Source organism: Salmo salar, chromosome ssa09 (assembly GCF_905237065.1).
Source record: "Salmo salar chromosome ssa09, Ssal_v3.1, whole genome shotgun sequence".
Classification (NCBI taxonomy): Eukaryota; Metazoa; Chordata; class Actinopteri; order Salmoniformes; family Salmonidae; genus Salmo; species Salmo salar.
In genome coordinates, this window is record NC_059450.1 from 114,388,390 (window position 1) to 114,458,891 (window position 70,502).

Genomic DNA, 70,502 nt, shown 5'->3' on the forward strand with positions numbered 1-70,502 from the left:
ATGGACAAACAAAAGGGTGTGCCATGTATAAGGCTAGTCAGTGGATATTCTGAACCTTGTTTGAGGTCAGTAGATCACATGACCAAGGAGCTATTGAAATTCTAAAGTTTACAAAATTAATCTAAAAATGTGTGAGATAAAAATGGACAAAGTAAAGGGTGTGCAATGTGTAGGTCTACTGAGTGTACATTCTGAACCTTGTTTGAGGTCAGTAGGTCACATGACAAAGGAGCTATTGCCATGCTATTGCCAAACATCCTGTGGTGTTCTGCATTAGCATCGAACAGCCCCCGTGATATGCAACTTTTCAGGGAAGTTAGAAACCAATATATACACAGGCAGTTAGAAAAGCCAAGGATAGCTTTTTCAAGCAGAAATTTGCTTCCTGCAACACAAACTCAAAAAGGTTCTGGGACACTGTAAAGTCCATCGAGAATAAGAACACCTCCTCCCAGCTGCCCACTGCACTGAGGATAGGAAACTCTGTCACCTCTGATAAATCCACTATAATTGAGAATTTCAATAAGCATTTTTCTACGGCTGGCCATGCTTTCCACCTGGCTACCTATACCGCGTTCAACAGCACTTCACCCCCCACAGCCTTCCCCATTTCTCCTTCTCCCAAATCCAGTCAGCTGATGTTCTGAAAGAGCTGCAAAATCTGGACCCCTACAAATCAGCCGGGCTAGACAATCTGGACCATTTCTTTCTAAAATGATCTGCCAAAATTGTTGCAACCCCTATTACTAGGCTGTTCAAACTCTCTTTCAGTGTCGTCTGAGATTCCAAAAGACTGGAAAGCAGCTGCTGTCATCCCCCTCTTCAAAGGAGGGGACACTCTTGACCCAAACTGCTACAGACCTATATCTATCATACCCTGCCTTTCTAAGGCCTTCGAAAGCCAAGTCAACAAACAGATTACCGACCATTTCGAATCCCACCGCACCTTCTCCGCTATGCAATCTGGTTTCAGAGCTGGTCATGGGTGCACCTCAGCCACGCTCAAGGTCCTAAACGTATCGTAACCGCCATCGATAAGAAACAATACTGTGCTGCCGTATTCATTGACCTGGCCAAGGCTTTCGACTGTCAATCACCACATCCTCATCGGCAGACTCAATAGCCTTGGTTTCTCAAATGATTGCCTCGCCTGGTTCACCAACTACTTCTCTGATAGAGTTCAATGTGTCAAATTGGATGGCCTGTTGTCCGGGCCTCTGGTAGTCTCTATGGGGGTGCCACAGGGTTCAATTCTTGGGCCAACTCTTTTCTCTGTATACATCAATGATGTCGCTCTTGCTGCTGGTGAGTCTCTGATCCACCTCTACGCAGACGACACCATTCTGTATATTTCTGACCCTTCTTTGGACACGGTGTTAACAACCCTCCAGACGAGCTTCAATGCCATACAACTCTCCTTCCGTGGCCTCCAACTGCTCTGAAATACAAGTAAAACTAAATGCATGCTCTTCAACCGATCGCTGCCTGCACCTGCCTGCCCGTCCAGCATCACTACTCTGGACGGTTCTGACTTAGAATGTGTGGACAACTACAAATACCCAGGTGTCTGGTTAGACTGTAAGCGCTCCTTCCAGACTCACATCAAACATCTCCAATCCAAAGTTAAATCTAGAATTGGCTTCCTATTTCACAACAAAGCATCCTTCACCCATGCTGCCAAACATACCCTCGTAAAACTGACCTCCTACCGATCCTCGACATCGGCGATGTCATTTACAAAATAGCCTCCAATACACTACTCAATAAACTGGATGCAGTCTATCACAGTGCCATCCGTTTTGTCACCAAAGCCCCATGTACTACCTACCACTGCGACCTGTACGCTCTCGTTGGCTGGCCCTCGCTTCATACGCGTCGCCAAACCCACTGGCTCCAGGTCATATACAAGACCCTGCTAGGTAAAGTCCCCCCTTATCTCCACTCACTGGTCACCATAGCAGCACCCACCTGTAGCACACGCTCCAGCAGGTATATCTCTCTGGTCACCCCCAAAGCCAATTCCTCCTTTGGCCGTCTCTCCTTCCAGTTCTCTGCTACCAATGACTGGAACGAACTACAAAAATCTCTGAAACTGGAAACACTTATCTCCCTCACTAGCTTTAAGCACCAGCTGTCAGAGCAGCTCACAGATCACTGCACCTGTACATAGCCCATCTATAATTTAGCCCATACAACTACCCCTTCCCCTACTGTATGTATTTATTTTGCTCCTTTGCACCCCATTATTTCTATTTCGACTTTGCACTTTCTTCCACTGCAAATCTACCATTCCAGTGTTTTACTTGCTATATTGTATTTACTTTGCCACCATGGCCTTTTTTTGCCTTTACCTCCCTTCTCACCTCATTTGCTCACATTGTATATAGACTTATTTTTCTACTGTATTATTGACTGTATGTTTGTTTTACTCCATGTGTAACTCTGTTGTTGTATGTGTCGAACTGCTTTGCTTTATCTTGGCCATGTCGCAATTGTAAATGAGAACTTGTTCTCAACTTGCTTACCTGGTTAAATAAATAAAAAATGTTAAAGTTTACAAAATGCATGTAAAATCATGTGAGATGAAAATGGACAAACTAAAGGGTCTGCAATGTGTAGGCCACTGAGTATACATTCTGAACCTGGTTTGAGTCCAGTAGATCACTTGACCAAGGAGCTATTGAAATTAGAAAGTTTGAACAATGAATGTAAAAATGTGTGAGATGAAAATGGACAAACCAAAGGGTGTGGAATATAGAAGAGTAGTCAATGGACATTCTGAACCTTGTTTGAATCCAGTAGGTCACTTCACTAAGGAGCTATTGAAATTAGAAACATTGAAAAACATTGAAAATGTATGTAAAATCGTGTGAGATGAAAATGGACAAACAAAACGTTGTGTTACATAAGGCTACTCAGTGGATATTCTGAAAAGTATTTTGAGGGCTGAAGGTCATAAGACTAAGGAGCTATTGAAATTTGAAAAATCTGATGAGATGCAAATGGACAAACAAAAGGGTGTCCAATGTGTAGGCCCACTGAGTGTACATTATGAACCTTGTTTGAGGTGTGTGGGTCACATGACCAAGGCGCTTTTGAATTTCAAACATTTTAATAAATTATTTAAAATAGCGTGAGATGTAAACCAACCAAAAGAAAAGTGTGTGCAATGTGTGTCTATGCCATCGGGTTAACTAGAACCAGTTTTGAACGTTTTAGGAGTAATGGTTAAAGAGCTATTGAAATTTGAAAAATTTGATTTGTCACTATGTTGACGGTCCATAACTGCTGTCGGTGGACGTAAGGAAATCTACAGGCGAATATCTAACTTAAATCTGTTTTTACCTCGGTCCAATGTTTTGGATGCAATCATCAGCAAAACGAACAGCAACGCATACAATGTCCATACACCATCGCACAACAGGTCGAAGTCAAGAGTAGTTTCTTTTCCATCATGCCATCAATGGGTTCCCAAATACGAACGGAGCAATAGAATGCACCCACAAACCCATACAACCACCATCTTAAAACGATGTATATGTAAACAGAAAAGGCTTCCACTCTTTATGTGAATGTGATGCCCAAAAGACACTGATGAATAAGGTGGCTAGGTGGAACGCACAACAGCATTGTTGGCCTATACGCCTACAGGTGGGAGCGGTTGAGGATGGATGGCTTATTGATGAGTGTTGCCTACTCAAGTATATTTGCCATTGCTTAACAGTGGCGGTTCTAGACCATTTCAACTGGGGGGGGGGGGCAAGCTGGGGCCAGTTGTACTGTTAGAGGGGCCAGTTACATTAGACGTTATTGTTGTCATATCGTTTTCTTCACTGCATTGCAGGCAAACTTGCAGATGCATGTGGTACGACACTGTTGTGTTCCGCCTAAAGCAGTCCCTCTAGAAAATGTGTGGGTTAAATTAGTGTTCCGCGTTGCCACTGTCTAATAACGGATGTAAAAAAAAGAATAGCAAAAATGTGATATGTAAAAATGATTTCATACTCCACATTTAGGGGGGCCACAAGGGGGTCCAAAATGGTTGTCACAGGGGCACTGCCCCCCCCAGAAGCGCTAGTGTTGCTAAAGCAACTTGAGTTGTCCTAATGGTCCTCTCTTTGTAGATGTTTTTTTTTTTTTACTGGTCAAGCCACAACTGAGCGAGCCAAATAAAACCTTTTAGTTGTACTCAATCTCTGACGCTAGCCCACTCTATTTCAGTCTGAAATAAAATAAATGTATTAGCTTTTATAGATTGCGCCTTTGTGTTTCATGGTATGGCGTTGTATATTCCCCACAGGCTTTAAATGGATGGTTTTGACCATATATTAATTAGGGGCGTTTCTAAATGCAAACAGCCAAGGTCGTGCACTAGCACTGAGGCTGAGAACAATTGGTATTTATCAATGGTTACCTCCTACTGGTGTGCTTATGACGCTTGTAGAGTTGTTTGATAATTCACACATTTTCTATGGGTATGACCATTCTGAATTCCGTTTAAGTAGTATTTTAGAATAGTTTAAAGAAATAACTTTTCCAGAGGACAACTCTACTCGGTGTTAAATGTGTAGGCAGGCCTATATGAGACTCAGAATTGCAGAAGAGCAGTTTGTTTTGATAAAGACCAAGTAAACAGAACAGGCAGCTGAATCTGGACAGTCTGTTTCCTCTCACTCCATATCCTTCCTCTTGCATAACCCTGAGCTGGATCAGTTTGCATTCCTTAGGACTCCTCAATCCTCTCTGGCATTAGTTTTCAGATCTTACAGTGTGGAGTATGGACTGGATGCTGCTTATCCTTCTGGTTGTTCCGACCGTGGTCCATGGGAACCCGACAGTGACTGTCAGAACTGGGTCAGGACCACCAGTGGGGTCTGATCAACACCCAAACAGTGTTCCTCTGAGCGAGGACACACAGACAACTACAGAGGTGAGTGAGCTACAAACCCCTAGAATCCACTACTCAGAGGAGGCACATCAGCATAGACTCAGTATAGGCCTACATAACATGGAGAATAAGTCTCCACTTTGTTTTGCATGAAAATACTGCTTTGACTTAACCTTGTCCAGCTTCTTGTTGTGATACATATTAGATAGTATCTCACAACCAAGTTGTGCTTTCCTGTCATCCAGATTATATCAAATTCAGGGAACAAAATTCTAACGTTAACCACATAACCATCTGATAAGTAAATGAAGGAGCAATGACACCCTGGTGAAACGGTTGTAATAGATCGGGTATTCCCAAACTGGGGTACACGCAATGCCGCCGGGTGTTGCCAAATAAAAATGTGATTCACATATTAAAAATGAAATAAATATTTTGTATTTTTGTTTAAAAAAATAAAATAAAAATCTTCACATTTTCAAACAGTCCATTTATATTTTCCAACGGGGCTATACATTTGGGTGAGTTTTCCCCCCTTCGCCTGAGTAGCCTCGTTTCACTGCCAAAAATCAAATTAAACCATCTAGTGTTCAGCGAAATAACAACAATGCCAAATACATGTAGCCTAGTCAAATAATTAAGATCCAATCACATTAACCGTTACTCTCTCGCAGGAATTCCACTAATGGTCCGTATGTAGCCAAACGTAGCTGCTGCTCATTCCGTTTGCTCGAAAATTGATAAATGGTTCCAAAAAAAAAGTAAGGCCCGCGTCCATAGACACACATAGCAGCTACTACCAGCAGTACAACACAAATTGTTCTGCTTCCACGAGCACATCAATGCTAGCATCAGTAATTCTACATTTGTTGATAGCTCAGCTAGCATGGACACTGACAGTTGTGAATCTGATGCAGCCGAAGAGCTACTGCCCCCTTACCCGGGAAAGCACCGAACAACAGACAGGGATGTTGGGCCATCGAAGAGGCGCAAATATGATGAGAACTACATTGATTTGGGGGTTCACTTATATTGGGAGTAGTGCCTTTCCTCAGCCACAGTGTGTTATATGTGCAAAAGTACTATCTTACAACTCGATGAAACCTTCACTCTTGCGCAATTTAGAAACAAAACATGCCAATTTGAAAAATTAGCCACAGGAGTTTTTGAGCGAGAATTAAGATGACTTTCGAGTAGTAAGACATGTATAAAAGCAACAAAAAACATTAATAAGAAGAGGCTAGAAGCGTTTTATATGGTGAGCTATTGAGTGGCTAGGACAGGCAAGCCCCATACTATTGTGGAGGACTTAATTCTTACTGCTGCCGCGGATATGGCTGGGACAATGCTGGGGGAAAAGGCCCAAAAAACTATAAAGACAATGCCTTCCTCAAACAACACTGTTTCATGATGAATCAGTGACATGGCAGGAAATGTTTTGAAACAATTACTGCTTCGCATAAAAGCCAGTGAACTCTATGCGTTACAGCTGGATGAGTCAACAGATGTGGCGGGCCTGGCACAGCTCCTGGTATATGTCCGTTACATTTATGTGGGGGTCAATTAAGGAAGACATCCTCTTCTGGAAACCAGGAGAGGATATTTTTAAAGTACTGGACAGCTTTGTGACATCAAATAGACTTTGGTGGTCAAGATGTGTTGGTATCTGTACTGATGGCGCAAAAGCCACAACAGGGAGACATAGTGGAGTGGTAACGCGCGTGCAAGCAGTTGCTCGCTCTTGCTGCCAAAGGAATGCCTGACAGCTTGAAAAACATTCTGGACACTACAGTGAAAATGGTTAACTTTTAAAGCAAGGCCCCTGAACTCGTGTATTTTCTGCACTATGCAATAATATGGGCACGTTTTTTTGAATTGAGAGATATAGCTTATAGTTCTTTACTGACCATAATTTTCACTTGTCTGACCGCTTGCATGATGTCGAGTTTCTCACATGACTGGCCTTTCTGGGTGATGTTTTTTCTCGCCTTAATGATCTGAATCTAGGATTTCAGGGACTCTCCACAACTATATTCAATGTGCGGGACAAAATTGAGGCTATGATTAAAAAAATTGGAGCTCTTCTCTGTCTGCATTAACAAGGACAACACAGGTCTTTCCATTATTGTATGATTTTTTTGTGTACAAATGAAATCAAGCTTACGGACAATGTTAAATGTGATATAGCGAAGCACCTGAGTGAGTTGGGTGTGCAATTACGGAGGTGCTTTCCCCGAAACGGATGACACAAACAACTGGATTCGTTATGCTTTTCATGCCCTGCCTCCAGTCCACTTACCGATATCTGAACAAGAGAGCCTCATCAAAATTGCAACAAGCGGTTCTGGGAAAATGTAATTTAAATCAGAAGCCACTGCCAGATTTCTGGATTGGGCTGCGCTCAGAGTATCCTGCCTTGGCAAATCGCGCTGTTAAGAGACTGATGCCCTTTGCAACCACGTACCTATGTGAGAGTGGATTCTCGGTCCTCACTAGCATTTAAACTAAATACAGGCACAGACTGTGTGTGGAAAATGATTTAAGACTGAGACTCTCCAATACAACCCAACATTACAGAGTTATGTGCATCCTTTCAAGCACACCCTTCTCATTAACCTGTGAGTTATTCACAATTTTCAATGAACAAATAAAGTTTTATTTAAGATAGCAAAATTATTGATTATTATTATTTGTGCCCTGATCCTATAAGAGCTCTTTCTCACTTCCCACGTGCCGGGTTGTGACAACAACTCACACACATTCTTATGTGTGGCAGGCTTACAATGATGGCAAAAAACTAAATTTGAGAGTGCGCTGACCCTGGTGCTAGAGGGGCTATGCAGCTGGAGGTTGAATGTTTGAAGGTGTATGGGACTACAAAAACTGTAAGATAAATCTTATTTAATCATGATCATCATTATAACAAGAACATGCTGTACATAGTACAAAACCAGTTAATATACATGCCCAAGTTGAAGTCCAAACTTTGGGCTCGCCTCAAGTCTTCATAATAACCGCTAGGCTGTGGGACAAGGCTGTTTGCTGGAGAGCAGAGGCCGAATGGAAATAAACTCGGTAATAAAATGGATACTTTAGGACGAGAGTATGGCGGAAAACGAGGGTGGTACAAGGGAATTCACTTGGTCATCTGTCTGACCATTTGTAGCATTTTAAATGCACATACGATATAATACACCCACCTTGGTAAGGCAAGGCCCAGTATGTTTACAGTTGGTTGGGCGCGGTTTGTGTTTCTCAAGCATTCCATTGCAGTACAGCAATGCGTTTACAATTCAGTGATTGTGTGTGTGTGGTCCACGCTCAGTTCTTCCACTTCCCCTTCTTGGCAGGCAGCTGTCCTGTTGACTCCAGGTATTTGTTGATGAGCTCCTCCTGAGTGCCAGGCAGACATGGCTGGTATCTGCTGTACTCCATGGTGTACTCTCCTTTCCCCTGGACACAACACACAAATACCCACACATCACTTCTCCAGAAAGGATCATAGTTAATTTCTTTGGACCAAAGTAATTAGTCTGACAAACAAATTGGAAATACAAACTCAATATCATTGAAAATGTATGGCTTCATATCCTTTATTTTGATGACTAATTGACGTCTTGACATTCGACTAGAGCAGGCAGTGCCTTACCTCTGTACAGGACCGGAGCTCTGTGGCGTAACCAAACATGTCATTCAGTGGAATCTGGGGAGAGGAAATGGAGATTAACCATCAAATACACAGTGACTGGACAGACGTTTAACCTATCCTGTCTTTGCAGAAATAAAAAGGCATAGGAAGTATGAGTAGGACATAGCTGCACTCACATCAGCATACAACGTAAAGTAGCCCTCCGCCCCATCCTGCCCACTGATGACGCCATGGCGACGGTTGACCCCGGCGATGACTGTCCCTTGGAACTCATCAGGCGCCACAATTTCTACTGACATGATTGGCTCCAGCACGGCAACGTTGGCCTTCTCCATGGCTACCGAGAGAGAGGAGACATTCAGTAGGTTTGTCAAAAAGCTGAGAAGCATGGGAAACGTATAGAGAGAGAACAACAGGGGTGTATTCTGGTTGGTTGACACCCACCTTGTTTAAGAGCACCCTCCCCTGCACGGATGAAGGAGATCTCATTCGAGTCCACCATGTGATGCGCTCCGTCTTCCAATAGGAACTTGACACCTGAGATCTTGTGACCAGTCAGAGGCCCTTTCTCACAGGCCTCTCTGAATCCCTGCAGGACAGAGTGATGAGTGAGGAGATGGAGAATGACTGACAGCGGTTGGCAAACTATGGCCTGCAGGCCCGTTCAATCCGGCCCACGGGAGGTTTGAGTAAAACATTTTTTTTTAGTTTAGAAATGATAATGGACCTATATATTTTCAACTGTGTGCAATTTATTTTATTTATTTTTTACCCCTTTTTCTCCCCAATTTCGTGGTATCCAATTGGTAGTTACAGTCTAGACTCATCGCTGCAACTCCCGTACGGACTCGGGAGAGGCGAAGGTCGAGAGTCGTGCGTCCTCCGAAACACAACCCAACCAAGCCGCACTGCTTCTTGACACAATGCACATCCAACCCAGAAGCCAGCCTCCCCAATGTGTTGGAGGAAACACCGTGCACCTGGCGACCTGGTTAGCGTGCACTGCACCCGGCCTACCACAGGAGTCGCTAGTGCGCGATGAGACAAGGAAATCCCTGCCGGCCAAACCCTCCCTAACCCGGACGACGCTGGGCCAATTGTGCGCCGCCCCATGGGCCTCCCGGTCGCGGCCGGCTGCGACAGAGCCTGGGCACGAACCCAGCTGAGCCTTAGACCACTGCACCACCCGGGAGGCCCTCTATGTGCAATTTTTGTAGGCCACATTAATTTTGACAAACTAATCTAATATGTGCAGCCCTCAATTTCAAAATCCCGATGTGGCCCTCGAGCCAAAAAGTTTGCCCACCCTTGGGGTATGAGATAAGAGTTCTACTATAATTTCTTCCTGAATAAAGCAACAGGATTAAAATATATATATTAATATATATATATATATAAAATCACCTAGGCCCTTGAGTAAGTGTAATTCTGATTTAAAAAAATTATATATATATATATATAAATCATTTTTTTTTTTTTTTTTTTTAAATCAGAATTACACTTACTCAAGGGCCTAGGTGATTTTATATATTAATATATATATTTGAATCCTGTTGCTTTATTATATATATATATTTATTTATTTAAATCGGAATTACAGTTACTCAAGGGCCTAGGTGATTTTCAGAATACAGCCAGACATGCATACCTTCTCAACAGCCGGCACAAACTGTTTGGGGATGTTGGTTCCGACAGTCTGGTCTTCAAACTCCACTTTTGTGTAGTTCTCTTGGTCCAGAGGTTCCAGAACTCCTATCACTTTACCGTACTGCCCTGAACCACCAGACTGCTTCTTATGGGTGAAGTCAAACCTGCAGAGACAAGCACATAGTCAAAATCAGTAATTCATTCAGAGGATGTTCATTAAAGCATTGCTAGGTAAGTAACTGCTATAGTTGCCCAAACAATCAATACTTACAAAGTAGCTGTATGGTCATATGCCATGCTTTTATGTTACAGTAGAGAGGGGGGAAATGTGTGGCCTGTCTCTTTAAAAAGGGGTGTTCCTAACAGAATTCTTGGCTTGGGAGGAAGCAGGAAGTTTCTACCCCTGTGTGTGGCTGCTCTTCCAGCGGTCTGAGTGTCTGCCAGCAACAGCCTCTAAACAGGCAGGGAGTCTCGCACTTTCCAGGCACAGGCAAGAACGGTTTCCTCCCTCTTCCTCTGACACTTTCTACCCTGCCCTTACTCATTATGTTTATCTATATTCTCCCCCTCGGTCGTCTCCTTATCTACAACTAGGGCAGGACAAGACTTCCTGCACCCACGGAGGTCAAAGTCCCATCAGAGCAGACACTCCCAACCCTCCTTGCTCTCTCTCATTCCCCTCTCTTCGGTGTGGATTAGGTGAGGGAGGAAGTGATGACGACTGGCGTGCTGAACCCAAGTCACTACCCTGCCCGCCGGGCAGCCACGGTGGTCCAACACTACCTGAATACCTGCTACGGCTCACCCTACAGGTGGATATTTCTCAGCAAAGTACACAGCGGCAGCGCAGAGGTAAGAGTGGAGATGGAGGATCAACATACTTTGGGGTGTGTGTGTGTGTGTGGGGAGGGGGGGGGGGCAGTTAATATTACAAAGCAAGGAAGGATCTCCTTGAAGAAAGGGATGGATATGGGAGGTCAGTGCGGATAAGAAGTCAGTTATCAACAGCCGGCACATTAACTTGGTTATATCATATTTATGTGCCTTAAGGTTTCCTATTGATTATAGTGCTTATTTTGAGGACTGTTTTAATTAAGTGGTTCACTTCTGCTCGCTCTCTCTCTCCCTGGCTGTCAGGATGTGGCAGAGATGAGGAAGTATCAACTGGAGCTTACCATGCAGGAAACGATCAGTAACGTAAGATCCGACACATTCTCTGAGTTACTCACTATTGCACAGGTAACAGCAGTCTGAATAAATACATGGTGTGTTCTGTAACCGTGGCTACACTGCCACGGTGATAAATACGCCTGTGTTAGATAGACAACCTATTTTCCCCACTCCTGTATCTTCCCCTCTTCTCCTAAAATACTGCAAAACCATTCCTTTCCCAAACACTTCTTTCTTACTCTACATTTTCTCCTCCCCACCTCAACCCCTCACCCTTTCCTCACCCTATAAAAGGTTTCAGGGCAGTGCTCTGCAGAGCTCCTCTTTCCAAGGGGAGAGGGGCAGAGTGCTCCCCAGGTCCAGGCCTCGTGTGAGGGATTGCTTCAAAGCAACACCACGGCTCAGGAAGAGGCCTTCTACCAGCAACACAGAGCCAGCAATAACATGGTGTCAGGAAATGATATACCAGGTAGGTATAAAGCCACAAATACACACACACAACTCAGTCAGCCTTGGCAAAATGTCCAAACATGACAACCACTGAAAATGACAATTTTTGTTCAGACTGTGGTCCATTTGTGGTCTTTCTGACCGTTATGTGTTTGTGGTCTTTCTGACCGTTATGTGTTTGTGGTCTTTCTGACCGTTATGTGTTTGTGGTCTCTTTGACAGACAGCTACGGTCTCATGGAGCCCGGCATGAAGCCCTTCTGGCACCTTGGGGGTGTGGCCTCCAGTTTCATCATGCTGAGGGAGTCCAATGAGAGCACGCTTTACAACATGGCCCAGGTCGCCAACTTCACACAGCTGGTGAGCAGCCAAGAGAGAGGTCGAGTTCCCGCCCGACTAGATACGCAGGCGTTGCATTGCATCAACCAATGGTTGCGTGCCACGCCATCGACTGTGTAGTCGAGCATCAGATTGCTATATCATGTGGTTAGCTGATATGTTAAATACCTATCCAGGCGTGGTATGATCTGGTATGCGTCTGAAATGTAGTCGGACAGTAACTCAGTGTAACCATGGAGACATCTGCCCAATTCCAAATTGACCCCTAACTCCCCGTCCATCCTTCTCACACTTGGTTCTGTCTGTCCCTTAACAGGAGACTGAGAAGGACCAGCTGAGGTTCAACTACCATGTCCTGCTGCATGAAATGATTTCCCAGGTAACTAAAACATTCTGCCATCCGTCTTAACATAACATCGGACGTCATGTTTATTATTATATAGGAACATTCTTGCGTGTGTGCAGGAGATCATCCACTGGAAGCTGTTAGTCACCTGGTCCCCAGAACAGGGAGTTCAAGTCCTGCAGACTGAGCTGCAGCCAAAGTGCCACGACTGTGAGGCTCCTCCAAACACCACCAACTGAGATTCACGGCAAAATACTCCTCAGTCTTACTCAAGTGCTGCAAAGAAAAGTATAGCACATCTTTCTTAGGACTTGAATGAAGGGTAAAAGCCACTTTCTACCTGCTTTGAAAAGCTGAGCTTTACACATCACACTTGTCTTAGCTTTAGTAATAATGTTTACCTTCACCACTACTGTGTCAGAGGAGAGGATAGGGCACACGTCAATGGCCTTACTGCAGCTATGCGAATGCACTGCTTTTACGGTGTCAGCTTGTAAGACTCTTGGTAAGATATGACATGTTTGTAAAAGCTTTTAAGATACTCTATTGATGAAGTGAAGGGGTCCAATAAAGCCAGGGCCGGCCCTCCCATTAGGAAAGATTAGGCCGTCGTTGAATTTGAGGCAGCATTTTGACAATTGGCTGCCGCCCTCCGGTGCCCGATTGGCTACTTCACCGCCCGCAGCACCCCAGCCATCAGTTCATAGCGTTGCTGCAGTTCCCGCCCTCACCCCATTCCCGCTTCTCTCGAAGTTCTCTCCCACTATCCTTGGTAGCTATGGTGATGTGTGTGTTTATAAGGGATTATCCAATTGTGAAACATTAATAAAAACGTATCTGCCAAATAAATGACTATTATTTTTTTACGTTTGTGCGTGACGAAGACGATTATTGATTAAGGCAGTAGCCTAAACGAGCCTGTTAACGTTAGCTAGCTACTACTAGTGGATATAATTTTAGCTAAAAGTAATCTATAGAGATTTGAAACAATTTGCTACCACGTCTAAGACACAAAAACTAATCAGGAAGCAAATTTAAAATATATATATATAAAAAATGTATAAAAAGAGAAAAGTGGCACACTCTAAACCAAAGAAATTCGCTGTTGAAATGTATCAGTGTGGAGAATGACAAGCCTACAAGGACAGGCCATTCATTCGCCGAGAACGACGAGCCCCCGTTCGCCGATTCTAGCAGCGAAGAGGGCAAACCGGAGGAGTCCGAGCCATGCACTTCCACCGATGATGACAGCTCTCTGGCTGGACAAGAACAGGTGGTCGCACCAGGCGTAGCCACACCTCCAAACAATGCCGGCGAAGACCCTACTATCTTGGACCCAGATTCGTCGCTCCCTGTCCCCGATGACATTTGTGGTGCTGCTGCTAAATCCGACTCCTAGGCAAAAAACATAAAAGATCCCGGTGAGTGGCCAAAATATATGAATGGATCTTTACGGGATATGTTAGTACAGGCTGAGCCACATCAGGATAAGGAGGGGAATTTCCCAAGAGATGAGGGGCAATGAAAGTTATCGGTGGCCCACTACAATAGGAGGATGGCAAACAGGGAGAGACCAAGGCTTGTCTATTCTAAGCAAACGATGCAGCCGTCCGTTTTTGATGCAAAAAAAATGTCACACGAGTGCAAATCTGCTCTAGTCAGGGAAGGAACCAGAGACTGGAAGAATCAGTGCCACCTCCTCAGCTCGCATGAGAAGTCGCATTACCCACTAGATAGTCCAGAGGTGGAAGGAGCTGGAGATCAGGTTGGTGTTCAAGCAAACTCAGATGATTTGATTTCAGGACCATGGACAGCTACCGAGAGAGAACATCGCTGACTGCAATGCAGCGCCACAGCAAAGGAAAGAGGTCACTCTAGGTGTAGGCAAACTGAATGCGCACAACATTAAACAGATAATCTCATAGATAACCTCACCTGAATACCATATTCATAATGTATCAAATATTCATAAATGCTGATGTTGGACAATCAAATTCGATATGTAAATAAACTAAATTCGTTAAGGCTGGGTCATTGACATGTATTTTACACTGCTCCAGAGAAACGAGACCCGCCATGCATTTATGAAAGCACTTGTTTCCAAAGCTCAAATGATCTTACTCTGTTTTACAGGTCTACAGGAATATTAAAAAAACATGTTAAATATGTTCTATAAAAGTGTTCTTTTTATTGTAATTGTAACAATAATGGGATCGTACATTGTGTGATAACATTAATAAGAAACGTGTTTTCCTACTATAGGCACTAGGTTGCACAGTGACAGCAACGATGTAACTCTCCGATGCAGGGGTTAAAGTAAAATTCCCTTCTGCCTGGTAAGGGACCTCCTATATGTGCACGCGGCCACCAAATTGTTTTATGGGCATAAACATAGAATTACATAGATAATTTGAGCTTAGTTCTTCATCTTCCAAAAAAGAAGTGTTAAGCCTAACTGTTTGACAGAGACAATTAACATATCCATAGATGTTGGTCAAATACTCCAATACTGTCGCATGCACTGATTAAATACCTCGGTGTCTGGGAAGGGCTTGGTGTGTTTGACTAAAACCAGGGCTCCAATTGACTGAGGGTATCACATACCGTTTGTTAAAGAAAAGGGCCAAAAGGATATCTATTGTTTGCTTTTTATTTTGAAATAAATACATAAAACCTATCCTGATTATATCAAGCGTTCTATAACAATGCTTAACTCGATGATGCCTTATGGTAGAAACAAGCTTTAAAATGCCTGCGAAAGATGCATATTTAATTTTTTTACTTTATTTTTTAAAATGTAACCTTTATTTCTCTAGGTAAGTCAGTTAAGAACAAATTCTTATTTACAATGACGGCCTACCGGGGAACAGTTAACTGCCTTGTTCAGGGGCAGAACGACAGATTTTTTACCTTGTCAGCTCGGGGATTCGATCTCGCAACCTTTCAGTTACTGGCCCAACGCTCTAACCACTAGGCTACCTATGGGGATATATTGATTCTTCTCTATGACAATCTGAAGCTAAACTGTAGCCTATAATATTCGAGGAGATAAAAAAGAGAATTGACTTGGCTATTTTGTCCCTATTAATTGAGCCTTTCTCTTTCTGAAAAGAGAAGATGTTTGTTTAAACCCAGGCAGCTTTTAGGGAAGCACTTCTATTGTTGGGTTATACAACGGACGAGTAGCAAGCAGTTGACGCTTACAGTTTCCTGCATCAGTAGAGCCTCTGGGTAACTTTTGAAAGTGCCATGCTTAGATTCATAAGGATGTCAAAGATGTAATTATTTGTGTCTCACCTAGGGCGGCAGAACGTGCAGGTCATTGGTGATTTTATCAATGTAATCAGATTGAAAATATTAGGCTATGTTATTGACATTGAATTGATTATATAGCCTACTAACCAGATGTGTTAAATTGTTTAATTTGTAGCATAGGCCTATTAATTGGGCTGCCATTATGTTCTGTTCCTCTGACTTTTAGCTGAGAAAAGAATTTGCATCCAGGACCGGCCCTGAATAAAGCCGTCACTGTAAACAATTGAATGCTTCTGAGAGTGGTTCGTTTGGACATCGTTGGCGTGTCTGTTAGGAGTGGTACTTACGGTACCGCACTGGTCACGCTCTCCCTGAAGGCTACCTTTGGTTTTCCCATCACACAGGGGCAGTTGTATTCCCTCTCCATCCTCTACAAAAAGACAGCGAGAAAGTAAGGTCAGCTTGATTTACTGCAGTGAAATGCCATTAAAGATTCTAGATGTTTGGAAGTCTAATACATTCAAGACAACTTAAGCCACTGTAAAAACAGGATGAAACAAACACACTGCGGACAGAAGGATCTTCAGATCTCCGGAGAGCCGAGCACTAGACTTGTACCTGTGAGTAGATCTCCAGGTGCAGCTCTCCCATACCAGAGATGATAGTCTCCTTGCTTTCTGTGTCAAAGTGGACCCTGAACGTGGGGTCTTCTCTGGTGAAGCGGTTGATGCCTTTAGAGAACTTATCCGTGTCATTCTGATCCACAGGAAGAGAGTTTATTATAGAGAGACGCTAATTACTGATAATACATGCTCATATACTCTACTGAATTAGTATCAAGCCTTATATGCTCATTTAGACTCCTCACACTACATAGAATATGAGAGGGCCCACCTTGTTGGACGGCTTCATAGACATGGAGATGACAGCCTCTGGAATGTGGATGGACTCCTGTGGGGGGTAGCACATGTTGAATGATGCCCAAGGTCATGACATTATGCACACACAGGCAGTGCACAACAGATCGCATCTTTAAATACACGTTAGCGAGTGCTGAATGGTTATTTATGTAGTCTGGACAATGGCCATAGGGATGTACCATGGAGAGGTTGGCGCTGGTCCGGGAGGTGAAGGTGTCTCCGCTGGCACAATCGATCCCAAAAAGGGCACAGATGTCCCCTGCATACACCTCCTCCACATCCTGACCAAACCAAATGAAGATTGTTTCAGTTATAAACATGTATAGATAAAGTTGTTTGTAATCATGAGCTGTTATCACTAGGATAAGTCAGGTAGGGGAATCTGGGTCATGGGTTCTGTGTGGTAGAAACAAAGGAAAAAACAAATACGGAACACTACCGTTCTAAGCAATGACAGTGCTGTGCTTTTCATAGCACTGAAACCGTTGGTCTACTCGATTTACATTCACTTCCTGGTTCTCACCTCCATCTGGTCGGCATGGAGACGCACTAGCCTCTGCACACGGACCTTCTTGCCAGTGCGTGTATTGATGATGTACTCGGCCTTCTTCAGACAGCCCTGGTACACACGCACGTACGTCAGCTGACCAAACCGACCCGCCTAGAACAGAGTAAGGGGAAGAAAGTCCACAATCCCTATACGGTTTATCATACAAATAAAGTGTATACAGTAAATGTGCCAGATTACTTGTTGAACATGGTTTGCCACACAGTGTTTGTGCTCTGTGATGTGTTCACCTCCAGTTTGAAGGCCAGGCCAACGAAGGGCTGCGAGGCGTCTCTGGTGGGATCCATCAGGACCTTAGTACTGTCACTGGACTCACTGACACAGAGGAAACAACACAAGGACAGCGGTGAGATCTTCCATTGACATCAATAGATCAATGGCACAGAACGTCAAGTTACGCATGCATTGTTCAAGTTTGTCCCTGAGCCCATACTCTGACCTGATTTTGTCATATCAATTCATTCAAAGACGGCTGTGTCATATTGAATGGTGTCACTGTCTAGGCACACAGGTCATTACTCACTCATCGTTGAAGAGGGCGTAGTTGTTGACCTCTGTGGGGTTGGGCAGATAATCCAGCACTGCGTTCAATAGAGGCTGGACCCCCTTGTTCTTCAGGGCAGTTCCCACCAGCACGGGGCTGAAGAGCCGCTGCACTGTGGCCCTGCGTATGGCTGTCTGTGGTAGGAGAGACGGGAGAGGTCAGGGCCCAGGGGGCAGAGTTCACAGGTCATAGCAGAAAATATGACTGATGCGGAAGATCAAATGACATCATTTGTTGCGATGTCTCAAGACATAATGAACAGAGACACACAAACCTTGAGTTCTGGCACGGTGGGGATCCTCTCCTCCAGGAACATCTCTCCCAGGGTCTCGTCAGCGTCAGCCACACACTCCACCAGCTCCTGTCTCCTGTCTGCAGCCTCCACACGGAACTCCGCCGGGATCTCATCCAACCGGATATTCTGTCTGCAGGAACCACAGAGGACAGGAGGACTCGTCTTTCTTTCCAGATATATTTTTTGTTCTTCCAGTTAGAGGGTTTCCAGCTATGGAAATGTTTCAGGTCTGAGATGTAAGTAATCTCTAAATGCCTGCCGTTATCACACATTCTCCATTCTCTTACCCGAATGGGCCCTCGAAGTACATGCTGCGCTCCTCTATGAGATCTATGATGCCCTTCATGTTCCCCTCCAGACCGATGGGGATGTTCACAAAGGCTGCGTTGTGGTTCAGCTTGGTCCTGAAAGAGGGAACACAGTCGGAGTCAGAACACAGAGCTTATGGAAAACCAGATTAGTCTATCCGTCTACTTCACAGTATCTGTATATCTGCTGACCTCATGGCCTGCAGGGCGCGGTTGGGGTTGGCTCCCATGCGGTCCAGCTTGTTGATGAAGGTGAGGAAGGGAACGTTGTAGCGTTTCATCTGTCTGTTCACGGTCAGGGTCTGGCACTGGACACCTCCAACTGCGCATAGGACCAGGATAGCCCCGTCCAAAACACGCAGGGCTCGCTCCACCTCGATGGTGAAGTCCACATGGCCTAGACAGGACAGAGAGGAGGAAACTGGGGTTAAAGTTAAAAGCAAAAATACATCCCAAGTTCAACAGCTGTTGGCTACACTAGCATCGATCTGTGACCTATGGTATATCCGTCAACAACAAAAAAAGAGAACCTGGTCATAAGATCTGCGTTGCCACTAACGCAAATCTTTCTGCCAGGTACCGCCATACCTGGGGTGTCGATAATGTTGATGTTGTAATCCTTATAGACGGTGTATGTGGCAGCTGACTGGATGGTGATGCCTCTCTGCCTCTCCAGCTCCATAGAGTCCATGGTGGCCCCGACTCCATCCTTTCCCTTTACCTATAAAGTTAGAGGGAACCACAGTGTGTATACAGTATGTACAAATTAACACACATAATAGTATTAGTCTGTCTGTGTCTCCCTCTAAAACACGCAGGAGGGCGCAAACACACACACACACACACACACACACACACACACTGCAATAAATCAGAGCCAGATTATGATCATGATTAACTCACCTCATGGATCTCTGCTATCCTGCCCGTGTAGAAGAGGACGCGCTCCGTGAGTGTGGTCTTCCCCGAGTCTATGTGCGCCGAGATTCCGATGTTGCGGATTCTTTCATTGGGGACGATACCAGAGGAGCACGACCGACAACTGTTCATCAACACCTATAAAATGAAGAAAGAAAAAGAGACATCTTTCAGATAAGTTTCTATATTATTAGCTAGCGTTATACAACGCACGACAGGACAGCCAGTGGTTAGATAGCTAACCTAGCGTGTCCATTTCCATCCCTTCTCACCTGTCCTATTCTCAACATCTTGGGGTATTTTCTTACCTTTTTTAATGTTAGTGTTCCCGGTTTCCTTAAATGTGTCTGACCTAAGGTTAGTCCTGCTTTTAGAAGTCGCATTTTGGTGGTAGACAGGACGGGTTTAGTTCCGTTTACACAACCCCCACTGGATGTCAGTCAACCCGTGAAAGTCACCGTACGGCATGCCGGTTCGTTGTGAAACATTACTTCCTGGACTACGGCAAGTCTGAGGGGTCAAACTCGGGGTGCGATCAAGAAATCCACTTTGCCAAATATAATAGTGACGCACATTGGCAAGGCGGACAAACGTGTGCTATTTCACCCCCAAATATCCAAACGTAGCACCAGACAAAGCCATCTACACTGAAGAAAAATATTAACGCAACATGTAAAGTGTTGGTCCCATGTTTCATAATCTGAAATAAAAGATCCCAGACATTTTCCATACACACAAAAAGCGTATGTCTCTCGAATTCTGTGCACAAATTTGTTTACATACCTGTCAGTGAGCATTTCTCCTTTGCCAAGATAATCTGTCCACCTGACAGGTGTGGCATGTCAAGAAGCTGATTAAACAGCATGATCACTACACAGGTGTACCTTGTAATGGGGATAATAAAATGTCACTCTAAAATGTGCAGTTTTGTCACATAACACGATGCCACAGATGTCTCAAGAGAACGTGCAATTGTCATGCTGACTCCAGGAATGTCCACCAGAGCTGTTGCCAGATAATTTAATGTTAATTGCTCAACCATAAGTTGCCTCCAACATCATTTTAGAGAATTTGGCAGTATGTCTAACCGGCCTCACAACCGCCATGTGTAACCAGCCCAGGACCTCCACATCCGGCTTCTTCTCCTGCGGCATCGTCTGAGGGGGTACTGAGGAGTATTTCTGTCTGTAATAAAGCCCTTTGTGGGGAAAAACTCATTCTGATTAGCTGGGCCCTGGTTCCCCAGTGGATGGATTCCAAGTGGGTAGGCCTATGCCCTCCCAGGCCCACCCATGGCTGCACCTCTGCCCAGTCATGTGAAATCCATAGATTAGGGCCTAATGAATTTCTTTATATTGACTAAATTCCTAATATGAACTAACTCAGTAAAATCTTTGAAATTGTTGAATGTTGTGTTGATATTTTTGTTCAGTATAAATCATGTTATGTGCTCCTAACTTTTTAAAGTGGAGAGCACCAGTGCTACCAATTTAAAAAGTTTATTTTGAGCCCTGAATTAAATACAGTACTCTAGCCTACACAGGAAAACATGAATGCTTCTGCTTTTAGAAGCTTATTCAGTGAGTTGTTGCAGTGTTCAGTTTATAACATGTCATGAATATTACTCACTATAATATGTATTTGCTTGAACTGAATCACACACAGGGCCTATCGTTGGCTATAACTTGGGCAAAGTTTATTATGAGAGTGGCCTTGGCTTTATCTGTTGAGGGTGTGTCTTTCTTTCCATGTCATAAAATGTGTGGTGTGTTGTGAGCAACTTAAACGGAAGGCCTCGAGCCTTGGAGACCGGAAGGAAGATGGCTCCAGCATGGCCGGACAGAATGGCGATGCTAGCTAGATACAACTAGAGGACGAGAAGGATGACAGTTTCTGGAGTGGAAGAATATTGAATCTGATGGAAGACTGTGATAAAGGAAAATGGAACAAAAGGGGCTAAAGTTGTAAATGAGCATAGGTTTTTGGGTGGAGTACGATTCACTAACAATAATGCTTTTTTTTGGGAGATCCATTTTGAAGTATCAAGGATGGTAAAGGATGCATTAGGAAAGGTGGAGTTGGTCAGAGAGACCAGAAGTGGTTTTGTTTTAATTTCTTGTGTGCCGAAAGAGCAGAAGGAAAAGGCATTAAGGCTCTACAAACTATCGACAAATGAAGTGGAGAGTTTCGATTTTTGGAGCAGAGCACCGTTAAAAGGTGTAATCTCTCATGTCGCATTGGATTTTGAGGCCTTGTGGTTTGAAGGAACATATCAGGAGGAGTTGGAGCACGCTGTCTGAATCGTGCAGTGGATGGAAAAAGATGGGAAAGCATGTTGGTATTGTTGATGTTTGATGAAGAGTGTCTCCCTTCACATGTGAAGCTGGGATATGTGAGATATGCAGTGAGTGCTTTCATGTCCAAGCCGTGTTTTGCCGGAATTGCAAAAGGTATGGCCGCGTATCAAGTGTGTGTCGAAGGAATGAAGAATCTGAGGATGTACGGTGTTGCAATTGTGTTGGAAATCACATTCCCAATTCCCCGGAGCGCCCGGTTAGGGTAAAGGAGTTTGAACTGGCAAGGGTCAGGGCTGTACAGCAGGTCTCCTAAAAGGAGGGATGCAAAATAGGAGCTAGTGAAACTGAAGATATGGCAGTGGATGCCCCGCAGCCTGTGGAGATTCAGTGTTGTTCCACAGTTGAGGTAAACTGATATGCTGATCGTGAAGATGGATTTTGTGACATTTATTGCACGTGATTAATTGTACTGCCTAAACCAACAAGAAGTCCATGAAACTGTCCATAATTGTATTTACAACTGAAAAGTTATTGGGTCTCCAGGACTTCACAGCCGAAACATTGCAAGGAATACTGTCCGAATATGCTCTTCCTTTTCAGGTCCCAGAGCCTACAGGGCTCGGAGTTGACGTTTGAATTTGACTGAAGAAGTACATTGATTTTTGCTTTTGTTTCTTTGTCTTTTGTTAATTATTTGGGAACAATATTAGTATACATTTTTTTAAATCTCGTATACTAACTTGTACAGTGGGTGACAGCATGCACCTCTAACGTATGTTTGCGGACCGCCATAATACCATAGAAGAAGTAGTGCAACTTAAACACTCCATGTTCAGTGAGCAAGTATTTTGACATGTGCTTCCTCTATAACATTAACCACATGCTCTTACCTCACCATATTGCACACACAGCAAACAGATAAGCCGCATTGACATCCCTTCCACACCCAGATACAGATACAGTAGATATCACACTAAGACTCTTGTTCCCAGCCTAACAAGCAAGGAGAAGCATCATTGGTTTGGCATCACACAACCAGGCTATACACTTTGATATAACAAACAGGTTATTGGCAGACACTTGACTGATGGTAAGTTTTCGTTTCAGTTTATGGAGAAATTCTGATACTCTTTGGAGAAGTAGTTGTTTTTTCATGGTGCTTTGTAGCCTATTCTATCTCTTATTGATATCTGGGGTGATAACATCAGATCTAAACTTAGGCTCTCTGCTCATCAGTATACCAGTTGACCATGGATTTCATGTGTTTCAATTACTGTAACCTATATGTATCTTATAACATTTATTGTGATCATCATAGTGTGTATATCTTAGAGTGACATGCGTCACTTAATTGTAATTAGTTCTAGGTGCTGCCTGTGAGTGTGGGGTGGGGTTTTGAGTATAAATGCCCGGTGGTCGAGCTTTTTGTGTTGACGCGACATGGCCGCAATAACTATTTGAACAGTTTGCTACAACAGTGGCTGAAGGAGCAGAAAGAGTGTGGAGATGTGGACATTTTTGGAAAGAGAGGAAGAAGGGAAAGGAGTAGAGGGGAGCAGTGTGGTGTGGAAGATTGGCGGTAAGTACCCCCAAAAAAGTATGTACTCGGTAGCTCAGAAGTTTAACCTGACGAGTGAGGATGAATTACCTGCGGTGGCAGGTGCGGCGAAGACCGGAGTTCGAGCCTCATCCCGATGATGATAAGATGATTTTTGGCCCAGTGGGAGGGGGATTTCTGGAGAGAATGGATCCTTTCCTTCTGGCTGATCCATATGTGGTGTCAGGTTGGGTGATGAAGAGGTTGGGGACTGTTGACTCGGTGAAAGTAACTTGAAGTGGACTCGTGATGATTCTTTGTTTCTTCCCTCCAGAGAGAGTGGGCGCTCTGCATCACGTGCCAAAAAAACTGACTTGCTTTGCTCTCCGGAGCAGGGCCCAGTTGAAAGGAGTGATAACTGGGGTGGCATTAAGGAGGATCAACTGAAATGGAAGATTCCCGGTGTCTGTGACACCTGCCTTTTGGTGTGACGCAGACCCGGTGGAGAGCGTGGTAAAACAGAGAAGACAGTGTCTGTCCTGAGTTTTGATGCAGAATCAACCTGAAAACGTCAAGTTAGGATGTGTCAGTTATCCCATGAGAGCTTTTGTCCCAAACCCATTACGGTGTTTTAGGTGTCATGTTGCAGCAGTGTGTAAGAGGGATACTTCTAGATGTGAGAAGTGTGTAAGAGGGCATGAGACAAAGGAAGGAGTAGTATCGATGGAATAAGTGTGTTTTAACCCATGGTGCTGGACATCAGAAATGTCCAGTGAGAGAAAGGCAGGTTGAGGTTGCCAAGATCAGAGTAGTACAGAAGGTGTCATATGCTGAGGCAGTGAAGAGAGTAGTAGTGCCCATCTCCCTCCAGATCCTTTCTCGGTCTTCCTGAGCACGCCTTCTTCAACTATGCACCTTTCTCATTTTTATTGAATCTAACTATTGGAGAGCTTGTTGTTTAAGCGATAGCGCTGAAGATCATGTTTGATATGTGCAATATGTCTTATCATTTCCATGCTCCACCCCGGATGTGAAGAACCTGTGTTTTGTTAATGTTTAGTAATATATGTATTTATCTGAGGACCTCACCTTGTTAAACAAGGTGGCGTAGTGGCTACAACCTTCAACTTGTTACATTAGACTAACTGGTTGTGTTCATCATTAATCTTTATGACCGTACTGGGTTATTTTGTGGTGGCTGTTTGGTTGCTAAATTTATCTCACCATCAGTGATGTGTGTTTAATCTCTGGAGTTTCCTCCACACGCAGCAATATGGAATGACCAGTTTCCCTAAAAGGACATTGCAACATCCCTATCCGTGTGGGGTGTGTCAACGCAGCACAGTGTTGTTGTCATCCTTGTGTGATTCACTGCCACTTATTCATTATGCCCAGATATGTGTGTGTGTGTGTGTGTGGAGGTTGCATGAGCAAATCTTTCCATTATTTTCCTTCCCATCTCATTTCCTGTGCCTAAGCACTCCTTTCTGACTTGACAGGGTTTCTACTGTCATGCTGCTCTCATTCTGTCTGGACAATATAGTCAGACCGCATGATTATGAGTCAGTGTATTGTATTGGCATGATGCATAGGACTATTAAAATCCACATGTGGAAAAACGCAGGCCTCTTTTCTATTGTGGAACCTGGGTCAGCAGGTCACATTGCAACACACAGTTGATCCATTAATCAAACACCAGCCCGAGAGGCTTGTAGGAAGTCAACAAAAAAGGTAGTGACTTTGTCAACTGTTACAGAATCAGTGTTCAAAATGTTATCAATACAACAGTGAATAATCAGTGTGTCCTTGTACCTCCAGTCTGGCGTCTATCGCTATCAACCGATATGAGTATAATCCATAACTTTTAGCATCAAGTCTAGTGACCACCAATCCACATCTTGAATGTCACAAACAGAACACTGGAAATGGTGTTTTACAGAAACTCAAAATATGCTAAACATTGTGTTGATCACTACAAACTAAATATGAACTTTAGTCATATTCCATTCCCCATTACAATGTGTGGTAAAAGACACATTAGTGTTACAACGTCAAATTCAGAGTCACAAACTAGAAACTGAACTGACCTCCTTCCAATGTCCTAGATTCTCTCTATTCTGTAGGGCAGGGATGGGCAACGGATGAGTTCATCAAAATTGCCCATCCCTACTGTAGGGGATTCGGTGTGAAGCAAACTTAGGTCAAGTAATTGTAACACAACTACTTCACTCTCTCCGCTGATTTGATGCTAGGGGAAATTGACATGTCTTCTTTGCCTGTCAGCATTGTTGTTTCATCTTATTAACTTCCACTTAGAAGCTTTTCATGTTAAAGAAAATACATGAAACAGTGAAACCCCCTCGGATCTTCCTTAACAGACTAATGGTTTCCAGCTTTATTATTCTATGTATTGTGACATTGCAATACTGAAGGGCCACAAAACCGGATGCATACAGTTTTCATGTGAAATCGAAAGAGAGCCTGTGATGTGACTTCCACTTTTGGACATCAACAAGGCGACAATCCAACTTAACTCCTGCTCCAAATTTACTGGATTGGTTGAACAGTGCAGAAGAGAACCTGCTTAAGTCAGGACCAGAAAGAGAGAAACGCCATTATTTTACGCCTGCTACGTTAGGTTACTGGAGGGCAGCAGAAATGTGGGCAGCATTGTAGAAGCAAAGATGGTGGATAACTTAAGATAGTTCACTCAGGCTGTTTACCATTGTAAAAAAGGGTAAGTTCTGGTCTACTTAACAGGGTGGCTCTCCCATAAAAACGAATGCGATAGTTCTGCTTAGTTCATTGAAACAGTGGGATGTCTCGCTTCCTTTTCCATCTTTGGTAGAAGGTGATATTAGCTACAGCTGTTGCCTAATTAGGTTCCTGATGCTGTTTACGAAAGTCGTCAGATAGATCAATCTAGATGAAGTGAAGTCACATCAACTTGGGCCTGGCTCCTGTGGCCTTGCTGAAGCCAATTTAGCTTGTATTCCAGGAGATCCTCTAGGCAGAGATACTATACTGAACAAAATATAAACACAACATGCAAAGTGTTGGGTTCATTAGCTGAAATAAAAGATCCCACAAATGTTCTATATGCACAAAAAGCTTATTTCTCAATGTTGTGCACAAATGTGTTTACATCTCACACCTGACAGGCATGGCATATCAAGAAGCTGATTAAACAGCATGATCATTACACAGGTGCACCTTGTGCTGGGGGCAACAAAATAACACTCTCTTAAAGTAATACTGTACTTTAAGACCTAAAGCTCAATCAATCCGGAAAATTTCAAGAACTTTCTTGAAGTGAAGTCGCAGAAACCATCAAGCGCTATGATGAAACTGGCTCTCATGAGGACCGCCACAGGAAAGGAAGACCCAGAGTTACCTCTGCTGCAAAGGCGTTACCAGCCTCAGATTGCAGCCCAAATAAATGCTTCACGGAGTTCAAGTAACAGACACATCTCAACGTCAACTGTTCAGAGGAGACGGCGTGAATCAGGCCTTCATGGTCGAATTGCTGCAAAGAAACCACTACTAAAGGACACCATTAAGAAGGAGAGACTTGCTTGGACCAAGAAACACCAACAATGGACCTTAGACCGGTGGAAATCCGTCCTATGGTCTGATGAGTTCAAATTTGAGATTTTCGGTTCCAACCGTCGTGTCTTTGTGAGACGCAGAGTAGGTGAACGGATGATCTCTGCATGTGTGGTTCCCACCATGAAGCATGGAGGAGGAGGTGTGGGGGTGCTTTGTTGGTGACACTGTCAATGTAATTTCTTTAGAATTCAAGGCACACTTAACCAGCATGGCTACCACAGCATTCTGCAGCGATATGCCAGTCCCACTAAGCGCAAACCAGATGGGATATAATTTTTTCCCCAACAGAACAATGACCCAAAACACACCTCCAGGCTGTGTAAGGGCTATTTGACCAAGGAGAGTGATGGAGTGCTGCAACAGATGACCTGGTCTCCACAATCACCTGACCTCAACCCAATTGAGATGGTTTGGGATGAGTTGGACCGCAGAGTGAAGGAAAAGCAGCCAACAAGTGCTCTCCATATGTGGGAGCTCCTTCAAGATTGTTGGAAAAGCATTCGGTGTGAAGCTGGTTGAGAGAATGCCAAGAGTGTGCAAAGGCGTCATCAAGGCAAAGAGTGACTACTTTGAAGAATCTGAAATATATTTTGATTTGTTTAACACTTTTGGTTACTACATGAATCCATATGTGTTATTTCATAGTTTTGATGTCTTCGACACTTCGACACTCTCATGCCCCACTTTTGTGGTACTGGTTATCCTGAGTTGAACTTGAGTTGACCAAAGTTATCTCGATAAAAGGCCTGGCATGGTTAATCCGATGCCTGCATTGGCAGTACAGCATTTACTGCGATGTGGCCTCTGCAGAAGTCAGAGCAAACTTACTTTTAGCACTTCGCAGAGCAGTGCAAAAAGTTAAGGAAGTTGTCATAGAAGTGAGTTTGTTTATACAGGACCTCACGCCTCCACCTACCATCAACCAATTATGTAAATGTGGAGCTTTACAAAGCCCTCTGCATTGTTACAAAATTTGAGCGGCACACGGCGATGCGGTACGGAGCTTGAGTTGACCTCTGCATGCCTCCGAAGGCTACGCAATTGTGTCACATCCTCCATACGAATCCTCCGACCACATTTTCAGATCAAGCATTCATTCCCCTACCTATAAATAGTAAAGCGACCCTTTACTGGCTCAAATAGCCGACCAATCAGCCTGTTACCAACCCTTAGTACGGCAGACCTATAAGCTTGCTGCCAGCTCTTAGCAAAACTTTGGAAAAAAATTTTGACCAGTACAATGCTATTTTACAGTAAACAAATTGACAACAGACTTTCAGCATGCTTATAGGCAGTGGTGTAAAGTACTTAAGTAAAAATACTTTAAAGTATTACTTAAGTCAACTTTTACTTCACTACATTCCTAAAGAAAATTATGTACTTTTTACTCTATACATTTTCCCTGAAACTCAACAGTACTCAATACATTTTGAATGGCTAGCATGACAGGAAAATGGTCCACTTATCAAGAGAACATCCCTGGTCGTCCCTGCTGAGTTTTATCTGGCGAACCTGTCTAACAGAACACAGAGGGTGTTCTTTAATGGAAGCCTATCCAACATAATCCAGTTAGAATCAGGAATTCTCCAGGGCAGCTGTCTAGGCCCTTAGTTTTTTCAAACTTTACTAATGACATGCTACTGACTTTGAGTAAAGCCAGTGTGTCTATGTATGTGGATAACTCAACACTATACACGTCAGCTACTACAGCGACTGAAATTACTGCAGCACTTAACAAAGAGCTGCAGTTAGTTTCAAAATGGGTGGCAAGGAATAAGTTAGTCCTAAATATTTCAAAAACTCAGCATTGTATTTCAGACAAATCATTCACTAAACCCCAACTAAATATTGTAATGAATAATGTGGAAATTGAGCAGGTTGAGGTGACTTAACTGCTTGGAGTAACCCTGGGTTGTAAACTGTCATGGTCAAAACACATTGATACAACAGTAGCTAAGATGGGGAGAAATCTGTCCATAATAAAGCGCAGCTCTGCCTTAACAGCACTATCAACAAGACAGGTCCTACAGGCCCTAGTTTTGTCTCACCTGGACTACTGTTCAGTCGTGTGGCCAGGTGCCACAAAGAGGGGCTTAGGAAAATTGCAATTGGCTCAGAACAGGACAGCACGGCTGGCCCTTAGATGTAAACAGCGCTAACATTAATAATATGCATGTCAATCACTCCTGGCTCAAAGTGGAGGAGAGATTGACTTCATCACTACTTGTATTTGTGAGAGGTATTGACATGTTTAACACACCGAGCTGTCTGTTTGAACTACTGGCACACAGCTCAGACAGCCATGCATACCCCACAAAACATGCCACCGGAGGTCTCTTCACAATCCCCAAGTCCAGAACAGACTATGGGAGGCGCACAGTACTACATAGACCCATGACTACATGGAACTCTATTCCACATCAAGTAAGTCATGCAAGCAGTAAAATTATATTTAAAAAACAGATAAATACACCTTATGGAACAGCGGGTACTGTGAAGCAACACAAACATAGACCGCTGCACCACTCTGTGCCTAAGGAACTGCATCTCAGTGCAAGAGGCGTCACTACAGTCCCTGGTTCGAATCCAGGCTGTATCACATCCGGCAGTGATTGGGAGTCCCATAGGGCGGCGCACAATTGGCCCAGTGTCGTCCGAGTTTGGCCGGGGTAGGCCGTCATTGTAAATAAGAACTTGCCTAGTCAAATAAATGAAAAATACTAACACACAATAACATATGTACTATACACACAGATTTTGTGTTGTAGTTATAGAGTAGGGACCTGAGGGCACACACAATGTGTTGTGAATATATTGTAAATTGTATAACTGCCTTAATTTTGCTGGACCCCAGGAAGAGTAGCTACTGCCTTAACAGCAGCTAATGGGGCAAGTCAGTTAGGAACAAATTCTTATTTACATTGAGGGCCTACTGGGGAACAGTGGGTTAACTGCGTTGTTCATGGAGCAGAACTACAGATTTGCTTTACCTTTGTCCAGGGGCGGAAATCCCGGGAGGGACGGGGGGGACACGACCCCCCCATCCTGGGAAAAATATGATTTGTCCCCCCCAATATATCACTGAAACATAACTATGTAATTTAAATAATATTAATAATACGCAATGAAAGCAATTGTGCTGATTATAGACACTTAATAGCTCGTTTTTAAGTTTCAAAAGATTGCGACCCCCCCACCCTTTGCCTCACAATGGTTTGATCCACTGCCAGTTCCTTAGCTTGTGAGGTAACGTAGAGGTCGTATCTACTGTCTGAAAGGCACTCAATGCACGTAACTGACGTGAGGTTAATCCAGTCAATCGCGCACACACACTAGCTGAATATGCAGAGCTAGCGCGCAAATATTAACTATTAAGCTAGCTAGTACCTATTCCATTTATGTGGCGTCGTCAAAGATGGAATCTTTTGCTATCGTCAATTTATTCCAAGATCAGCATGCATGTAAGTTAGTGCTTCAAAGTCCCTGTGATAAGGTTAGTGATAAACTGAACAGAACTACACTCTCTTCTACCGTTGTTTTAAATATATTTAATGGTCTCGTTGCAAAAGCTAAATTGTCGCAAGGGAACTTTTATTTATATATTTTATTTCACCTTTATTTAACCCGGGTAGCAAAGATTATAGCAAACACCACTGAATTGGTGCTCGCTAGCTTTGCAAATTCAGCTATTGTTAGAAGCCAGCCAATATGAAACAAACGATTAAAATTACAAAAGGTTGCAGCATATGTTGTGTAAATGGTGAACTCATACAGCTGTCAACTCTTGTCACTGCAATCCGTTTCACATTTGCTAGCTACCTTTTAGATCGAAGCCCATATAGAATGATAGAAGATAAGATGATAGAAGCCCATCTCCTACTGTAAATAACCTACATACTGTGTGTGTGTAGCCAACCAGGTAGAAAAATGGCAGAAAAATGGCAGAAAAAAGACTATCAGAGTATTTTTCAGTACACCAAAACGCAAAGTAAGAACCCTAGTAGCCTAATATCTCAAAGACTAGTTGATAAAATGTTCATAAGAAAGAAATGAAATTCTAATGGAAATGTTTCACAATGATGTCATTAGGCAGAGCAGGCAACAGATGGCACACAGACAGCAGAGTTGGGGACAGATATGCAGGGACAGACTGGCAGAGACAGGGAGTCTCAGGTAAGTTTGTTGAGTCTTTGTTTGGCAACATTATGAAAGGTTCTCAATTTTTTTTACTTGTAAAATAGGAACATAATTGGAAAATGTCATGGATACCCCCACTCTCAACTTAAACTGGTGACTGAACTAAGATTTGTTAAAAGCAATGGTATTGCTGTTGTGATTAGTTGTGTAGTTTTGGGTACCGGTAGTTAGGAGTACGGCAAACACCTTATTTCTTTGGTTCCTCAACATACATTTACCATATTAAACGTAGGCTATGTGTTACAGCACTACTTTTGGTGTCCCCCCTCAGGAATTGCTCTTGAGAAAATGTAATGTAATTGTCCCCTCCAAAGTTGATATCAGATTTTCGCCCCTGCCTTTGTCGTCTCGGGGATTCGATCCAGCAACCTTAACGATCCACCGCTCTAACCACTAGGCTACCTGCCGCCACACCCATTCTAAATACAAAAACATCAGCAAAGCAATATAGCTCAAATTATTGGCCTCAAAAGGCACAAAAAAAAAACTTTTCCTGTTTTCGTACCATATGTTCACCCTTCACACCGAACATCAATTTCACTCATCTCTTTTAATGAAAGCAAAAGTGTGTACCTTGTACCTTTTTTATGAGATTGTTTGAAGTTGTTTATTGCAATATGACATAGATAAGACCAAATGGAAAGCAGTGCAGTGGCTTATGTGAAGTGTTTTGGCAAAATATTCTAAAACTGTTTTTTTTCTTGCAGATATGGAATATTCAAACATTTTGATCAACATTTTCCTACAATTGTCATTTATCATTGGCAACAATGAGTGGAGCACGTGACTCGTGTTACTTTGTAGCACAGTGAGAATTGTTTCAAATTGGAAACATCTCGGAAGGTGTGACTTGTGCGCTGCTACTACCATTTACAGAATGGGTCAAACGCGTTCTGGTCTCTCGTACTGGAAACCAACTGAGACAGCCAAACGAGTCCCTATCTGCATATTTACCCGTGAGGGGCGAAGGGGTGACCGGTTTTACAGGAATCTGATGAAAACGAAGCAGTTGCCTTCGCCAGGCACAGGTCAACTGGAGGTAGGGCTTGTAATCGGATCTGGAGATTCGGAAACCCTTCGTGGTCACGGGCGAGGAAAGTTGTTGAGAGGACAGACAGAGTCGGAGGTAGTGGACTACACCACCCCGGTCGCCGAATACCCATCTCGAATTCAGTATGAAAAGATTCAGGCTCTCGACAGTGACGCTGTGAGCAAGGGAGCGGCCGATTCTTCCTTCGATGCGACAGGCTTGGATACGCTGGCCAGAGGATTCGAAAGAACCCGCTGCGTAGTTACGCAGCGCAGCAGCCCAGAAACAACTGGGGAGGATCATGTCTGGAATGCCCCGGCTTGGGCCATGGAAAACAAGCCATTCGGATTTGATGAACAGGGTGGGGTTGCCTCCGAGGTCAGGGCGATATCGGGGGCTGTACCATCGGATGGTTCAGTCCATTGGCGCATATCTGGAGAGGAGAATTTAAAACTGACCCTGGCATCACTGAGCTTGCGTTTGGACGAGCCTCTGACAAGTGGCGTGTCAGAACCGATAGGGTATGATATACCACACACAGAGTTAGAAATGACCAAATCTAACTTTCTCACTGCTTCTTGTGAGCCCGAAGCTGTCAGGAAAAATGAACAAAGCGGTTGTTCCATTGAGTCGGGGAACCAGGAGGACTCCTCGACTAACTCTCCAAAACAGCCACACGGACAGGTCAAAAGTCCACTAGGTAGCCAACGTTTCCCTGGTACTATCCCAAAGCTTATTATAACCAGAGATCCAAGCCCCAGTCTGACTCAGGAAACACTAGACCCAAGGACCATGGAACTCGGAGTCGGTGGATCATCCCTAGATCCAAACGCCGATGATGAGTCCCCCTGTTCGGACAGTGGCTGTGGAGGATCCCCGGCGCTAATGCGCTTTCGCCGAAAGCTCTCCAACTCGTCCTCCGCCGGCTGCGTATCCTCCGCCTCGTCGTTTGAGGAGTCCGAGGATGACTTCACCGGCAGCGACATCGAGTCCAGCCTGTCCCCAGTCATTTGCAACATGCTGGGCAGTCCAGACGAAGGAATGGGGGTGAGTGTGCCATTCTTAATTTGTTTGTGCATAAAATCTGATGGTCTGCTGACTAGAGGGTTATCTTCTGTATGAGGTTGCATCAAAAACACCCATTAGTAATATGTTAAACTCTTTGGCTATAATCGGTCCTAAATGTTGGCTAGAAGTGCCATGGATGGGCACATACTTAAACACAGCCCTATTGTTTACTTTCTGCACACTAATAAATAAAGAGCATAGCACCTATGTATAAACTCCCAGTAATTGATTGGGTAAACCACCAACATTTCAGCATCACTGTTCCTTCTTCAGGGGAAAATGTTGTTGGTTTACCCAATCAATTACTGGGAGTTTTATATATATGTGTATATATATATCTCTTGCAGTTTATACTGTGTTACTCAGCACCTCTACACAAAATAATTTCTCTGGGTGTACACCAGCTCATGCTTTTTGTTAGGCTACTTTCTGTACACACACTTCCATGGCACATTTGTAACCTACTGTATGCCCGTCATGCTATTGATATGAGGCATAGTCTTTTTCCATTTATGCAGAAGAGATGCACTATGATTGAAATGATGCCCTAATGCGCAGAGCACACATTCACTGATAATGCATGTTCCACCACCACAACTCCATTGTTGACTTACAGACACATGTCAATCCCACACACATTGGAGACTGAGGAATTCACAATTCTCTATGTCAGTGTGTGTCAGATCTACTCCTAGATAACATATCTGAATCTCACACGTCTCACATACACACACAGCCACCAAGCACCTGTGCTCCTACCACAGGGTGTGTGGTGAATATTGAGCCTGCAGGAGTTTGGAGCGCAATTGTATTTACACATAGATCAGAAAGGATCAGTTGGGTGTAAAAAAATATGGTGGAAATCAGCTGAGCTCGGTGAACCTGTGGTGTCGCTTACATAATACACCTAAGCCAATAAATAGGTTCACCAATGAAGGCCCTTTCACTCCTAAGTGACTCTTTACCCATGACTCCAACCACTATGACCCTTAGCTGAGATTGTCACTAATGAGCTCGTCTTGATAAACACGGGGTCATTTGCTGAACCCCAGGCTGTTCTTGTTTTTGGCCCATGCATGATCCAGCTCTAACCTTTTACAGTGGTAAATTATGTTGCCTTTGATGCACCGTGACAAGAAATGCTTGGAATGACATGAGCTCAAAAACAGGATGTCTTTCCTAGAAATGGACCAATTTGAAACGCAGGCAAGCACTCTTGCTGAACAGGAATGGTGTGAATCCTGGAAGGTACCACGGTGTGGAAATACTAGAATGTATACAGGTTACATATCACCAACACACACGTACTTTCTCTCCCTGTTACTTTCTCTCTCTCTGAGTGCAGTCGTTGTAATCAATGTGTTTATGAGAGAAACTACTTCAGGAGGACATATGTTCAGTCCTAATTTCTTCATGTCTCTGAAAGGGAGATGGTCTTGCAAATAACACATAATGACTGACCTATTTAGATGACATTGCTGTGAGTGACTCACTCTCGCAGTGTGTGTGTGTGTGCGCGCTCCAGTGGGTTTCTATGCTGTGTGTGTGAGTCAATGTGTGGAGAGAGTGAGCCTTAAAAATAATGTTCCCAAACATCCTGAATTCCGATACTTAGCCATAGCTCTCTTTCTACCTACTTTGTCGCTCTCTTTTCCTCCCTCATTTGCTTTCTCTAATTTGCTTTATCTTCTGCGAGTCCAGCTATTTCCATATCTGTGTGTGTCATCCTTGTTAATGTATGAATTTAGTCTGGATGAGAGGGTTTGTCAGCAGTTCCCATGTTATAGATCCCACCCACACTATTGTTATGATTGAATATCTGGAACATAGTGAGTGACTGTACTGGATGTCCATTTTGGATCTAGCTGGTGTGATACGGCAGCACTGGGGCGAGTGTTGGTTGTGATAGTGTTAGGGCCTTGGTTGTTATTGGCTGACTGTACGCTTTCAAAGTGTGGCCAAACCAGTTGTTACACTTTGTGCTCAATGACGTACATCGTAGATACTTGCCTGCTCACACTGCATATTTAGAGTTGAAGGCACGCACTCAGACACTACACACTCTGATGCCATCTCAGAGTGTCATGGAAAATTGGGCTGCAGGCAGTTGCGTTGCTAGGCGACATCATTGCCATATATGGCGCTGTTTCTCTTTTTTTCTCTTTCTCGCTCGCTCTCTGGTCTGTATTTTGAATGTAACGTCTTTAAATATTACACATTACTTTTGACATATTTTCATAAAGTCTCTTTCTGCCTGCATCATCCCTTCATTTCTCTGACAATATATTCCCCCTGTGTTTAGCCTTGCAACACAGCACAAGGTTTTCCCCTGATACGCAGGCAGTGGAACAGAAGGCAGAGGAAAATATAGATAAGTGGTGGAGGAGTGATAAAGTACCCTCCCTACACACACTCTACAATATATCCCACAACACACACACGCGTGTACAGCACATACTCCACATGCGCACACACAAGAACAACTCGTCGATGAACTTGCATTATGCAACTCACGATGGCAAAGTTGCCACACTCGAACATGCATAGACACACACACACACACTCTTACACATGCTTGTAAGTGTCCACAAAAGCATTAAAACACACATTTGTGTCAGACTTAGTTTTTTGTGTGTGTGTTAACTGGGCTGTGGTTGAGCTGTGCTGCTCCTGCCACCGAGAGCAGAATGGAGGGGATGTGGTTTACATGTAAACAAGGCCTGAAAAAGAGCAGCATCACACCTAAAAGTAAGATGTCCTTTTACTCAACTTTTACTGTTGATACGAGATATCCCAAGATTTACTTAACAAAAGGCACATCTCAATAGGTGGTCCAAGTAAGTCAGGACATGGCCACAAGTAGAGAGAGAGCCGTTCCTCTTTTGTTCTCTAATGCTTCTCTGTTGTTCCTCAAGCAAGGGGAAGGCCGCGACTATCACAGATTCCCATCAGACCAACTCCTTTAACGCCCTACTCCTTGAAGTTTGCAGCGGTCTACAAAACACTATTTTGCTCAAGATATTTTATTTGACCCTTTAGTGTGTGTACTTTACTGTATTTATACTTGGGATATTGCTTTTCAACAGTTAAAGTAAAAAAATAAAAATAAATCGCTGGAGGATGTCTTAGAGTACAGCATTGACACACTGGTGTTTGTGAGCAGTAAAACAGGGCGTACCCCCTTTATAAATCAAAAACTATTTACAACAGCCACATGCCTGTGTTTTTCTCTCTCTCTCTGGGCTTACATATGTCTGAGAAGTTTCTCTGAAGGACAAAAGAAACAGGACAGCGGGGGAAGGGTTTAGAGGGAGCTATAGGGGAGTACTCTAGTGGATTTACATTTTCTTTATTTAGTCAGAATAGTCCACTCCGTAACAAATGCCACTGTTTTCCAAGGAGTCCTGGGTTCCATAGAACCAATTAAAAAAGAAAGTGGGGTTAGTGCTTAGGGGTATTTAGAAATGTTTTCCTCTGAATATCCAATCTAGTAATTCACTTTGGCTCCAACATGTGGACTCCCACAAAACAGAATTGGCTACGTTAGGTCGATGTTTTTTGCATCATACTCACACACTTGAAAGTTGTCTTTGCCCCACAATTTTCAGTTTAGTTAACAGAGAAAAAAATGCTGTCTGCTGGTATTAAGGTATTTATTTTAGGGACATGTGGTGTGGGAAAGCCATTGTCATTACACTATACTACTCAGGGGGTTAGGTGGGGTAGATGTCTCCCACACTACCTCCGGAGCAAGTGTGGGAGACATCGCTCATAGAGAGATTTTGATTCGATCTGTCTGTTTACACTACAGAAGTACATTTCCTGGGACTAGTATGTGTCATCAAAGTAGTGTAGAGTAAAGAGGCCCTTTCTCTCTGGGTATTACAGACGTGTCTGTCACTGGGGACTCTGTCTTTCTGAGGACACCGGCTCAGGACAGGCTGATGGGGGGGGGGGATTAGAGAGAGACTGTGACAGACAGATTGTGAGAGGACCCTGATATCAGAAAGACAGTTGGTGTGGTGGGGAAAGAAACATGGAGAGGGAAAATTGATAAAAGGGAGGCGGAGGTCATCAAACTTGGGGAGAGGGAAAATGTAGCGCTAAGTGACAGATTAGTGTGAGGGAGAGTGACGCGTTAAAGAGCGAGCATGAGTCCTGGGAGGGAGAAGTAACACCAGGTAGGGAGACAGTGATACTCTAAGAGAGGAGTGACAAAATGCTGCAGAGAGGACAGAGATCAGTTGGCGTTAATTAAAGAGAAGGCAGAGAGGGAGGGCTCAGTAGGAGAGGGATTATAATGTAACCTCATACGAGAGGGGATGTTTACCAGAAAACACAAGTTAATAAAGCCAGGCAATTACATTAGCTGACTGCTAATGCTGCAGGGCTAACTGAGGGACAGATAGCCTCTGTAGCATTTAGCCACAGCCCTTCTAACAGTCATAGGTAGGGCTAAATGCTCATGCTAGGCTAACAGGGATATACAGAGAGGGGCAAGGCTAAATGCTAACCCCTCTAGGCTAACTGAGGGACAGTCCGATGGAGCGCCGGATGCTCGTGGAGGTCTCGTTTGGAGACCCTGTACTGATGGTACAGAGTGTGTGGGACTGGCTACACTCTCACGTCCCCTCTTTTTTTTATTTATTTTTATTTCACCTGTATTTAACCAGATAGGCAAGTTGAGAACAAGTTCTCATTTACAATTACGACCTGGCCAAGATAAAGCAAAGCAGTTGGACACATACGACAACACAGAGTTACACATGGAGTAAAACAAACTTACAGTCAATAATACAGTAGTAAAATAAGTCTATATACAATGTGAGCAAATGAGGTGAGATAAGGGAGGTAAAGGCAAAAAAGGCCATGGTGGCAAAGTAAATAAAGTATAGCAAGTAAAACACTGGAATGGTAGATATGTAGTGGAAGAAAGTGCAAAGTAGAAATATAAATAATGGGGTGCAAAGGAGCTAAATAAATAAATATAGTAGGGGAAGAGGTAGTTGTATGGTCTAAATTATAGATGGGCTATGTACAGGTGCAGTGATCTGTGAGCTGCTCTGACAGCTGGTGCTTAAAGCTAGTGAGGGAGATAAGTGTTTCCAGTTTCAGAGATTTTTGTAGTTCGTTCCAGTCATTGGCAGCAGAGAACTGGAAGGAGAGATGGCCAAAGGAGGAATTGGCTTTGGGGGTGACCAGAGAGCTATACCTGCTGGAGCGCGTGCTACAGGTGGGTGCTGCTATAGTGACCAGTGAGCAGAGGGGACTTTAACTAGCAGGGTCTTGTAGATGAAGTGTAGCCAGTGGGTTTGGCGACGAGTATGAAGCGAGGGCCAGCCAACGAGAGCGTACAGGTCGCAGTGGTGGGTAGTATATGGGGCTTTGGTGACAAAACGGATGGCACTGTGATAGACTGCATCCAGTTTATTGAGTAGGGTATTGGAGGATATTTTGTAAATGACATCGTCGAGGATCGGTAGTATGGTCAGTTTTACGAGGGTATGTTTGGCAGCATGAGTGAAGGATGCTTTTGTTGCGAAATAGGAAGCCAATTCTAGATTAACTTTGGATTGGAGATGTTTGATGTGAGTCTGGAAGGAGAGTTTACAGTCTAACCAGACACCTAGGTATTTGTAGTTGTCCACATATTCTAAGTCAGAACCGTCCAGAGTAGTGATGCTGGACGGGCGGGCAGGTGCAGGCAGCGACCGGTTGAAGAGCATGCATTTAGTTTTACTTGTATTTAAGAGCAGTTGGAGGCCACGGAAGGAGAGTTGTATGGCATTGAAGCTCGTCTGGAGGGTTGTTAACACCGTGTCCAAAGAAGGGTCAGAAATATACAGAATGGTGTCGTCTGCGTAGAGGTGGATCAGAGACTCACCAGCAGCAAGAGCGACATCATTGATCTATACAGAGAAAAGAGTTGGCCCAAGAATTGAACCCTGTGGCACCCCCATAGACACTACCAGAGGTCCGGACAACAGGCCCTCCGATTTGACACATTGAACTCTATCAGAGAAGTAGTTGGTGAACCAGGCGAGGCAATCATTTGAGAAACCAAGGCTATTGAGTCTGCCAATGAGGATGTGGTGATTGACAGAGTCGAAAGCCTTGGCCAGGTCAATAAATACGGCAGCACAGTATTGTTTCTTATTGATGGCGGTTACGATATCGTTTAGGACCTTGAGCGTGGCTGAGGTGCACCCATGACCAGCTCTGAAACCAGATTGCATAGCGGAGAAGGTGCGGTGGGATTCGAAATGGTTGGTAATCTGTTTGTTAACTTGGCTTTCAAAGACCTTAGAAAGGCAGGGTAGGATAGATATAGGTCTGTAGCAGTTTGGGTCAAGAGTGTCCCGTCCTTTGAAGAGGGGGATGACAGCAGCTGCTTTCCAATCTTTTTGGAATCTCAGACGACACGAGAGGCTGAACAGGCTAGTAATAGGGGTTGCAACAATTTCGGCAGATAATTTTAGAAACAAAGGGTCCAGATTGTCTAGCCCGGCTGATTTGTAGGCGTCCAGATTTTGCAGCTCTTTCAGAACATCAGCTGACTGGATTTGGGAGAAGGAGAAATGGGGAAGGCTTGGGCGAGTAGCTGTGGGGGGTGCAGTCTGTGTGTGCCTGTGTCAGCGCCCGTCTACTGCTCCACTACTGCTCTGTCTGCCAGGCAAGAGATGAGACAAACAGATTAGACATACTAGATTAGATATACTGTTGGGAAGAGCTGAGATTGGAGACGGATGTCAACAGGTGAGGACAGGCTTACATGCAATACAATATAAACTGTGTGGTTTGAGCCCTGAATGATGATTGGCTGAAAGCCGTGGTATATCAGCTCGTATACCTCGGGTATGACAAAACATTTTATTTTTACTCTTCGAATTACATTGGTAACCAGTCTATAATAGCAATAAGGCACCTCGGGGGTTTGTGGTATATGCCATCAGCATTACGTTATCTCCTATCTCTGTGCTGATCCACACAGGTATGTGTGGAAGTGCTGCTACAAACCCTGTCCTCTCTAGTTGAAGCAGGTCTGGACAGGTGTTGGATTCTGTCCGTCTGTAGAAGGATTATCTATCTGCTTTGGCATTAGCTAGTATGGACAGGTAGAAGGAGAGTTGTCTTTGTGTGTCCGTAGGCTGGCTCAGGTGTGTATTGGGTCCATTAAAGTCCAACACAAGATTTGATTATCTTTATTTGACCAGGTTTAACGCCTAGGATCTGTCTTTATTATGAAAAGCTGTTATGTCGTGGGTGTTTCAATAAGGTTCTCTGAGTTGACGTTTGCATTGTCTCTATCTGGGCTAAGGCGGTGGTAAGCCAGGGAGACTTATGATGACGGCTGCTGTCAGAATAGACACTAGGGCTCTAGGTCAGTAGGGTCACAGCTTCACGACCTTTAGTTTTTGACCAGAACAGAGCTTTTGTGTTCCTCTTGCAGTCAACGCTGACGACCAGAATGTCACTACTGATATGTGTGTGCATTTCATGGCTGCAGAGAGTCAAGTCGCATTCCAAGAATGTAGTGCGGGATGAAGGGAAGAAAAGAGAGGGGTAAGGATGGAGGGAGGGGGCAAAGGGACAGAGCCCTGCTGTTTTATAGTGGAGGAGCGGGAGGAAAAATAGAGCAGGGATTGGGATAACAACAGCGGGAAGCAGTGAGTGAAGGCAGGAGAGAGGGAGTAATACGTTGAGGAAGGGAAAAGGAGAAGTAAAAAGAGAAGTAAGGGCAGATTCTCCTCTCCAGGGTCATTCAGGTCAGGTAATAATGGAGGTGGAGATGGGAGGAGGCGGTGAAATCTAATAGAGGGGACTGAGTTACATCTGACCCCCCGCCCCCCCGGGCCATTCATTAAGCTGTCTGGCCTGAACTGCTGGAGGGAGAGCGAGTGGGATATAAACGAGTGGATGAGAGAGAGGAGTGAAAGAGGAGAAAAAGAGCCATTTAGGAGGGGTATAGCTCTGCTTTGATTACCCGTTGCTCTCCGGACCCCCTGTAGTGACACCCAGCACCCAATGCTCAGCTCCGAGAGGGACAGAGAGAGAATGATAAAGTGACTGACTTAGCTGAATTCCCCCTGCAGATGAGTGCTGTGCCACCTTGGAGCTAGCTCATCGTTCACCTGTCACATTGACCTCTGCCTCTTTGCACTTTTCCTTCTGGGCTTTGTCTTTATTTTGCAATGTTTTCAATCTGGCAGGTGTGTGTGTGGATGACTGTACACTTTTGTGTGTTTGAATCCCGCTCTTGTGAGTGTGAATGTGTCATCTGCTCTGAGGTAAGGGTTATGTTTGGGTTAAGCTGGTAAAGAGCTTTAGAGCTCGGAAGTCTCTGTTGGCATTGACCAGCCCCGGGACTCAGACTACTAGCCTGCGCTGTCTCTGTTCTTTACCATGTTTTCAGTACAACTTCAGGGGCCGTATCCACAAAGCGTCTCCGATTTAATAATGAATAAGATTATATGGACAGATCCTAGATCAGCACTGCTACTCAGATATTTAATGAATACGGCCTCCGGCCTGTATTTCTACTCGCTCTGTATTCAGCACAACATTTCAGCAGTCCAGTGTAAAGAATGTGTGGGTGCGGAGGAGGCAGACAGACAAACATTGGCTGGGGTTGGTTGGTTTTACCGGGCTGTAGAGGGGCATGCATTCTTTAGCAGTCTGAGGGTTGTAAATGATCATAAAATATGGGTTTATGACACCCTGTCCTTCCACTCAATTACCTCTATGATGACCTCTGCCTCCCTCTTCTTTCTCTTGCCTCTTTTTCTCAAACGTTTTGTCTATGCCCTACCTTTGCACTCTCCTTGGCTCTCTGTCCCTATCTCTTTCTGTCTCCTTCCTGTGATTTCCCACACATACAGTATCATTTCCTAATCAGTTGTGTGTGTGTGTGTGTGTGTGTGCAATTGATGCTCTGTGTTCTCCTCTCTGCTTGCTTGCGTCAAACTCTCTTGCATAGTGACCTTGCTGTGTTTTTCCAATATAGATAAACTAACTACACGCGCAGACTCACACACTTACTCAATCAAACTTGCACATAGTGTTCCTGTGTAGGCCAGGAATGATATATTTTTGTTACTTTGGAACCAGTGTGACGTTTCTGGTCAATGTTTTGTGAATGGGGGCTGTGAGAAATATTGTGTACCTGGCCTTGGCTCAAGCGAGCTGGGACCTCACTCTCACTCTGTGCCCCCGGTCGAGTGTGTGTGTGTGTCTTTTAGATAATTGGTTTTCAAACTATTTTCATCAACCTCAAATGGTCTTATGACCCACTGATAAGCGATACAACATTTCTATCCAGTTTTCTGCCGTGGCCAAGTAAGAATGAGTCGGGATGACCATATGTAAACCACTAGTTTAGCTGACTGGTGGTGTGTAACCCATTTGTTGCTTCTCTCCTTCCAGACCAAGCAGTGGCAGAAGCTGAAAACTATGGTGCACTGGTCTCCCTTCGTGTCCTTTAACAAGCGCTATCCCTGGGTGCAGCTCGCTGGGCATGCAGGTATACACCACTCCCTTTGTGTCTGTCTCTCTAGTGCTCTAGCTCTGTTTCTCTCTCTCTCTCTGCTGGCCTTTCACACACTCACTCTGTACTCGCTTTCTTTCTCTCAGTATTTCTCACTTTCTTTTCCTCTGTCACTCACTTGTCCCCTCCCTCTGTCTCGTAGGTAACTTCCATGCGGGGGAGTATGGGCGTTTGTTGAAGCGCTACAGTGAGTGTGAGCAGCTGTGCCTGTTGAAGCTGATGGGGGACATTCTGCGGCCCTATGTCCCTGGCTACTACGGCGTGGTGCAGAGGGACGAACAGGACTACAACCTAATGGACGACCTCCTGGCTGACTTTGACTCTCCCTCCATCATGGATTGCAAGATGGGCAGCAGGTGAGAGACCGGGGGAAGAGATTGGTGTACTGAGCTGGAAAATAATAGGCAGAATCTACCACACTCCCAAAACCGATTTAGTGAAGGCGCTGGACGCAAAATGTAGCTGAGCTTTCGGTCAGTCGACCTTCATCAGAGCAAAACTAAATCCTGCATGCCCTGAGGCTCTCCAGGACCAATGCTGGAGATTACTATTGTTAGATGATGAACTGGCTCACTAACCCGGTCTTCCCTGTCCTATCAGGACTTACCTGGAGGAGGAGCTCCTGAAGGCCAGGGAGCGTCCACGGCTCCGCAGGGACATGTATGAGAAGATGGTGGCCGTGGACCCTGGGGCCCCTACGGCTCAGGAGAGGGCCCAACAAGGCATCCTGAAGCCCAGATACATGCAGTGGAGAGAGACCCTCAGCTCCACTGCCACCCTGGGCTTCCGCATCGAGGGCATCAAGGTCAGGGGGCACACTGGGTTCAACTCGGGGTCTAAATGAGGGGATTGAGAAATGTTATTTTTTTGTGTTTCAAGTTTATGGGCAAAATAACTTAATAATGAGACAAGGAAATGGGTGTGATGGGTCAGCACTAAAAAAGATGTCACATAAAGCTTACTTCATTAAAAAACAAATAATAATTTCACTGCATCAATAATTAATCTTGTGTTATTTCTGATGTGCAGAGAGCGGATGGGACATGCAACACCAACTTTAAGAAGACCAAACACCGGGACCAGGTCATGCAGGCCCTGGGAGACTTTGTTGATGGGAACATTCAGATCCTGGTACGTGTTTCTAGAGGGACATTTAGTTGGGTGGCACATGAGGGAACTTGAGTTCTAGGGGGACCTACTCAGTCCCTTCAGATTGACTGTCTGTTTGACTGTTTGTCTCCCGTTCTCTCTCTGGTAGAAAGTCTACCTGCAACGTCTGGAGGAGCTGCGATCTGTGCTGGAAAAATCACAGTTCTTCAGAACACATGAGGTAACCCACACAAACTCACTCACACCCTATACTACTTCCCACTTCTCTGTACCCATAGACCTCTGCTTTACTTACTAGTGGTAAATTAAGACAATATTTATAGTAAAGTTTGGCATGAGTACTTTCCCTCAACAAACCTGTTTGCTGGATTATGATTAAATGTGATTGATATGGACATGATTCAAATTCCTTATTAAACCTGGAATATGTTACTTTTTGGGCTGCCTGACCAAATTGAAATAGAAATAGTTATAGATCTGTCATCCTCATTGAAAGCAAGTTTAAGAAGCAGTAGATCTGTTCTATGTGCACTTTCGATGCGTCCCATTCTTAAACTTAGTTTTTACTTTCAGTTTTGTACACCAGCTTAAAATACAATATTTTTGGTTATGGACAATATATTTCTGTGGTTTAGATGCTACAATGATTCTCTACACTATACATGCTTGTTTTGTCACAAACTGAAATGAAGGGAAAGGCGGATACCTAGTGAGTTGTACAACTGAATGCATTCAATGAAATGTGTCTTCCAAATTAGGCGAACTATTAGAATTTTAGTAACCAGGACATGGCGGAGTGATTTCTGCATAGTGCATCTTTAAATCACAAACAAACACTCTCACTGACAGACTGAACTCAAATGTCCTGTTTTCTCCCAGGTGGTGGGAAGCTCCCTGCTGTTTGTGCACAATGCGTCAGGCCAGGCCCGTGTGTGGATGATAGACTTTGGGAAAACGGTGCCCCTGCCTGCCCCCCTCACCTTGGACCACCGGACCCCCTGGATCGAGGGCAACTGCGAGGATGGCTACCTGTGGGGTCTGGACAACCTCATAGACATTCTCAGTACCATGCTCCCCCCCAGCCGCTGAGAAAGAGCGGGCCGTGTGAGAGAGAACAAAGGGATGGCCTGGAAGAGAGAGGAGGAGGATGGAGAGGACACTCATTCTAGTCAAAGATGGAGAATGAAAGTGGGGAAGAACAAATGGCACTGGTCATTACCCAAACTAGATGTGAGACTGGTGAGATGGAAAGGAAAGAAGGATGACAGTGAAAGAGGCAAACGGAGGAGCACACAGAACATGGTGGACACTCTTTTAGCCAGAGTGAGGAAACCTGTCCACACAACTAGCGGTGCCATCCCCCATCCACTTCTCTCATTATAAGAGCTATGACGTCAACTATCACTGCAGCATGCACACACAGACACACTACTCTTCCTTCATATTATCACAAGTATGATGATAATATACTGAACTTTTCCAATGGGATATATCCTCAAGTGACCAATGGAGAACATTTTATTTTCATTATGGACCACTTGACTTTAATGCTTTTTAAACTATTTTATATATTTGTCAACACTAGAAACACTGGGGAAAAAAAGGTATATGTAAACTTTATCTGGTCCTTTTAATGTAAATGCAGTTTAATTTCATCTGTTTGCCTTCACGAGTAGCCTCTTTACACTTTGTACTTTTTCTGTGCCTAGATGTGGGATTGGAGGCAGAATATTTTTTTATATATCATTCCAAAGTTTGCTGGAGAGTTGACCCAAAGTCTGTAACATTATTTTTTTGTAAGTTGGATTGACACCTGGTGAAAACTGGAGGCTGTTGATAGGCTCTCAGTCTGACCCCGTGTGGTGTCTGATTTGGCAGAGTTGACCCAGCAGATAAACTAACAGTGGTTCCCAACCAGGGTTACTAGGACCCCTGGGGGTACTTGGTCGATCCACAGGGGGTACTTGAGAATATTAATGAGACCATAGGCTTACTGGTAAAAAGTACATGAGGAGTTACTTCAGGGGTACTCTGGGCAGAGAGAAATTCAGCTGTTGCTATAGTAACCGCAAATGATTGGGAACCACTGGACTAATGGATCTGATTCATATTTTTTCTTTATTTTCTCTCCTAGTGGGCACATGACTTGGTGGTCATGGCTAACTAGACTGTATTGCACAAATGGGTTCCTCACAAAAGCCATTGAACAAAGCTAGCCCTGCCTCTGTCTCTGAATATGGATTCACTCTGGTGTCCCAGGTTCTTATAAGCAAACCATTTTCTGGTGAATGGAAGTTGATCAATCTGCATAGTTGTGACCATTTATTCCTTCAGTTCAGTTCATACATTTTTCTGGAATGGGTAACGATTGGCCTGACAACTGAAATTACTATTTGAACAAGTCACCTGAAACTGGAATGAATGAACTACTGTTTGTTATGACACGTTCATCCACACATCAGACTTGTCACTGGATTTGTAGATCTGTCAGCCAACATTCCCATCCAAGTCTTCCTACATATCCTTAAACAGTTAGATACTGTTTGTGTATTTATGGTGTGTGTGTGCAGATTTCTATGTCTAGAAAATGGAGGTGCTCTGTGTGTGACTTGTCAGCATTGACATCATGGAACTGGAATTGTGTTTCTACTGTTGACATCTCACACCATAAAAACACATTCTGGAACAATGTATTGTTTACAAAGTATTATATCTTATGTACCATGTATCCTCTTCATCTTAACCTGACAGTTACTGGCTTTCAGACTGTTTGGGTTGTTTGTGTGTGGCTGAGAGCTGGACTGTAATAGGGTAGGGGGTTGGGAAAGCCTAAGATTTTATATAGTTTGGATAAGCCTTTCCTCTGTGCTGTACTTCAGGAGACAGTGCATTGCAAGATGCTGGGGGACACAAATACGAATTTTCAGAGGATTGAGACTGGTCCCTGCTCTCTTTGACTAGAATACCATTGATTGCAATAAACTGGAACTAAGAGCTCAAGTCTTTCTAATCTGAAACCCTGTGTCGTCTCATTCAACACCAAACAGAAGTATGAATCATATTGATAGAACATGTTTTTACACTCCCCTACAACAGTACCAGTCAAAAGTTTGGGCACATCTACTCATTCAAGTGTTTGTTTATTTTTACATTGTAGTCTAATAGTAAAGACATCAAAACTATGAAATAACACAGATTCATGTAGTAGCCAAAAAAGTGTTAAATCAAAATATATTTTAGATTCTTCAAAGTAGCCACCCTTTTTCTTGATAGCTTTGCACACTCTTGGCATTCTCTCAACCAGCTTCATGAGGTAGTCACCTGGAATGCATTCCCATTACAGGTGTGCCTTAAGTTAATTTGTGGAATTTCTTTCCTTCTTGATGCGCTGAGCCGATCAGTTGTGTTGTGACAAGGTAGGGGTGGTATACAGAAGATAGCCCTATATGGTAAAAGACCAAGTCCATATTATGGCAAGAACAGCTCAAATAAGCAAAGCGAAACAACAGTGTACAATGGAGGGGCAATGCAAATAGTCAGGGTAGCCATTTGATTAGATGTTCAGGAGTCTTATTCCTTGGGAGTAGAAGCTGTTTAGAAGCCTCTTGGACCTAGACTTGGCGCTCCGGTACCGCTTGCCGTGCAGTAGCAGAGAGAACAGTTTATGACTCGGGTGTCTGGATTCTTTGACAATTCTTTGGGCCTTCCCCTGACACCGCCTAGTATAGAAGTCCTCGATGGCAGGAAGCTTGGCCCCAGTGATGTACTGGGGCGTTCGCACTACCCTCTGTAGTGCCTTGCGGTTGGAGGCTGTGCAGTTGCCATAGCAGGCAGTGATGCAACCAGTCAGGATGCTCTCGATGGTGCAGCTGTAGAACCATTTGAGGATCTGAGGACCCATGCCAAATCTTTTCAGTCTCCTGAGTGGGAATAGGCTTTGTCGTGCCCTCTTCACAACTGTCTTGAGGGGCTTGGACCATGTAGGTTTGTTGTTGGCATAATTGATCTCTTTCAGGCAGAGAGTACACCTGGCATACCCCTTTTTATCCACTGTATTGAAAAAGTGAGAAAGAGGGAAAGTGTGTGGTGTTCCTTTCACCTCTATAGTGGCATCCAGCTTAAGCCAGGCCCAGCTCCAGCTACACTTGATCCCTGAATCCACTTGTTTAACAAGCAACGCCTCATTTTCACCTAATTCGTGCTTTCTGAAAATTAATCACATACTGTAGAGGTTAAACATTAGTTTGTTAGCTAGTTAACTAGTCAACATTTCACACAGATTGCCAGGGTCCAGTAAGCAACTAACGCGTTATAACTTGAGGAACGGCAAGGAGTCGTATACCAATTAATACTACAGCAAATTGGTTAGGTTACTAATGTTAGCTCATCTGATGTTGTAACGTTAGCTAGCTAACGTTAGCTGTCTGACTTTATTAGCCAGCTAATTTTCACACCATAAACTCAATCAGTTAAGCTGGCAAATGTTGCTCAACATTTCTCTGGCTAGCTAATGGAGAATTCGATCCAGCTAGCAAGATAGCATTACTTAATGCTAACAATACTTGTTCCACCACATTTTCTCCCTCACCTCAAACTATCCAAATGCCAGTTGTTTTTCGGTTACAGCTCATGAGGCGCTGATGCTGTAACTAGCAAATTGGTTGTCTCTTCTCTCTTCAGTAGCGTGCTGCATTCTGTTGTTAAGTGAACGATTGTCTGAGCCTTGGATAGTCAGTTTTGCTCTGAGCCTTGGATAGTCAGTTTTGCTCTGAACGCGCATCATTCATTCGTTTACAGCCAGTAGTGTGATCCTAAGTCAAGGCCCACCAGCATCCAAGTTATGGCCCACCAGAGTACTCACCCCTTCTTGATGAGCCTGGGTTTTTAATGGCAGGTAGCTAAGAAATGTCCTGTAGCTCCACAATATAGACAGCTCTGGGTGTGGAGTCAGTGTAAGAGCTTAGCCGGAGTCAACCTAGCACTGCCCAGGTGCATGGACTCCGAAGGAGGCGAGTCGGCAGCCCTTGGTTATTCCCGAGCGAACTCAGGTGACGTCGGGTTCACTTAGACAAGTAGACTTCGGGGGTCTCCGAGATCCCTTGGAGTAAGGGTGGAATCGAGGGCGAACGAGGGCGACAGGGCACAGATTCCCTCTCCCTGCTACATTCTCGAAGCTGCCCATCGATTCGGATGGTCAAGGCTAAGAGGGAGTCAAGGTTCATGAGCTCCCGGGTTGCGAGCTCATCTTCGATCACCTCTGATAATCCATGAAGGAACCTGTCTAACAATGCTTCCGGGTTCCAGGCACTCAGCAGGCAATGTGCGAAAATGCACTGCGTAGTCTGCCACACTACTGGAGTCTTGACGTAGCTGGAGAAGCTTACGAGCAGCCTCTCTCCCAGACAACGGAGAATCAAACACCTTCCGAATTTCCGCCACAAACTCCTCCAGACTGAGGCAGATGGTGGACTGTTGCTCCCACACCGCCGTAGCCCAGGCGAGTGCCCTCCCGGACATCAGCGTTATGAGGTACGCTATCCTCGAGAGGTCCGAGGGAAACGAAGAAGGCTGCAGATCGAAAATGAGGGAGCACTGGGAGAGAAAAGCCCGGCAGGTTCCAGAATCTCCAGCGTAGCACTCCGGAGGTGGTAAGCGGGGTTCTCTGGACACTGGGCTAGGCTGGGAGAATACAGGTGTGACCCGCTGCCCAGTGGGGAATCCGCGGAATTGCGCCAGCAATATATCGAACGCCTGATCATGGCGTTCTGCCAGGGTACGAAGTCCCTCCATAAGACATTGCAGTAACTCCTTGTGTCTTCCAATGGTGGCTCCTTGCAGGGTCAGTCAAGGCCAGTTTGTACTATCAGAACTCAGGATAAGACCCAGATGCAGACAGCTAGAGTCACAGATGTGTATTGATCCAAACAGGGGGCAGGCAAAAGACAGGTCAAAGGCAGGCAGAGGTCCGTAATCCAGGGCAGAGTCAAAAAGAAACAGAACAGCCAGCAGGCTTGGGGTCAGGACAGGGAGAGGTTTGTAAATGGGTCAGAGTCAGGCAGGTATAGAACGCAAGGCAGGTTCAGGGTCAGGGCAGGCAGAATGGTCAGAGCCGGGAAAACAGAACTTGAGAAAGCAGGGAGACAGGAAAACACCCTGGTAAGACCTGACAAGACAAGACGAACTGGCAACAGACAAACAGAGAACGCAGGTAAAAAAATACACTGTGGATAATGAGGCCAGTTTGACCATGTGAAGTGAATCAAACATTTCAGTAAGGCACAGGGTCTATTCAGACCCTGGAAAACAGGAGCCATGGAGGAGCCACAGATCTTTGCAAAGGTAAACTTCACATTCAAACTCTTCATTCTGATAAGTAGTAGACATAAGAACTGTCTTATGATCATCCTCCGGTGTCCTACAGAAGAAATGAATGCCAACCCAGGAAAGCATCCTAAGACCCTTTCAACATGTCCTCTACTTACAGTATTATAGACTGTCATGTTTTCCTGTGTCCAGGCCAATGAGTCTCCAACTGTATCATAACAGTGTTCCAGGAGAGAAGGCCCATGATCACTGAGTCTGTCCCCCAGTGTGGAGCAACACAACCTGGCCTGCCAGCCCGGCCTCCACCCCTCCTTTGGGCACCACACACTGGGTACAGTCCCCAGCCCTCTGGGGATCTATCTCCCTCAGCTGGGCATTGCTTTGGGCCACCTTGTCCAGGCTCCACAGCTGGTAGCGCAGGCTCTTACCCTGCTTTGCCAGAACGTAAGCTTCTCTTGCCTCCACGGTGGGACAGGGGCATGGGCATGAGGTGCTGTCCTGGGGCAGGAGTAGCCAGGGCAGGGTGGGATCAGACTGAGTGTACTCTCTGCTCACGTTGTCCTGGTCTAGACCCAACAAGACACCTGAGGTTATAGGAAGGGTGAAATGTCAAGACTTGGGTTATATACTGTATATGTATAATAAATATTTGCGGTAACAGTCAGCTATTAACATGGTACTCCATTGTAAAATGGTCAAATACATGATAACAACCTAATAATTACCATCAGGTTACCTTAAGAACACCATCTATCAGTAGCTAACGACCACTACCTGAGACAGACTGACTAGAGCAGATGGGTCCTTTCGAACAGCCTGAATGTGAGAGAATAAAGGATCCGGGATGAGGACGGGTTGTCCGTCAGCCAGGTGTTTTAGGATTGCTGTAGAGTTGTCTCCACTCATCCCTCCCGACAGGAGCTCAGCCCTGCAAGCAGGGCCATGTCACTAGCGGGGGCGGGCACACACGGGCACACACACAGGCACACGGCTAAAGCATTACCTGAGAACATCTCCCCTGTACTGTGTAGCCCCTGTCCATTGTTGTCTGGACTATGGTCTCCATGGAAACACTGAGGGGGCTGTGGTAGGTGATCTGCCATCCATAGAGCCACCAGACCACATCTACACATACAAACACACACAAGGTATGTACCTTAGGAAGTATAACATCACATTTAATGACAAAACTACCAACAAAAGACATCAGCTTAGGGAAGAAAGATTAATTCACACATATTAGATCAGTGATTAATTCAATGGAGGAATGCTCCATTTTGAAAAGCCAAAATCAAGCTTTACGTGACTTAATGTGGGCCGTCTTGGATGAGGGAAGGCACATACTTGTTAAACAGCATCCACTGCAGGTCTTTCCTGAAACTACATCAACCAGTAAACAGTCAGCCACACCACAAAACAGACTTTCTTACTGCCACCTGGTAACAAATGAGTTATTGAACAATGGATATATCACAGTAGTCTGTAGCTTGGTCTTGATGGGATAGCTCAGAGCGTCATCTCTTTTCTTGCGTTTGTGTTCTATTTGTAGTGGCAACTCCCACATGATCACTACAGTGCTGCTTTCATGGACAGAAACTGTTCTAAACTGAATGACCAGGTGCAGAACACCCCCACCCTAGTGCACTGACTATAAAGGTGGAGAGTGTTACCCATTGTGCGACTGACGACCCCATTCCATTCCATAATCTGTAGGCCCAATTAAAAAAATATATTTACACACTCCACAAGTGTGAACTGTGTAGATATTTTAGTCATTTAGCAGACGCTCTTATCCAGAGTGAATTGCAGGAGCAATTACAGGTTAAGTGCCTTGCTCAAGGGCACATAGATATATTTTCTCACCTAGTCAGCTTTGGAATTCCAACCAGAGACCATTCGGTTACTGGCCCAACACTCTTAACCGTTAGGCTACCTGCAGGACTCTTCCAGTGGTTTTCCAACCACCATGTTACAGATCCTGAATAGCTTTTATCTGCAACGCTTGTCTGAAAACGTATTTTTATGTAGACAGTTCGCCTCACCTGCTCTCCCTCTGACTGAGCAGCACCGGGCCTCTGCGTGATCCCCCTTGGCAGAGGTCTTTCCTGCCGCTATGGCCTGGTACAGCTTCTTCTTGCTTGGCCCCCGAGGCAGCTGTAGGTGGTCCTGGTGGTGGAGGAGGTGGATGCTCCATTGAAATACCTTCTGTCACTGCAGTGCAATTCTGGGTGATAAGAGACAGAGAAAGGAATTGATAAGGGCTCCACTCCATGACAGAAGATGGTTGTCCTTCTGGAAGGTTCTCCCATCTCCACAGAGGAACTCTGGTGCTCTGTCAGAGTGACCATCGGGTTTTTGGTCACCTCCCTGACCAAGGCCATTCTCCCCCGAATGCTCAGTTTGGCCAGGCGGGCAGCTTTAGGAAGAGTCTTGTTGGTTCCAAACTTCTTCCATTTAAAAATTATGGAGGCCACTGTTTTCTTGGGGACCTTCAATATGGCAGAAATGTTTTGGTACCCTTTCCAGATCTGTGCCTCGACACAATCCTGTCTCTGAGCTCTACGGACAGTTCCTTCGACCTCATGGCTTGGTTTTTGCTCTGACATGCACTGTCAACTGTGGGACCTTATATAGGCAGGTGTATGCCTTTCCAAATCATGTCCAATCTGTTTAATTTAACACACAGGTGGACTCCAATCAAGTTGTAGAAACATCTCAAGGATGATCAATGGAAGCAGGATGCCCCTGAGCCCAATTTCGAGTCTCATAGCAAAGGGTCTGAATACTTAAGTAAATAAGGTATTTCTGTTTTTAAAAACCTTTTTTTGCTTAGTCACTATGGGTTATTGTGTGTAGATTGATAATGGAAAATAATAATTAACTTTAGAATAAGGAGTAACATAATATGTGTAAAAGGGAAGGGGTCTGAATACTTCCCGAATGCACTGTATGTTACATCATGACTAAAGTTGCAAAAGACGTTTCTGAAATATGTGCATATGACATGCAGTTTGATTAACACTGACTTTATTGCATGTCTGTTTTAGTTTAGTTTAGTAATGAGACGACTTCAAGTGCAGACCTGAGAGCTATTTTCAAGTTTTTACATGTTAGGACTAGTAGCTGAATAAAGCCATGTTTGGTAACAAACACGGCTTTCATTTAAAGCGGCTACAATGTGGCATTTTCTACAGTAAGGTTACAGAACAGAAGACCTACTTAGTTAGCTAGCTATCAATAACAAAATAATTAAAAAGTAGTTCATCTTTTGAACCGAATAATAGCTGTTTGGAACATACGGACGGCTCTCAAACGCAGTAGATTGCACGATGATAATATCATAAGGATATGTTAAAGCCTATTTCTTTGGATGTGTAAAAGTAAATCAATATGATTTACAGATTTGATTATCTGCGCAGCATCTTGCATAGGTTGACTCTCATGAATGAGCAGCAATGTTACCAATGGGCGGGAGCGTCTGAAATTTAGCATATCGTATCCAATGATGTTAACGGGGTGGCTAAAATAACCCAATGAAAAGCTATTATGGACAGGATCCGGAAATTACACCAGCCAATCAAAATAGTTGGCTTTGTTAGCTATTAAGGCTTTATACGTCGACTATGTTAGCTAGTAGCAAGCTCCAGCAGAGATAATAAAGTGGGTTGTCGGGTACTTGTGTAGCTAGTTTCATTCATTTCTTTCGAGGCCGATTATATTGTGCATCCCAGTACTGAAAGGTAAATACAACGTCTCAATTATTTATTTTTTCTAATATGCAAGTTAGATAAGTCACCAGTTTGAAAAAATGAGTGGACATTGATGGCGAACGTCTGCTAACTAACGTTAACTTATCTGTAGTAGCTAACTTAGCCAGCAGCTAACATTAGCAAATGGTAGCTAGCTAGTTATCTTTTTTTAGTTAACTGTCTACTTTTTAATTGTAAAACACTTGGTTAATGGTTAAAACTAGTTAACGTTAGCTACCAACTTATTCTACATATAGCTACGTAAGTTAGCTACTTTAAGGAGGTTATAGGGCGTTAACAGTATCGTTAGTTGACATGTGTTCTAAATGGCCAACTTGTTTTATTTCACAGAAGATGGCTGCTCCGGATATGCGTCTCAACCACACCATATACATCAACAACCTAAACGAGAAGATTAAAAAAGATGGTTAGATCTAGCTACCCCTTCATTTTTGTTACTGTTTTGCCCTCGTGTCTATTTGTTTACCCATCAACCATGCCAACGGCTCCTTGCCTAAACATGTATTGTTTGTACCCTTTGTCCCCCAGAACTGAAGAAGTCGTTGTACGCCATTTTCTCTCAGTTTGGTCAAATCCTAGACATTTTGGTTGCCCGCTCACTGAAGATGAGGGGTCAGGCCTTCGTCATCTTCAAGGAGGTCAACAGCGCCTCCAATGCCCTGCGTTCCATGCAGGGGTTCCCATTCTATGACAAACCAATGGTGAGATATTGCCAATACACATGGTACACATCAGCTAGCTTTTGCCTGACACATGTTTAGGTAGAGAATGATGATTCTCTAGTATGTAGCCCTGTACTTTAAATAGTCTTGTCGTCAACTGTACCTCTTTCTCATCACAGCGTATTGGGTATGCCAAAGGGGATTCTGACATCATCGCTAAAATGAAGGGCACCTACGTGGAGCGTGACCGTAAGAAGGAGAAGAGGGCCAAGGTCAAGGGCCCAGAGGCTGCAGGGGCCAAGAAGGGTGTGCCAGGAACCCCTGTAGTACCTATGGGCCCTGGAGTTCCAACAGCCATGCCTGTAAGTGTTCTACTGTGAGACAGAACCACCTTTGTAGCCACTCTTAACATGTTTTCTTAAAGACATGTCTATCTAAAATGGCAGATTGTGTTATTCCACATGTATCACTAATTGATAATGCGGCTGATTTCATTGAACGTTCTGTTTGTTCTTCTGAAGGGAATGCCACCCATGAGCGGGGCTCCTCGTATGATGCAAATGCCAGGGCAGCCCCCTTACATGCCCCCGCCAGGCATGATGCCACCTCCTGGGATGGGCCCTGGGGGGATGCCCCCTGGTGCCATGCCTCCGGGTGGGATGATGCCAGGTCAAATGCCCCACGCCCAGGTATGGATCATGTGTGTGTATCAGTGTTAGCTTACATCTTGTAATATCTTCTCAGTGCCCTTTTTTATTAACTAAACAGCAGGTCTGTTTAGTGGAACACTGTAATCATGAGTTTGCTTGATGTTCGTCTTACTGTATAATCTCACTAACTTATTATGTTGATAAATGTAATCTTCTTTACCTCCAGGTTGCAGAAAACCCTCCCAACCACATCCTTTTCCTCACCAACCTCCCAGAGGAGACCAACGAGCTCATGCTGTCTATGCTCTTCAACCAGTTAGTACCTCTTCATTTTATTCCCCCCTTCTCATATACTCCTTGGTGCAGTGTGAAAATGTAATGTTTATTCTTCCATGTTCCGTAGTATTGGAACATATCTGTTCTGTTTTCAGTTTCCAATATTGTGGTTAATTTATTTCGTTGTGTTTGTGTATGGTGAGATTGAATATGTTGACAAGTATAGACCCTTGATGTGTCTTTTTAAAGTCTGTCTGAAGTTCTGTCCTGATGTTGACTGTTTTCCCACTTCAGGTTCCCTGGGTTCAAAGAGGTGCGTCTGGTACCTGGTCGCCACGACATCGCCTTTGTAGAGTTTGATAATGACGTGCAGGCTGGAGCGGCCAGGGAGGCACTACAGGGCTTCAAGATCACCCAGACCAATGCCATGAAGATCTCATTCGCCAAGAAATAACACACCCAGAGAGCTCTTAAATGGTTTACAATCTCACACACACACCAGGGAGACCTCATCACCTTACACTATACCAGCACGGAGCCGACTACTAACCTGTCCTTTGCCAAGAAAGCACAGTGCGTTACTAGTCCACACACACAGAATAACTGTAGATGACTTGCCTTGTCTGATTGTAGGGTACCGACGGTTTAGAGCACAGACGTAGACAGGTCAGCATTTTGATTGCAATGCTGGCACTAGGCTCAAATGATAACATGTAAGGACTATATTGGTATAGTGATTTGGTGCCAACATAAAGGACAGTTAGCTGACATTTGCGTATCCATAGCTCTGGTTAAGAAAAATTTAAATTCATTCTTTGAGGATAAAATCTGGTGTTTGTATGTAAGTATATTTACATTTTTACCGTTTGTCTGTTATAAAGCATTGCACCCAGGGTCTGTTTCACCCAGACATTGTACCTGGAGCTTTTCTGTTTGATTAAAACTTGCCATTTATAATGACTAGTGCTGTGGGTGTTTTCTGCTTTTATGTCTGGGGAGACATGAGGGGCTGTATTGCAAACAAAACTATGGCTTATTTTGTCTCAATGTTTATTGAAAACAAATACATTTGCTCAATGAACACTTCTCTCAAATACGTTGTTGGTTAACTAGCAAATTTGTATATTATAAACGCCTCCAAACTAGCTGAAATGAGCTACCTACGATTCCCACATGGCAGCGTCTCATTGTTGCTAGCTGACTGTTCAAAATCATAACGCATGTCTGCCGGCTCCATCGATGCGCACATCTTTTTTGTATTGTCAACCAACTTGTCTGCTGATTTATGATTTAAACCTTTCTTTCTCGAGCATAATTTAATGTTGCATGGAGAAGGACCTGGGCCGCTATCCACAAAAGCATCTCAGTAGGAGTGCTGATCTGGGGTGAGGTTTGCCTTCTAGATCATGACTTTGATTATGTGGACAGATCCTAGATCAGCACTCCTACTCTAATATGCTTTGTGGATACAGCCCCTGGTCTTAGTTCAGCACACTTATTCTGAGATGTTTGTTACATATGGCCCCAGATATGGGTCCTTGCGCACTAATGTCTCTAGACCAGAGATGTAATTATATCTATAGTGATTCAAACAGCCTACTGTAACTTCATGAACATCTTACACTGAACCAGTGTTTGTGTCAATACCACCACTATGGCTGCAATGATGATTAACACCCTGATGAGGGCAGTGTTTATCAGTGGTTTCCATGGCGTGTCTAGTGTAACCACATTGAATGATAGTGGACTCTCGTGCCAAAAGCCAGTTTCAGCATGGGCAGTGCCATTGAGGTCTTTCACCATTTTGAAGTAGTGAACTGGGTGGGACTTCCTATGGGTTAAGGAAGGATAACATTTCATCCAGGTTATCAGGAGGGATCAGCCTATAGAGAATGATCAAGGCCTCTAGTGGCCAAAAGACTGTATTAACAGCGGCAGCGCCATTGAAGGCTTCCACCATTTGAATCTAGTCAACGGGGTGGGCCTTCCAACTTCATTGGCATGTCCAACTGGGTCATCAGGAGGGATCAGCCAATTGTGAAGAAGAAAATGGACTACTTCAAAATGGAGATAGGCTGTGCAGCGCCTTTGAGGCTGTCACATACACTATAATGGCACAGATATAATGATGAGGCCTCTATCCATCTCTGGATTAGCCAATGAATTATACTTGTGAGCAAACCTTCCAAAACTGCAGGTGGCAGTAAACTGCCAACCTTGGCTTTATACCTGTTCAAACAACCCACTCCAGCTGGCAATATGTACCCTTTCAGTTTGTTTACCATTTCATAGAAGTAGTAGAAGAAGAAAATAGACTACATCAAAATGTCGATGCCCATGCTCTCACAGACACTATAATGGGAAAGATACAATGTTGTGTCCTCTAACTATGTGTCTAACTAACTAATGCAGTGAGAAACATTATGCTTTTCCCAACATGTTGCAGTAGGCGGACTGGTGGGACTGTAGTCTAAACTTTGATTTGGCCTCTTGTCTACAGTTTTGCAAGAACTTGAGTTTGTGCCATCCCCTTGATAATTCTGCAAACGATGAAAACATTTTGGGATAACGTTTCCATTTGATTACTATAACCTATAAAGTAATGCGATTTCTTTCTTTCTGGAGCATTGTGTCATAATCGAATGACTCTGTGCTACCACGTAAATCATCATTGCTGACTCACTCTCTGCCCTTTCTGGCCTTGCCCACTGCAGTTTCATCTAATTTCTACCATGAATCAGACAGCAATACCTGGATAGCCCATTTCATCAATGCTATTTTCCCTTTGTGCTCATTTTGTTTAAAGAAGTTTTGGAGATTTAATTTAAGACGTTTCCTCTTTGAATGTCTTTAGCATTGATTGTGTCTGTGAGGAGGTGGGCTGTGAGCCTATAAATCAGCACAATCTACTTTTTCATTTTTTCAAATTGCCGCTGTCTTGGAGCTAGAATTGGGAACATGTATACTGTGCTAATGCCAATATATATATAAAAAAAGAGTAACTGAGAGCATTGTACACTATGGCGAACTTAGCAAATTAGGCATTTGTGGTAAATACATGGGGGCTGCCATCTTTATGCACCTTCACTTTTTTTTTAACTTACCCAGAGTCATGAACTCATGGATACCATTTTTATGTTTGAAGGAGGTTGAAGGTCGTTTCTAGAGCTATTGCTAACTGTTCTTGTAGACTTTCAGTATTGCGCTAACACTATTAGCATTGGCTCCAGAAACTACCTTCAGCTTTCTACAAACTGCACGCAGTGACATAAACATGATGTCCATGATTGATTGAATTTATTACAGAATTAAAAGCAGTAGACTGCTCCAGCCATTACATACATTTAAAAATGATCGAGGATAAAAACACAATAAAGAAGAAGGGCGGGGGTATGCCTTATGATTAACAAGACGTGGTGTGATCATAACAACATACAGGAACTCAAGTCCTTCTGTTCACCTGACTTAGAATTCCTCACAATCAAATGTCGACCGCATTATCTACCAAGAGAATTCTCTTCGATTATAATCATAGCCGTATATATCCCCCCCAAGCAGACACATCGATGGCCCTGAATGAACTTCATTGGACTCTATGTAAACTGGAAACCACATATCCTGAGGCTGCATTCATTGTAGCTGGGGATTTTAACAAGGCTAATCTGAAAACAAGACTCCCTAAATTTGATCAGCACATCGAATGCGCTAAATCCTGGACCATTGTTACTCTAACTTCCGCGACGCATACAAAGCCCTGCCCCGCCCTCCTTTCGGAAAATCTGACCACGACTCCATTTTGTTGCTCCCAGCCTATAGACAAAAACTTAAACAGGAAATGCCTGTGCTCAGGTCTGTTCAATGCTGGTCCGACCAATCTGATTCAACGCTTGGGACTGGGATATGTTCCGCTGAATACGCTGATTCGGTGAGCTGAAATGTATCACTAGTCACTTTAAACTATGCCACTTTATATAATGCTTACATCCCCTACACTACTCATGTCATATGTATATACTGTACTCTATACCATCTACTGCATCTTGCCTATGCCGTTCGGCCATCGCTCATCCATACATATTTTTATGTACATATTCTTATTCATTCCTTTACACTTGTGTGTGTTTAAGGTAGTTGTTGTGAAATTGTTAGATTACTTGTTAGATAATTCTGCATGGTCGGAACTAGAAACACAAGCATTTCGCTACACTCACATTATCATCTGCTAACCATGTGTATGTGACAAATAAAATTTGATTTGAAGTTCATTTGACTCAGGGTATGTAGAAAAAAGGGCTTAGTTGCCAAAACGTCGTATTATCAAATCAAATCAAATCAAATTTATTTTTATATAGCCCTTCGTACATCAGCTGATATTCTCAAAGTGCTGTACAGAAACCCAGCCTAAAACCCCAAACAGCAAGCAAAGCATGTGAAAGAAGCACGGTGGCTAGGAAAAACTCCCTAGGAAAAACTCCCTAGAAAGGCCAAAAACCTAGGAAGAAACCTAGAGAGGAACCAGGCTATGAGGGGTGGCCAGTCCTCTTCTGGCTGTGCAGGGTGGATATTATAACAGAACATGGTCAAAATGTTAAAATGTTAAAATGTTCATAAATGACCAGCATGGTCAAATAATAATAATCATAGTAGTTGTCGAGGGTGCAACAAGCACGTCCGGTGAACAGGTCAGGGTTCCATAGCCGCAGGCAGAACAGTTGAAACTGGAGCAGCAGCACGGCCAGGTGGACTGGGGACAGCAAGGAGTCATCATACCAGGTAGTCCTGAGGCATGGTCCTAGGGCTCAGGTCCTCCGAGAGAAAGACAGAAAGAGAGAAAGAGAGAATTAGAGAGAGCATATTTAAATACACACAGGACACCGGATAAGACAAGAGAAATACTCCAGATGTAACAGACTGACCCTAGCCCCCGACACATAAACTACTGCAGCATAAATACTGGAGGCTGAGACAGGAGGGATCAGAAGACACTGTGGCCCCATCCGATGATACCCCGGACAGGGCCAAACAGGCAGGATATAACCCCACCCACTTTGCCAAAGCACAGCCCCCACACCACTAGAGGGATGTCTCCAACCACCAACTTACCGTCCTAAGACAAGGCCGAGTATAGCCCACAACGATCTCCGCCATGGCACAACCCAAGGGGGGGCGCCAACCCAGACAGGAAGACCACGTCAGTGACTCAACCCACTCAAGTGACGCACCCCTCCCATGGACGGCATGGAAGAACACCAGTAGGCCAGTGACTCAGCCTCTGTAAAAGGGTTAGAGGCAGAGAATCCCAGTGGAAAGAGGGGAACCGGCAAGGCAGAGACAGCAAGGGCGGTTCGTTGCTCCAGCCTTTCCGTTCACCTTCACACTCCTGGGCCAGACTATACTTAATCATAGGACCTACTGAAGAGATAAGTCTTCAGTAAAGACTTAAAGGTTGAGACTGAGTCTGCGTCTCTCACATTGGTAGGCAGACCATTCCATAAAAATGGAGCTCTATAGGAGAAAGCCCTACCTCCAGCCGTTTGCTTAGAAATTCTAGGGACAATTAGGAGGCCTGCGTCTTGTGACCGTAGCGTACGTGTAGGTATGTACGGCAGGACCAAATCGGAAAGATAGGTAGGAGCAAGCCCATGTAATGCTTTGTAGGTTAGCAGTAAAACCTTGAAATCAGCCCTTGCCTTAACAGGAAGCCAGTGTAGGGAGGCTAACACTGGAGTAATATGATCAAATTTTTTGGTTCTAGTCAGGATTCTAGCAGCCGTATTTAGCACTAACTGAAGTTTATTTAGTGCTTTATCCGGGTAGCCGGAAAGTAGAGCATTGCAGTAGTCCAGCCTAGAAGTAACAAAAGCATGGATTAATTTTTCTGCGATTATTATGTATTATGCCTTTAATGACCGCTGATCTGAAAGGTCTTGATAGAAGAAAGCAATGAGTGGGGTTCACAGGATGACAGAAAGGACAGAAGAACAGTCGGATAACAAAGCAAACACTTTATCACGTACGAACTATCTTCCTATATGTGCAGTCAGTGAAAGCATGACCGTGTTTATCTCAATTCTACAAGGACAACACATATGAAGTTTAGTCCAGTGCTGTAGGTTGGTTATCTTTGAATGTGGCAGGTAATCTTCTAAACACATATTCGTAAGGTTTACATTCCAAATGTCATGGCCCCATGTTCATTGGTTCACCCCTTATAGCCCTATATGGTGCCACCTTGTGGTGTACCGTGGCCAAATTTGAATGCAGCAACGAATCATTCTCAATTCAGTTTATACACTACATCTGGAGTCAATCTGATTTATGGGTCATGAGAATAAAAAATACAAAAGTTATTTTAGCATTAGCATATGTGCTAATGTGCATCTATGGGTATACTGCAGCCATGTTTGAATGTAGCAAAAAAGAATGTTTAAACCATTAAAGACTGATGTAATGAGTCTAAATACAACATCTGGAGTGAATCTGATCTATGGTTCATGAGGAGAAGATGATTGCAGATTACTTTGAGCATTAGCGTTACATATGCAAAGAATGAGCTGTTAATAGTTTCCTTATTTTTTTATATATCTTTATTCAGGGTGGTTCATCATAGAGATGTCCATGATAGCGATTGCAAGTTTCAAGTTGATAGGGCACTGGGAAGTGGATTTACAGTGGTTTCAATGGACATGTGAAATCTGATTTTTGATTTGTCATTAACTCAGCCATCTTTCGACCAATCCCTTCGTTTTTCTCAAACTAAGTTAAGACATGTACCTTGGGCCTACATTTCAATTTGGTGTTATTTGGGTCATGAGAATAAGTATTTTTAAGTATTTTTAGCATTTTAGCATATGTGCTAATATGCATCTACTAAAGTATTCAGACCTCTTGACTTTTTCCACATTTTCTTACGTTACAACCTTATTGTAAAATTGATTAAATAGTTTTTTTCCTCATCAATTTACACATCAATCTATACCCCATAATGACAAAGCAAAACCAGGTTTTTAGAAATGTTTGCTAATTTATTTAAAAAAAGAACATATAAGTATTCAGACCCTTTACTCAGTACTTTCTTGAAGCACCTTTGGCAGCGATTACAACCTCGAGTCTTCTTGGGTGTGACGCTACAAGCTTGGTACACCTGAATTAAGGGAGTTTCTCCCATTCTTCACTGCAGATCCTCTCAATCACTGTTAGGTTGGATAGGGAGCTTTGCTGCACAACTATTTTCAGGTCTCTCTAGAGATGTTTGATCAGGTTCAAGTCCGGGCTCTGGCTGGACCACTCAAGGACATATATATACAGTACCAGTCAAAAGTTTGGACATCAAAACTATGAAATAACACATATGGAATCATGTAGTAACCAAAATAGTGTTAAACAAATCAAAATATATTTTATATTTGAGATTCTTCAAAGTAGCCACTGTTTGCCTTGATGGCAGCTTTGCACACTCTTGGCATTCACTCAACCAGCTTCATGAAGTAGTCACCTGGAACGCATTTCAATTAACAGGTGTGCCTTGTTAAAAGTTCATTTGTGGAATTTCTTTCCTTCTTAATGCATTTTAGTCAATCAGTTGTGTTGTGACAAGGTAGGGTTGGTATACAGAAGATAGCCCCATTTCGTAAAATACATTTTTGTCATTTAGCAGACGCTCTTATCCAGAGCGACTTACAGTAGTGAATGCATACATTTCATAAATGTTTTTCTTCGTACTGGTCCCCCGTGGGAATCAAACCCACACCCTGGAGTTGCAAACACCATGCTCTACCAACTGAGCCACACGGGACCGACTCCATATTATGTCAAAAACAGCTCAAATATGCAAAGAGAAATGACAGTCAATCATTACTTTAAGACACGAAGGTCAGTCAATGTGGGAAAAACAGTTTCTTCAAGTGCAGTTGCAAAAACCATCAAGCATTATGATGAAAATGGCTCTTGAGGACTGCCACAGGAAAGGAAGACCCAAAGTTACCTCTGCTGCAGAAGATAAGTTCATTAGAGTTACCAGCCTCAGAAATTGCAGCCCAAATAAGTGCTTCACAGAGTTCAAGTAACAGACACATCTCAACATGAACTGTTCAGAGGAGACTGCGTGAATCAGGCCTTCATGGTCGAATTGCTGCAAACAAACCACTATTAAAGGACACCAATAAGAAGAAGAGGCTTGCATGGGCAAAGAAACACGAGCAATGGACATTATACTGGTGGAAATCTGTCCTTTCGTCTGATGAGTCCAAATTGGAGATTTTTCTTTCCAACCGTTGTGGGTATGACATTACAAGCTTGGCACACCTGTATTTGCTGCATCTGTGAGATGCAGAGTAGGTGAACGGATGATATCTGCATGTGTGGTTCCCACCATGAAGCATGGTGGAGGAGGTGTTATGGTGTGGGGGTGCTTTGCTGGTGACACTGTCTGTGATTTATTTAGAATTCAAGGCACACGTAACCAGCATGGCTACCATATCATTCTGCAGTGATACACCATCCCATCTGGTTTGCAGTTAGTGGGACTATCATTTGTTTTTCAACTGGACAATGACCCAAAACACACCTCCAGCCTGTGTAAGGGCATCAGAAGACCTGGCCTCTACAATCACCCGACCTCAACCCAATTGAGATGGTTTGGGATGAGTTGGACTGCAAAGTGAAGGAAAAGCAGCCAACAAGTGCTCAGCATATGTGGGAACTCCTTCAAGACCGTTGGAAAAGCATTCCTCGTGAAACTGGTGGCTATTTTGAAGAATCTAAAATATATTTTGATTTGTTTAACATTTTGTTGGTTACTACATGATTCCATATGTGTTATTTCATAGTTTTGATGTCTTCACTATTATTCTACAATGTAGAAAATAATAAAAATAAAGAAAAACCCTTGAATGAGTAGGTGTGTCCAAACTTTTGACTGGTACTGTAGCTAATTCCACTTTGACATTATGGGCTATTATGGGCTACTGTGTGTAGATCAGTGACACAACATCTTAATTCAGTCTGTAACAAAACAAAATGTGGAAAAAGTCAAGGGGTATGAATATTTTCTGAAGGCACTGTATTAGCCCAAAACATGATAGATTTCTGAAATCTTCTCATGTGTCCATATCACCAAAAGTTAATTGTCATTTGGGTACAATTAGGAATATAATAATGGTGTCCCAGTTTATCAAACCTGCTATCCCAGTCTACCAAATGCGTTCTGAACATATGATTTTGACTCAGTGAACACAAATAGGTGTGATGTGAATATGTTAACATTAGCTTTTTTTGTGTGATTAGGAAACATCTTGAGGATTTCAGAAATGTATCATGTGTTGGGCTTACAGAATATCAATCAAATCAATCAAATGTATTTTTCAGAAGATGTTACAAAGTGCTTATACAGAACCCAGCCTATAACCCCAAAGAGCAAGCAATGCAGATGTAGAAGCACGGCGGATAGGAAAAACTCCCTAGAAAGGCTGGAACCTAGGAAGAAACCTAGAGAGGAACCAGGCTCTGAGGGGTGGCCAGTCCTCTTCTGGCTGTGCCGGGTGGAGATTATAAGAGTATATGGCCATTAAGGCCAGATCGTTCATCAAGATTTTCAAACGTTCATAGATGACCAGCAGGGTCAAATAATAATCACAGTGCTTGTAGAGGGTGCAACAGGTTAGCATCTCAGGTGTAAATGTCCGTTGGCTTTTCATAGCTGAGCATTTAGAGGTCAAAACAGCAGGTGCGGAATAGAGGGAGAGCGAGGGAGAGAGACAGAGAGAGAGAGAGAGATGGGAGAATTAAAGGGAACATACTTAAGATTACACAGGACACCAGATAAGAGTACATGGCCATTAAGGCCAGATCGTTCTTCAAGATGTTCAAACGTTTATAGATGACTTGCAGGGTGAAATAATAATCACAGTGGTTGTTGAGGGTGAAACAGGTCAGCACCTTAGGAGTAAATGTCAGTTGACCTTTCATAGCCGAGCATTCAGAGGTTGAGACAGCAGGTGTGGTAGAGAGGGAGAGAGAGAGAGAGAGAGAGGGGGTTGAAAACAGAAGGTCTGGCACAAGGTTGTGCATCTGGTGAACAGGTCAAGGTTCCATTGCCTCAGGCAGAACAGTTGAAACGAGAAGCAAACTGGGGACAGGGACAGCCAGGTAGTCATGAGGCATGGTCCTAGGGCTCTGGTACTCCAGGAGGGAGGGAGGGAGGGAGGGAGAGAGAGAGAGAGAGAGAGAGAGAGAGAGAGAGAGAGAGATAGGAGAATTAGAGGAAGCATACAGTACTTAAGCTCACACAGGACACCAGATAAGACAGGAGAATTACACCAGATAGGACAGACTGACCTTAGCCCCCAGCACATAGACTAATGCAGCGTAGATACTGGAGATATCAACAGACCACCAACTTACTACCTGTGACAAGGCTGAGAATAGCCCACGAAGATCTTCCTCGCCGCCCAAGCCTGAGGGGGTGCAAAACCAGACAGGAAGATCACGTCAGTGACTCATCCCACTCAAGTCGATTATAGCGAAAAAAGCCTGTCATGATGTGACGCACACCTCCTAGGGACGGGATGGGAGAGCACTAGTAAGCCAGTGACTCAGCTCTCATAATAGGGTCAGAGAATCCCAGTGGAGAGAGGGGAGCCGGCCAGGCAGAGACAGCAAGGGTGGTTCGAGATGAGTCTTCAGTAAAGACTTAAAGGTCGAGCCTGAGTCTGCGACTCTCACATGGATAGGCAGAACATTTCATATAAATGTAACTCTATAAGAGAAAGCCCTGCCTCCAGCTGTTTGCATAGAAATTCTAGGAACAATATGGAGGACTGCGTCTTGTGTTCATAGCGTACATGTAGGTATGTACGGCAGTGCCAAATCGGAGAGATAGGTAGGAGCAAGGTCATGTAATGCTTTGTAGGTTAGCAGTAAAACAGTAAAACCTTGGGTTCTAGTCAAGATTCTAGAAGCCTTATTTAGAACTAACTGAAGTTTATTTTGCGATGTATCCATGTAGCCGGAGAGTAGACCATTACTGTAGCCTAATCTAGAAGTGACAAAAGCATGCCCTTGAAATGTTTTTGGGATGTTCGTCAAAAGACAGGGTCAAGAGTAACGCCAAGGTCCTTCACAGTTTTATTTGAGATGACTGTACAACCATCAAGATTAATTGTCAGATCAAACAACACATCTCTTTCTTTCTTGGGCCCTAGAACTAGCATCTCTGTTTTCTCCGAGTTTAAACTGAAAACGTTTGTCGCCATCCGCTTCCTTATGTCCGAAACACAGGCGTCCAAGGTAGGTAATTTTGGGACTTCACCATGTTTCATCGAAATGTACAGCTGTGTGTAGCATAGCAGTGCATAGCAGTGAAAGTTGACATAGAATATATAGTGAAAACAATAGTGGCCCTAAAACTGAACCTTGACGAATAACAAAACGTACCATTGATTTGTCACAAGACAAACCATCCACAGAGACAAACTTATATTTTTCTGACAGATAAGATCTAAACCATGCAAGAACTTGTCCGTGTAGACCAATTAGGGTTTCCAATCTCACCAAAAGAATGTGGTGATCGATGGTGTCAAAAGCGGCACTAAGGTCTAAGAGAAGTAGGACAGATGCACAGCCTTGGTCTGATGCCAGAAGAAGGTAATTTACTACCTTCACGAGTGTGGTCTCAGTACTGTGATGGGGTCTAAAACCAGACTGGAGTGTCTCGTATATATTATTTGTCTTCAGGAAGGCAGTGAGTTGCTGCGCAACAGCTTTTTCTCAAACGTTTGAGAGGAATGGGAGATTCAGTGTACTGTAGGCCAATAGTTTTTTTTATTTTCCAGGTCAAGGTTTGGCTTTTTCAGGATAGGCTTTATTACTGCCACTTTTAGAGAGTTTGGTACACATCCGGAGGACAGGGAGCCGTTTATAATGTTCAACATAGGAGGGCCAAGCACAGGATGTAGCTCTTTCAGTAGTTTAGCTGGAACAGGGTCCAGTAGGCAGCTGGAAGGTTTAGAGGCCATGACTATTTTCGTGAATGTGTTGAGAGATACAGGATATAAAACACTAGAGTGTCTCCACTGATCCGAGGTACTGGCAGTTCTGTGCAGACTCAGGACAACTGAGTTTAGGAGAAATACGCATATTCAAAGAGGAGTCTGTAATTTGCTTTCTAATGATCATAATCTCTTCGTCAAAGAAGTTCATGAACTCATCACTGCTGAAGTGAAGGCCACTTGGGGAATGCTGCTTTTTAGTTAGCTTTGCAACAGTATCAAACAGTATCAATTTTCGATATTGCACGATACTATCTTTCCAAGCTTGTCGGAAGACTTCCAGTTTGGTGGAGCGCCATTCGTTTCTTGTGACAAATGTTTTTTGTTTTTAGAGGGTATTGGGCATCTAGGGTATTGCGCAAGGTAAAGTTTAGATCATCTGTACGGTGGTTAACTGATTTTTGTACTCCAATGTCCTTGGGTAGGTGGATTGAGTCTGGAAGGGCTTCTAGGAATCTTTAGGTTGTCCGAGAATTTATAGCGTGACTTTTGATAATCCTTGGTTGGGGTCTGAGCAGATTATTTGTTACGATTGTAAATGTAATAAGATGTTGGTCCGATAGTCCAGGATTATGAGGAAAAACATTTAGATCCACAATATTTTTTCTATGGGATGAAACTAGATCTATGTTGGATAGATGTCAAAAGAGGTTACAGAAGATGGAAATGAACAAAGTGCCCCACTTATTCCGAAATCATGCTACAGTGTGGCCATCTTTGAATGCATCAACATTATTTTTAGGGACTATTGTGTCCAAAGGTCACATTTGGAGTGAATCTAACTTTCAGTCCATGAGAAGATGATTCTTTATGATTATTTTAAGAATTGTATTTTTGATTTTTTTTACCTCTATTTAACTAGTCAAGTCTTATTTTCAATGACGGCCTAGGAACAGTGGGTTAACTGCCTTGTTCAGGGGCAGAACAACAGATTATTTTTACCTTGTCAGCTCAGGGATTCAATCTTGCAACCTTCCGGTCACTAGTCCAACACTCTAACCACTAGGCTACCTGCCACCCCATTTGTGTTACATAGTCAAAAAGTGAATTGCTAATAGTTCCTTTCGGTTCCATTCTTTTTGACCAAGTTGCTCATGGCCTCTAGTTTCTGTGTGCCAAATTAGAAAAAAAGTTACCAATCTATGCTTTAGTTATTTGACCATGTAAAAACAAAATGGAGATTTCAGATAATAACAATTGGTGAACCCCTAAGTAAACACTATTAATTTCATAGCACTGGGAGCTAGCCAGACAAGGCCTTTTAGGGGTCTTCTTAGCACACCGGTGGTCACTGGCTTTTTACTGGTGTCCTACACTCAATAAATCATTTGTTTTCTTTCCAGGGCAGCTTTGCTCCCACAAAACTATTAACATTTCACTTCTCTCTATCTGTAACGGTAGCTGTTCAAAAGTGTGTAGTTCATGAAGCGTCTTAAGTGCTTGTGGTTCAATTTTAGGTCATTCCAAGGCAACATCAACCACACTGTTTTACCTGTGCTTATGACACATGTATGTTTATGAACCATACCAGTTACCCAAGTGTGTTTATTCATGAGTTAGAATTGGTGGACCCATGATTTTTTCCCTGGTTTAGCCAGAGCAGGCCCTTTAAAAAGATAGTGAAGTGTAATTGCTAGTCAAGAAGGACCACCTTCCCCTCTCCAAATGGATTTAAGAAGGGAGAGCAGAGCGACTTGTGAATTACGCTTGAAAGGGTTCATTTAGGCCTGTACCATCAACTGTATCCAGTGCAAACAAGGGGCTCCTGTTGTCGACTTCTATTGTTCCCTGAATAATTGTCTTTAGGTCAGCTCTTCAGTGTACACAAAATGCTTATTCTTCTGCAGTTTCCCAAGCCTTTCCACACTCCCTTATTTTGCCTTGAGAAAGCGCTGACCTTAGCCGCTCGGGCACTGTGTGTGTGTGTGTGTGTGTGTGTGTGTGTATGTGTGTGTGTGTCAGTGTCCCATGCTCTTGGCGACATGCCACTCCCCATTCACTACACTGGGATCTTTCAGCCGGGGAACTGAGGCAACTTATCCGCCATCTGCGTGGGACATCTCCAAGCACATCTACCTATATCAAGATCAGAACATCAATAGCATTCCAAAGACAATAACAGTTTAGGCTAACCCTGAATTAAGTAAATCACCTTTTTATGTTTAAGGGGTGTTGACTGTAGGCTACTCCTGTCCTGCTGAAGGGTCTTTCACACAAAGACTACTTCTCATCTCTGTAGGGCTTGCTGTGTCATTGGGGAGTACTGGTTGGCCATCACTCACTATCCAGAGTAGGTCTATCTGTAGATGTAGCCCTCTTCAAAGCACTCTGGCAGTTCTCATGCTTTGACACTTAACAGTAAACTGGCTAATGTGATTGTGCACATTTGTTATTGCTTTGAAGTGAAGTAGCCTATGAGGTTATTGAATGGTCATATAGCGACAACTAGACGTTTTGTAAAGATAGCCAACAAAACAGCCTCCAATGATGCAGGGACCTTATATATACATCCTTCATTTGTGCCCATCAAATGTCCTAAAACATCATCAGTTAGAACGACTATGCGGTTAAAGTCGTAGATAGTTTGGGGCCCCTTGATGAGCTCTCATTACTTATGTATGTGTCATTAAGACGGTCACCATCAGATGGCACCAACCACCCAACCACGAATGTTGGGTATTCAAAGCAATTATTGACCAAGTCGCTTTGTACATTCAGCTGGCAGTGTAGATGATAACAACAGGCCCTTCACTCTTCACCAGGTGTCAACATAATGTAGAATCAACCTGCAGATCACTTCATTCTGGAGGGAGGGAGGGAGGGAGGATGATTCAAATTCAGCACATGTCTCGGGGTCACTGCTGCTCTATGCTAATGAGCACAGAGCGCTTCAAGAGCCCTCTGTTCTGTCCACGGGTCGCGGCGCAGCACGGGGCAACGGAGATACTAGGCCTACTGGTTGCCAGGGGCGTCAGCGTAAGCAACAAGTCCATCCTTGCTCTCACAGAGAAGGGAGAGAAAGAGAGGGGGAGGACTGGGGTCACTAAAATTGGCTCATTATATTTCAGGCATGAAGCGGACACAT

At 43.9% G+C, this 70,502-nt stretch overlaps 5 protein-coding genes across 10 annotated transcripts; 3 read left to right on the top strand and 2 right to left on the bottom strand.

Moving 5' to 3' along the window:
• The first annotated feature begins 4,506 nt into the window (after positions 1-4,506).
• lxn (latexin) lies at positions 4,507-13,337 on the top strand. 3 transcript variants are annotated; one of them, NM_001140109.1, is given in 7 exon segments: positions 4,507-4,930; positions 10,884-11,036; positions 11,322-11,381; positions 11,649-11,823; positions 12,027-12,163; positions 12,459-12,521; positions 12,608-13,333. In NM_001140109.1, coding segments are annotated over 7 exon segments (861 nt in total). In that variant the 5' UTR covers positions 4,507-4,777; the 3' UTR covers positions 12,728-13,333.
• Positions 7,775-20,121, bottom strand: LOC106612482 (G elongation factor, mitochondrial 1). Of its 2 annotated transcripts, none has more exons than XM_014213659.2 (18): positions 20,080-20,121; positions 19,282-19,434; positions 18,967-19,099; positions 18,571-18,775; positions 18,358-18,474; positions 18,050-18,200; positions 17,755-17,909; positions 17,462-17,546; positions 17,187-17,324; positions 16,843-16,944; positions 16,638-16,694; positions 16,362-16,499; positions 16,091-16,173; positions 10,186-10,348; positions 8,982-9,126; positions 8,714-8,874; positions 8,538-8,591; positions 7,775-8,341 (listed from the first exon to the last, which is right to left on the bottom strand). In XM_014213659.2, the coding sequence occupies exons 2-18, from the start codon at positions 19,426-19,428 to the stop codon at positions 8,210-8,212; spliced, it is 2,166 nt and encodes a 721-aa protein (XP_014069134.2). In that variant the 5' UTR covers positions 19,429-19,434; positions 20,080-20,121; the 3' UTR covers positions 7,775-8,209. The 2 variants fall into 2 exon arrangements, with proteins under 2 accessions (XP_014069134.2, XP_014069133.2); XM_014213658.2 differs by lacking the exon at positions 20,080-20,121 and adding an exon at positions 19,605-19,820.
• A 610-nt stretch (positions 20,122-20,731) lies between these two features.
• On the top strand, positions 20,732-46,705 carry LOC106612483 (inositol-trisphosphate 3-kinase C). Of its 3 annotated transcripts, none has more exons than XM_014213661.2 (8): positions 20,732-22,683; positions 31,644-33,013; positions 42,458-42,554; positions 42,721-42,934; positions 43,179-43,383; positions 43,608-43,709; positions 43,837-43,908; positions 44,568-46,705. In XM_014213661.2, exons 2-8 carry the CDS (start codon positions 31,814-31,816, stop codon positions 44,775-44,777), a joined length of 2,100 nt encoding a protein of 699 aa, XP_014069136.1. In that variant the 5' UTR covers positions 20,732-22,683; positions 31,644-31,813; the 3' UTR covers positions 44,778-46,705. The 3 variants fall into 3 exon arrangements, with proteins under 3 accessions (XP_014069136.1, XP_045580317.1, XP_014069137.1); XM_045724361.1 differs by lacking the exon at positions 20,732-22,683 and adding an exon at positions 30,821-30,912; XM_014213662.2 differs by lacking the exons at positions 20,732-22,683; positions 31,644-33,013 and adding an exon at positions 39,666-39,790.
• Positions 46,706-47,901: 1,196 nt separating this feature from the next.
• On the bottom strand, positions 47,902-52,413 carry LOC123723947 (UPF0692 protein C19orf54 homolog). The gene is made up of 3 exons (XM_045724362.1): positions 52,055-52,413; positions 51,016-51,137; positions 47,902-50,596 (listed from the first exon to the last, which is right to left on the bottom strand). The coding sequence occupies exons 1-3, from the start codon at positions 52,282-52,284 to the stop codon at positions 50,259-50,261; spliced, it is 690 nt and encodes a 229-aa protein (XP_045580318.1). The 5' UTR covers positions 52,285-52,413; the 3' UTR covers positions 47,902-50,258.
• Positions 52,414-53,660: 1,247 nt separating this feature from the next.
• snrpa (small nuclear ribonucleoprotein polypeptide A) lies at positions 53,661-56,329 on the top strand. The gene is given in 7 exon segments (NM_001141270.1): positions 53,661-53,752; positions 54,113-54,188; positions 54,311-54,483; positions 54,624-54,806; positions 54,966-55,133; positions 55,321-55,409; positions 55,665-56,329. Coding segments are annotated over 6 exon segments (846 nt in total). The 5' UTR covers positions 53,661-53,752; positions 54,113-54,115; the 3' UTR covers positions 55,825-56,329.
• Positions 56,330-70,502: the final 14,173 nt, after the last annotated feature.

What these genes read in the sequence shown, in the direction of transcription:
- lxn (XM_014213531.2), top strand. Translation starts at nt 10,899, where the DNA reads ATGACGACTGGCGTGCTGAACCCAAGTCACTACCCTGCCCGCCGGGCA. An exon ending in GTCAGGAAATGATATACCAG is followed by an intron (nt 11,824 to 12,026) that starts GTAGGTATAAAG and finishes TCTCTTTGACAG; the next exon opens with ACAGCTACGGTCTCATGGAG. An exon ending in TGCATGAAATGATTTCCCAG is followed by an intron (nt 12,522 to 12,607) that starts GTAACTAAAACA and finishes GCGTGTGTGCAG; the next exon opens with GAGATCATCCACTGGAAGCT.
- LOC106612482 (XM_014213658.2), bottom strand. Translation starts at nt 19,679, where the DNA reads ATGCGACTTCTAAAAGCAGGACTAACCTTAGGTCAGACACATTTAAGG. An exon ending in TACGCCCTCTTCAACGATGA is followed by an intron (nt 17,547 to 17,754) that starts GTGAGTAATGAC and finishes CCTCTGTGTCAG; the next exon opens with TGAGTCCAGTGACAGTACTA. An exon ending in TCCATGCCGACCAGATGGAG is followed by an intron (nt 16,945 to 17,186) that starts GTGAGAACCAGG and finishes TGGTTTGGTCAG; the next exon opens with GATGTGGAGGAGGTGTATGC.
- LOC106612483 (XM_014213661.2), top strand. Translation starts at nt 31,814, where the DNA reads ATGGGTCAAACGCGTTCTGGTCTCTCGTACTGGAAACCAACTGAGACA. An exon ending in GTCCAGACGAAGGAATGGGG is followed by an intron (nt 33,014 to 42,457) that starts GTGAGTGTGCCA and finishes CTCTCCTTCCAG; the next exon opens with ACCAAGCAGTGGCAGAAGCT. An exon ending in ATGGGAACATTCAGATCCTG is followed by an intron (nt 43,710 to 43,836) that starts GTACGTGTTTCT and finishes TCTCTCTGGTAG; the next exon opens with AAAGTCTACCTGCAACGTCT.
- LOC123723947 (XM_045724362.1), bottom strand. Translation starts at nt 52,284, where the DNA reads ATGGAGTGGAGCCCTTATCAATTCCTTTCTCTGTCTCTTATCACCCAG. An exon ending in CTCAGTCAGAGGGAGAGCAG is followed by an intron (nt 51,138 to 52,054) that starts GTGAGGCGAACT and finishes TTGTATGTGTAG; the next exon opens with ATGTGGTCTGGTGGCTCTAT. An exon ending in TACAGGGGAGATGTTCTCAG is followed by an intron (nt 50,597 to 51,015) that starts GTAATGCTTTAG and finishes CTATAACCTCAG; the next exon opens with GTGTCTTGTTGGGTCTAGAC.